This window comes from Amblyomma americanum, unplaced genomic scaffold, assembly GCF_052857255.1.
Source record: "Amblyomma americanum isolate KBUSLIRL-KWMA unplaced genomic scaffold, ASM5285725v1 scaffold_428, whole genome shotgun sequence".
Taxonomy (NCBI): domain Eukaryota; kingdom Metazoa; phylum Arthropoda; class Arachnida; order Ixodida; family Ixodidae; genus Amblyomma; species Amblyomma americanum.
In genome coordinates this window covers 810604-882692 of record NW_027526899.1, presented here as the reverse complement: position 1 = coordinate 882692, position 72089 = coordinate 810604, and the positions used below count along the sequence as shown (strand labels likewise).

General features: G+C 45.1%; 1 protein-coding gene across 2 annotated transcripts; it reads right to left on the bottom strand.

The window, feature by feature from the left end:
* Positions 1–24558: 24558 nt before the first annotated feature.
* On the bottom strand, positions 24559–53631 carry LOC144112592 (uncharacterized). Of its 2 annotated transcripts, XM_077645387.1 has the most exons (4): positions 53530–53631; positions 36676–36775; positions 30983–31168; positions 24559–25511 (listed from the first exon to the last, which is right to left on the bottom strand). In XM_077645387.1, exon 4 carries the CDS (start codon positions 25501–25503, stop codon positions 24871–24873), a length of 633 nt encoding a protein of 210 aa, XP_077501513.1. In that variant the 5' UTR covers positions 25504–25511; positions 30983–31168; positions 36676–36775; positions 53530–53631; the 3' UTR covers positions 24559–24870. The 2 variants fall into 2 exon arrangements, with proteins under 2 accessions (XP_077501513.1, XP_077501514.1); XM_077645388.1 differs by lacking the exon at positions 53530–53631 and having other exon boundaries at positions 36676–37069.
* Positions 53632–72089: the final 18458 nt, after the last annotated feature.

Here is a 72089-nt window from a genome sequence, read left to right as displayed (position 1 = left end):
ATAGCTGTCCCCGCAATTAATCTGGGGCCCCTCCGGGGGTAATGACGTTCCTGTTCGGCTGGGCATTCCTCGAGCTAGGTTGTCTGCCCCTTCGTTGCCCCTGATCCCTGCGTGACTCGGTATCCAGATATGTTGTGTATTGGTCGTCCCTCAGGGAGCAGAGCTCTACTGAGGATCTTGAGTGCTGTGCTGCTAATTCTGCCTCTAGTATAGTTCCGGCACGCCTCTTGTGAATCCGTTAAGATGTTAAGGGATCTCCCTGTCCTATATCCTTCATTCGCCTCCAGGGCGACAGCAATCTCCTCTGCCTCCGTTATGTTAGATACTTCGGCTGTGAGGCTTGTGATGTGTTCTCCGTGGTGATTTACAACTACTGCTACCGCGCTATTTTTGTGTGCTTGGGGGTATAGGGAGGCATCAGTGTAGACTGTGTTGTCCCGATGCCCCATGTTCCTCTCATAAAATTCAGCCCTAACCTGTCTCCTGTTAGCATGGAGGTTTGGATCCATGTTTCGGGGGATAGGTTGTATGCATAGCTTCTTTCTTAGCGGGTCCGGTATTGCGGCCCTGCTATTTTGTGGCTTTTCTATTTCCCGACCTAGCTTTGTCAGGAGCGCACTTCCAGTCGTTGTGTTGCTAAGTCTTCGTATTTGTGCCTTGAGCTGGCATTCTCTTAATTCTTCGAAGGTGTTACTGATTCCGAGTTGCATGAGCTTGTCGTTGGATGTATTTCTTGGGAGGTGAAGAGCTGTTTTGTATGCCTTCCGGGATATTGTCTCCGCTTGCTCCTTCTCTGCTTTGATAGTCACATGGTACGGTAATGAATATGTTACCCGGATGACCACTAGGCTGTTGACTAGCCTGAGTGTGTCCTCCTCCATCATGCCATACCTCTTGTGCGCTACTCTGCTGATCATCCGGCTTACTTGTCCTGCCGCTTTGCTTAGCAGTCTGAGTTTATGACTGCACTTCCGGCTTCCTTGCAGCCACATGCCGAGGATTCTGATCATCTTTTGTTCCGGGATGTTCCGGCCCTCTAGTTTTATTTCGAGTGGAGCATCCGTAGGGTGCCTACCCACTCTGAGGAGCTCAGATTTTTCCGTGGAGCATTTAAGTCCTCTTTGTTTTGTGTATTCTTCAATGCAGGTGGCAGCCTCTTGTAGCGCCTCCTGCTTCTCCCCCAGTGAGTCTTGGGTGGTCCAGATGGTGAAATCGTCTGCGTACATTGCATGACTAATCCCCTGGACTTGGCTGAGTTTCTTGGCGAGGTTGACCATCGCTATGTTAAAGAGTATTGGCGAGATTACTGAGCCTTAAGGAGTGCCCTTGCATGGCGTTTGAAAGGTGTCACTCCGCAGGTCTCCTAGGCCTACCGTCGCTGTTCTGTCCATGAGGAAGCTTCTAACGTAGTCATGGACCTTCTTCCCGCAGTTGGTGGTGTTAAGTCCTTCCATAATGGCGGCATGGGATACGTTGTCAAAGGCCTCTTTAATATCGATGGCCATGACAACGTTCTCCCCGTTCTTTGGCATTGTTTCGAGTACCTCTTCTTTTAGTTGTAGCAAGATGTCTTGGGTTGATAAATTTGCCCTGAATCCGAACATGGTGTTGGGGTACCATTCTCCGTCTTCTAGATGCGTTTGTATTCGTCGGGTTACTATTCTCTCGTACAGCTTGCCTAGGCATGATGTTAGCGAGATCGGTCTGAGGTTTTCAATTTGGAGTTTCTTGCCGGGCTTGGGGATCACGACGACTACGGCGTGTTTCCACTCCGCTGGGACCGTCCCTTCTTCCCATTGTTTGTTTAGGTATAGGGTGTGTTGGCTGATTGCTTCGTGGCTTAAATTTCGGATTAACGAGTTATGAATCTTGTCCGCTCCTGCTGCCGAATTTTTCGTTGTTGCCCTTATGGCCTCGACGACCTCTTCTCTTGTGATGGGTCTGTCCGTGGTTGGGTTTTCTTCGCCCTGGTAGTCGCCTTGGTAGCCGTCTACCTGGTCCTACCCGTAGCAATTCTCTCGTACTGCCTGGAGCAGCTGTTCTTCTGTACCTTCGTACTGGTGAATTAGCCTTTGGATGGATTTGCTGCTTCTTGCCTTGCTTTTGCTCGGATCTATGAGTGTTCTGAGGATCTGCCACGTTCTAGCCGTGCTGAGGGTGCCATTCAGCGAGGTACTTGATGCCACCCTTGTCTTGCCAGCTGCGTTGCATATTCCTCTGCTTGCCTGGTGATTTCGGCAATCTTCTTCTTTAGCTTTCTGTTTAGCTTTTGGCGCTTCCACCACTTGGTCAGGCCTCGTCTTGCCTCCCAGAGCCTGAGAAGTCGCTTGTCCACTTCTGGTGCTTGTTCTGTTCGATCCACTTCTTTAGTGCAGAGATCCCCGATTTGTCTAAGCTGTTGGCTCCAATCTTCTGCCGAAGTTATGTCGTCCTTAAGTTGTTTGCAGTAGGTCCGGAAGGCATCCCATGGAGTCAGTTAAGTTTGCCTTGCCGTTCTTCCTTTTGATGCTTTCTGCCTCTGTGCTGACCCTAATGATGTAGTGGTCGCTGCCGAGATTTTCTTGCAGGTTCTCCCATTCGACTTGCTTAGCGCTCCTGACAAAGGTTCGGTCGGGACATGTGTCCACGCTTACGCTATTACCCTGTCTCGTAGGCTGACTTTCATCTGCGAGTAACTCGCAGCCTATGTTCTCCGCTGCTGTGCAGATGCCGCGCCCCTTTTTATCTTCGATCCTGCTGCCCCATTGTGGGCTTTTCGCATTAAAGTCCCCTGCTATTATTAGGGTATTCTGCCCTGCAAGCTTCTTTGCTTCCGCAAAAAGCTTAATGAAGTCTCCTTTATTTTTAGGTGCGCTGTACAAATTTACTATAAAAGTGCTTTTAGCTTTTCTTTTTCTCTTGGGAATCACTTCAGTTATTATGTGTTCTAGCTGTGTGTCTTCAAACTCCTTATGAGCTATGCTTGTGATTTTGTTCCTAATGAGAGTTGCTGTTCTTCCGTTCTCCTGACATGAGTGTCCTTTTAGGGTTGGGGTGCAATTTGTCTCTTGTAGAAGTATTAGATCTGGTGGGTTTCCTCTAGTGTTAATGAATTGCTGTAAGAGCCCTTGCTTACGCCTGTAGCTCCGGCAATTCCACTGCCATATCTCTAGTTGTTGTTGTCCTGCCATGTTATCGTATTGGTACTGTTGTTTGTTCCCTGGGATTCTGATCGAAACCTGCGCTCATTATAGAGGCGGTCCCTAGCGTCATTTACTGTCTTCCGTGTGTTTTGACTCTTTACATACTTGCGGAAGCTCTGATCTTGCAGGGCTATCTTTTGATTTAGTTGCTGTATCTGCTGCTGCATCTGCTGCATTTGCTGCTGCATGAATGTCTTTAGATCGTCTATTGTTGAGTTTCCTTCTTCATTAGTTTGTAAACTGTCTACACTCTGTTGTGGGGGTGAGGGTGCCCTTACAGGCGAGCAGCCTGTCTTTCGCATCTCTTGCATTTCCGCAATTAATTCGCTTATTTGTTTCTTAAGCTGTCTGTTTTCCTCTCGGGTCTGCTCTTGTTCCTTCCTGATGTTATTAATTTCGGCAGTAAGCCTTTTTTCATTTTCTGTTCGTGTGTTTGTGTTGTTGTTGTGCGGAGCAAAAAGGGCCTTGGGAGGGCCCGCTCCCCAGCTCACCTTGACTCCGCCGCTCTTCTTCTGTTGCTGCTTCGGCTTCACCCAGGACTGCTGGCCGCCCAGGGGTGGGTAGGACTCGTCCCGCTCCCGGCTCCGGCCCTGGCCCTGGCTGCTGCTGCGCCCCCGGCTGCGACTCCTGGATTCGCTCCGGTAGTCACCTTGCCGCTCCTGGTCCTCGTTCCGGAACCAGCGCGGTCTCCGTGCCCCGCCTCTGCTTCGGCTGCGGCCGCGTCGCTGCTGGCTCTGGGGTCCCCATCGCAGTTCGTTGATTGGCTTCAGTCGTTGTGCACAGTCCTTCGTGCCCGCCGCGTGGGAGCCCCCGCATAGCAGGCACTTGGGTGTACATTGATGTCGTTCTTCCGGATCTTTCTGGCCGCATTGTCTGCATGCCTTGATTCCCGGGTTCGGACAGACGTCCGATCGATGTCCGTGTTGGCAACAAACGTAGCATATTTGCCGCGTCGGCCTATAGGGGTAGCACCACATCTCTCGATCCCCCGTATAGTACAAGACTTGCATGGGGAGGATGGGGCCATCAAAGGTGATGACGGCTGTGCTTGATCGGCCTAGCATCCTTGCCGCCAGGATCTTCACCCCTTGTGAGTGGGTTCGTAAATTCGCCTTGAGTTCTTCGGCCGGAGACCCCGGGTCCACTCCGTGGATGACCCCGCGCAGCGTTCCCTCCGGCGCCGCCACGTGTGCGTTGATTCCGTAGCTATGCTCTCCAAACTTCAGTTGCGTGATGCGCCTGATATGTTGAGCAGCGCTTTCGTTATCGGTACTGATTATTATGATATTCGAGCCGGTGCGCAGTCGGATGATGAGATCTTCTGCCTTGTATCCGTGTCCGGTAGCCGCGACCACCGCCCGCGCCACTTGGTGCGTCTGCAGGTTCTTCACTGCCAGTCCTTTCGGCCGAAGTACTACTTTTAAATCATCCCTGGGAAGCGGAGGTAGCCTTCTCCTCGGCGCTCCTTCCCCCTCTCCTTGTTTCGGTGCAGTTGGCGTGCCACCTGTGCTCTTCGCCGCGCCTAGGGAATTTTCGTTCCCTAGTGCTTTTCCCGCCACATCTCCTGCTTGGCTTCCACGTTGGCGTTTCTTTTGCCGCTTGGACATGGCTATCTCCCAGTCCGCGTCCAAAACCTTGTTCTGACTTGCCTGTAGCGTTGTTGTCGCTGGGGTGCTGCTTTTTAGGGCTTGAAAGGCTGTCGTTGGTCCGTGGGCGAAGGTCTCCCCGGTAGCGTCTTGATAGTCTTCGTCCATATTTTCTTGGGTTTCCGCCATAAAATTCGTCTGGTCTTTTAGCGGTGCGCGATATACGCTGGGATTTAGTGCATGGGTCATCGCTCCGTCGCTTCTACCGCTGGCCGAGGCCGGGAGGGCCGCAGAGCCCCACTACTGTGTTAGGTCTAATAGGCCTAGCTTCGGTCGGCCACGTGGGAGATCTTCAAAACCGTATAAATCCAAAAATATTGGACCCAGTGGTCTGAAAGAGGTGTCCTCGTGGCCCGTTTCGCTTTCGACGTCGTCTCCCACCAAAATTTTGGCAGTCCAGTCGAGTTAACCGGGTCAAAAGTCCCGAAATCTGCAGAGCGCATGTGAAGTGCGTCCGCTCTCCTCGGCTGCTCGCAGCGCCACCGAGTGTTCACGCTTGGTGGACATGTACTAGATTATATATTAGGCATCTAGTGTCCACGCTTTGCGGACGTGCTCTAGATATAAAAACATTCATATTATTGACGTCCTATCAGCGTGTAGCACGTCCAAATGATGATCTTTAAGATGTACATCTAATAGACGCTCCTTTCATCACATGACGTTTGGATCTTTCCGGCACGTCGAATGGATATTTGTGGTTTACTGGGTGGTGAGAACACACAGCTTTAATCGTTGCAAGCGCCAACGTGCCCAGCAACAAAGCACTGCATTATACATAACTTATATGAGAAACATACACTCACGTTAGTATACAAACTGTTACTATGAGCTCATGCTTATATATACTCCCTCATTAAGGGCATCCCACAAGTGTTAGTGGGGAACAGTTAATAAACATAGTTTTCTCATTAAATTTCACCACTATTTTTGCAATTTACAGCAGAAAAACACAAACAAATTTAGGTGAAAAATTTTCTTAACTGAGAAATAACATTGGAACATAAACAACAGCAAAAAGTTGTCAATCGAACAACAAAAAGCTCTCTGTAGGAAGCCAGTAGGTCCCACTTCAGAACCAGAAGCCCAGCAGGTACCAGAAGAGGCTCCTTACAGGGACCATTTCAACCAGCAGCGCAAACCAGAAGGCTTCCTTCTGAGACCAGTAGACAGCACAAAGCCCGAAGGCTTCCTTCTGAAACCAGTAGACCCCAGCACAAAACCAGAAAGCATTCCTTCTGGGACCAGTAGATCAAAGCAAAAAACCAGTTGGTGCCCTACAGGGACCGTTTCAGAAGCGGCAAACCGTAGAAAAAAAAAGCAGGTGCTCACAAAGCTTGCGTTCTGCATAGCTGCATACAGGACGGAGTCCTCGGGACAAAAGCGCTGGCATACGGGCTTTGCAGAAAAGATGGCTCGTGCCACACACCTTCTTTATGATCGCCTGCTGATAAAAATGTGTTCTATATAACAAGCAAAAAAAGGCTTGAAATTTGCAATAGAAAACAAAAAGTTGTATCCGTAATCCACAAGTTTAAAACATTGCAAACCTTGCAGGGAGCAACATATATGCAAAGGAAGCTTAGAATTTATTCCAGTACTGGCGTAATTCTTTAAAAAGGTATGGAACGTGGTAGAATATTTTCTCTCACTGCTTCAATATCGCCGCTTTCTCCTTTCTTTCACTCTGTCCCTCCGCCCCAACCCGAGTTTTTCTCCTTCAGTCTCCTTTTTTCCCTCTCTCTGATTTCTGATCGTTCTACTTTTTCCTTATGCCCTGAAGCTCTTGCTGTCATTTCTCAGGAACCCTTGGCTTCAGCAGTAATTCCCTCCCCCTTCCTCTCACAATTCATCTAATCTCGCCCCATTCGCTCTCTTTTCCTCTAATTGCTTCTTTTTTTGTTCTCCCGCATTTCACTCTGCCATGCTGCTTCATTGTTTCATCATATTCTTTTCGTTTTTCAGGTCAACGAAGCCAGTCGTGTCACTGTGCACCTGTTGCAGCTGGACACAAAGCCTCCACGTTCGCCACATCTCTCCACGCTCAATACCCCCGTATTGCTTTCTGTTGAGCCGGCCTTTTTATTTCAAGCCGCTGAAGCAGCCACCAAGCCTGGACAAGATTCACCCTCCCCATTCTATAACACCCTTCCCACCTTTTCCCCCTCACTGGGCCTTTTTCCTCGGAGGCAAGGCGATACTCCACGCCATTGACGAATGCTTTACCCACACGACGACAACTCCTCTAGTTGAAACGTTGGCAAGCACTCCGAGGCGTATGTTTTTTTTTACATTGTGGTGTTCAGTAATTGGAGATAATAGGGTAATTATATAAAGATAATTGTTTCGAAGCAGAAGGCCTTCTTCACTTTGTGAGTGCAAAGACGCCATCTGCACACCCTCTCTTCACCATGTAAACATAAACGTTGCCGCATTACGTTCCATCTTCGCGTTGCTGTCGATCTACTTAGCGACCTCACAGTTGCAGGTTAGCAGTGGACGTGGTTCCTCTAGGACTGCAGTCGACCACGTGGTCCTGCCTGCCGTGCCCGAGGGGTTAACCATCACGCAGGGACCTTCGGCTGCCCAGGGATCCAGGGAGAACCTGCGTGTGAGAGACGTACCTGATGAAGACGATTAGAGCAAAGCCGGCGAGAAGAGGAGAACGGTGTCCGGCGGCCTGCCGTGTTACCCATAAGAGCGGCATTTACTTGACATCTGTTCTGCGTCGTGTTCCCTGCTCCATATAAAATCTGTCCACTTAACACTATATAAAAATGTTTCTTTCATGCAGTTTGGTATCAGCAGTGAAGTGGTGTAACATGTAAATTTAGTGCTCTCGTCACATATGTACAAAGAGCTACAATAACTCCCTCGCGGTTTTATTAACCTGTGTCTCTTAACCGTACTAGCCTTCCCCATGAGCCGGAATGCGATCGACCGAACAAACAGCTATGTCTTCGTGACCTCAATCACAGTCTGTTTACCGGGTACCTATAGTTGATTACCACGTAGTTATCTATATTTGCCAATGTATGAGAAAATGCGAAACACAAATTTTGTTCCTTCCCCCTTTAAAGGTGCAGTTGTGGAGTTTTGGGGGCCCGCTCAAGCCGATTTAATATAGCCTTTTCCTTGCCTCCTATTGGAAATGAATATTATTTATGTACAACATTTTCGAGTTAAAAACAATGAAGAATATCTACTTCAGCTTATTTTTCTTTCATTTCTACTGCACACGTGTATACGCTCTCATATTAGCCTGATATGTGCGGAGATAGGTGCTATTATGTCTAAATTACTGCAATCTTTTTCTTCGTGCAGTTCAGTGCAATGCGCCCATGCTTTTGAATAAAGCTATCCTTGTTGCATACGCTGCACTGAAGTTCAACAAGGCGGCTTGATTGTACTTCTGAGTTCACTCATACTTTTACATTGACTAGAACGAAGTGTGCCCACTTTGTCGATGAGCTAGCCGTCCATGCTTCGCAATCATGCAGCTCGCGCATCCATCGGCTGACATGTATAACCGGTGGCTGTAGGATCCTTAACAATGCAACGTTCGCTGCATTGTGTGCAGAGAGCCGCCGCCAAGTCTGGGCTGATCCAGTTGTGCTTTATTTTCCCTCTTCTACAAGCTGAAAGAAAACACTACAGTCACCTCGCAGACGAAAACTCCTTTCAGTGATCGACAGCGTACGTTTGCGTGACGCACTCTGCAGCTGGAAGACGTCAAGCTGAACGAAACAATTCCCAGCACGGTTTGAAGAGCGTGTTTGTAGTACTCATCTGCCAAAAGAAAGCACCTATCGTGGGTGCTCTAAACGCGCATTCAAAAGTGGCGCTGCGTGGCACGGAAAGTCAAAGTCCACGGCAGCAGCAAGACGGCGCGGCACAAACTTCAGTTTCGGTTTCGGTTATTTTTTTTTTAGCTAGCACGGCTTGTTCATGCACTGCCAAAGGCTGACATCCGGGACATGCTGCCCAACTTCAGGTGGCTTCACTTTCGGGCGCCCGATGCGGCATCCCAGTGGTTCTGCCGCCTCTAAAAAGGCACCTAGGCAAGGATAACGTGCGCAGCGCTCCAAGCGGAAATTACCTTTTTTTTTACCTCAATTTTGATACACAGGCGGCATAGGCGTTTGACACCCTCTCTTCTAGTTCACTTTACCCGCGCACCACACTCGACACGACCACCGACGACCACACGACGACCACACGAGACCCTCTAAAGAACGCAACGGCTGCCACGCCGCTGCTAACACAAGAAGGCAAAAACAACATTCGATCATGCCGCTGCCGCCGCTGCTGAAGCGGCGCTGTAAGCGGTTTTGAGATTAATTAATTTTCTACAGGAAATATATCGAAAGAATAAAGTTGAAATACATGAGAAGGAATTAAGGGTACATCAACTGTCCAGGTACAAAAAAAACTAAGGCAAGGTTGTTCTCTATCACCGCTGCTGTTCATGCTTTATGTGATAAGTATGGAGAGAAGGCTACAAGGAAGCAATCTAGGTTATGATCTTTGCCGGGTTCGAACCCGACCGCGGCGGCTGCGTTTTTATGGAGGAAAAACGCTAAGGCGCCCGTGTGCTGTGCGATGTCAGTGACGTTAAAGATCCCCAGGTGGTCAAAATTATTCCGGAGCCCTCCACTACGGCACCTCTTCTTCCTTTCTTCTTTCACTCCCTCCTTTATCCCTTCCCTTACGGCGCGGTACAGGTGTCCAACGCTATATGAGACAGATACTGCGCCATTTCCTTCCCCCCAAAACCAGTTATTATTATTAGGTCATGATCTGTCATACACATTAGGCGGAAAGGTTGTTGAGCAACGACTACCGGGTTTAATGTATGCGGACGATATTGTACTGTTAACGAATAACCAAAAAGATTTGCAAACTTTGGTGAACTTGTGTGGAGACGAAGGAGACAGTCTAGGTTTCAGTTTTAGCGCAACTAGGTCAGGTGTGATGGTTTTCAACGGCACAACTGATCAGGAGCTTACAATACAGGGCCATGAAATACCCAGAGTGGCCGAATACAAATATCTCGGGGTATGGGAAAAAAGGGCATATGTACACGGAAAAACACGAACAGTCTCTCATAGCAAAAGGGCGAAGAGATGCCGGGATGATGAAACATGGGGCCTTGTGGGGGTACAACAGGTATGAAGTCCTCAGAGGTATTTGGAAAAGAATAATGGTGCCGGGGCTTACTTTCGGGAATGCGGTTCTATGCTTAAGAGCTGAAGTTCAGTTGCGATTAGAAGTAAATCAGAGAACTGTTGGAAGATTAGCACTAGGTGCCCACGGGAAAACCACAAACGAGGCAGTACAGGGGGATATGGACTTGGCAACGTTCGAAGCACGGGAAGCTCAGAGTAAAGTACTATACGAAGAACGCCTGGGGAAATTGGACGATAACAGTTGGGCAGATAATGTATTTAAATACCTGTACAGAAAGAGCGATGAAACACAGTGGCGGAAACGAACTAGAAAGCTGACCAGTAAGTTTGCCAGGGACGAGGAAGGAGAAAGAAAGAGCATTAAACGGCAGGTTAAAAACGTCGAAGGTAAAAATTTGACACGTTCAATGAAAAAGAAGCATAGTGTAGAACTATATCGATGCTGGAAAAGGCAGATCAGGAAGGAAACATTTTATGATAACTCAAGGGGCAGTGCCCTCCTCTTTGAAATATAGGTCAGGGAGTCTTAGAACGTTCAGCTAAAAAAAGAAATTTAACGAAGAAGATGACACATGTGCTGTGTGTGGTAAATCTGTAGAAACAGACCACTTTTATTAAAACGTGGGGCCCAATACGCCGCAGCTCACATACTGCTAGGGCTGTGAGATTGTGACTGTAGACAACAGTGCTATGCAATAGCTGCGTTACTTGAGTAAAGTTAAATTTCATATGTAGAGCTTAATCCCTTCAGTCAAGAACAACCGTCCACTAGAATTAAATTTTAGTTTTTAGATTTCTATAAGGAACATATCCAACAGCTCAGAAAAAATTCCCACCATCACAGATACCTTGATGTGTGAATATTTAAATTTTCAAATGCGAATAATAAGAAAAAAATACCTTGCAATATCGAATGGAGTGTACGTTTTCTAAAAAAACAATTTAAAAATATAAACGTGCAAACATTGTTCCAAGTTCTTTTTCAAAATAGTATCCCGCCTTTCGAACGAAAATATACAAAACTATACTGACTCTACCATACTAAAAAAAACATGTCCTTAGAAATGTATATTGCTTGATTGAACAGCATTAACTGCATGCAATAGGTGATGTAGACATGCAGAATGAGTAACCATATGAAACCATGAATTCATACAATGCAACATTTAAAGGTAAGAGGATGGATAGTAATACCTCATGAATTCGGACATCAAGGGACCGGAAGAAATTCCCAAATTATCCGAAGGTTGAGTTATGAATAGCCCCTTGCCTCCATTCTTCTCGAAGCTGGTTCATAGTTCATACCACAGTCATGGATTGTGTAACAAACACATACATCATGAGCAATAGACAAAAACAAGGTTTCCATTTTTGGACAGAAAATTCTAAATAATTACATGTAAATATAATATTGTTACACTTCATTCAGCAAAAAGTCACCTTCTGTTACCGCAAACATAAAAATAGAATAGACGTCATGGTGCGGGTTAAACCCATGTAGCAACAGATACTGTTCAGCCAGCCGGTGTGAGCTGTGTTATACACATGAAAAATAATGACAAGCTCCAATGCCCAGCCATGACAAACCACACTGCACTGTGTACATTGAATTAGCAACTGCAGTGAAATGCACATTAAATGTGGCTTTCATTTCAGAGCAGTCGACATATAACGGATTAAATTGCCACCCTGAATGTCTGGCTGAACAGTAATAAAAGCTGTTGCTGCAGATTTGGTAGAGATGCTTCATCATAATGTCCCAAATGTGACTAAAGCAAAAACAAGAAACAGCAGAGAAAATAAACAAAATAATGAGAAATGCACTCGCATGGTACTGTAACAAGAAAGACAAGTAAGGCTAGACATTTCTTAAAGTTCCTATAGCACCAGAATGGAGATTAAGGATGGCCCACCAATAGCCCATTCATCCAATGGCTACTTATTGCACGGAATGTATTTTTGTTCACAACACCTTGCTCCATGAAAATCTTGAAAAATTGGGGGAAAAAAATATTCTCCTTCCACTGTGCTCTATCAAATGATAACAAGGTGTCCTGTATAATCATACCCTTCTTTATGCTTATACCATGTTGCCCCATGGTATCTTCAACAATAACCCTCATCGATGCTGCAAGTATCTATGCTTTTGATGGATGGGCCAATCATTATGCACACCATTTCGTCCATGAACAACAGGCACTAGGAGCTATAAAAAGTTAATTCACAGGCTATGAACATCAGGACAAAGCATCCATGAAGGCAAGGATTTATATTGAAGGCTTCTTCCTGTGGTAGCATGTATTCCTTTGGCTTGTCAATATTAGCCTGCAAAATTAACAGAGAAAAGCAGTGTAAGTGAATAAAAACTGCACTGCCATTAACAGCGATGCTTAAATTTTTTCTTTATAAATGACTGCATGTTGGACAACACACAAAAAGTACCCAGAACCATCCATCAGTTACAGAGAAAAAAGGATATGAAAGAATGTGGACAAGAAAGAAATATCAGCAGACATTATGCTTATGATACAACTATTTAGCTTATACTATGGCTGGAAATCAATGCCTTGTGCAGCCCTAGGTTGCAGCTCACTTATGGAGGTCAGTGGCTGTAGCTCTGGACATGGGAGATGGGAAGCAGGGGGCTTGGCTTATGCCAAAACATGGTGACAATTTCGAAAAATTTCGATCAAATGAGAGTCTTTAATGCGCTCTGACACCGTATACCACATGGGTGTGCTTGCATCTAACTTCCATCGAAATGTAGTGACCGTTGCCAGGATTTCATTCGACAACATTGCACTCAGCAGCAAAACAAAAAAGCCATTGAACCAGTACAGCAATTTGCATCAATATCCATGTTTCACATGTTGCCAGGTTGCTGCTTCTATTTGTTCACTTGTGAGAAAAGCGTTTCTGGCCTTGCAATGAAATAGGTACCGGATGTTGCATACACATTTGAAGATTTGCATGCACTGGAATGTTTGGCTCAGGTGTGTTCATGAAAGTCCACAGTTGTGCATAACATTGAAGTAATTGCAATCAAACTCCTCCCGAGCACGGGAGCTGGCTACAAACAAGGACATTTTTTGAAGCTCCTGGCTGCGTCAAGCTACATGTTGATTGCAGTTATGGCTAAACATGGTTGACAGGACACTGAAATAACCTGTTTCGTTACATCTGCAGAAAATTGCATTGTGTTGCATTTCAGAGGGTCTTATGTCTCCCAATTTCCTAGTGGCTGTTTCACCATATGGAAGTTATGTTTCATTTGCTTGTTTTGGAATCTGTTTCACATTGTGGAATTCCTTGAAAACACTCTCTAAAGCAAGGCCTGGTAGAATTCCAAGCACACTCTGAGTGCCTCGAATGCTCTATAGAGATATCTGTATATTTATGCAATGGATTGGGTCTAGTAGTAAGCTCCTCTAGTGCTGCATACAGCTCTGGGCAGACAAAGGAGTTGACAGGTACCGTTTACTTGATCTGTGTTTTCTACTTGCCATTACAGTGTGTGAAAGGCCCAACAATGGGAAGTTTTGTGGGGCGATAATTTTCTACAGAAGTGAGTAACGCTTTCTGCTCTACCTGGTCCTGTGGAAACAATGCGCTGGTGTTAACGTGACCAGCAATGACGACCAAACAGGAAATTGTCATGTGCGTGTAACAGTACTATCCTCTCTCGTGCAAGTATCGCTAAGCTCTCCCCTCAGTTTCCACCAATTGGCCCATTCTATGAAATGAAAAGTCTTCCAGACACAAGTACAAGGCTGACGTGACATGCAAGTTTAATACACTTGGCATACCACGCCATCTCTAATCAGGTACGTACTTGTGCAAAGAGAATAGGTCACAGCGAAACTCGTCCAAACAATAGTAATAATACCATACCAATAACAGAGAAAAATGACTAGATCTTTTCTTTCAGTGTAATTAATCTCAGTGTGAACAGCAGATCCCACCTCAAAAGATAACACATAGTTAAGGTGATGACAAGAAGGATAGAAAGTGAACCATTTGAAAAGTTTCCGCAAAAAACTGAATATACCCTGTATGTCAGGCAAGCATTGCCAGATATTTTTTTTTCAGGGGATAAATTTCTGCACAGTAATAATCTGGCACTGAAAGAGAAGAAATTCCCCAAGTATTTAGGAATTTCCGAAACAAAATTGAAACTTTGTAAAGCAGAAATGGGAGACGCTTAAACATACAAAAATGGTAAAGTAAAAAGCGCCTCAGTAGTGATCTGGTATCTCTCTGTATCCTCTTTCTTATCCATCTGCTACAGAGTACAATAGCAATCACCCCAAAACACACCTTAACCCTTCGACACGTTATGTGCACAACAGCACATAAAGCAAACTCGCAGCTTTTTCCGAGAGTGGGCTGCATCTAGTAGCCTTTCTTTGTTTTGAGGTGAACTTCACATCCTTCATAATGCAAATGCGCTAGATTTTTTTTATGCCATACAGTGAATGCAGTGAATATTTTGTGAAACAGTGAGCGGTATAGCATATCGTCCGCCATTCTTCTGCAAAAATATTTTGCCACCATTTTAGCATAACTCTTTGCCTCAATGTCAAATGTAATGCTCACCTTCGAAATAGAAATTATTTTCATGGACCTTCGGGAGTTTACCTTCTAAGTCAAAGCATATTTATGTCGCTATTTTAGTCAATTAGGACACTACAAAAATTCGCACCTTCCTGCCATAATATGTTCTAGAATTTTGCGCTGGAAAACTGACAGGCTGTCTTCATAAAAACCTGAATATATTATTTAGGCTGAAAAACGTTCCATTTTGATGAAACAAGAAATGGTGCATTCCATACATAACCATTTTCGTTGCAAACAATACAGTGTAACTGTGAGCTAACACTGCCCAACAAATTGAAAACATCGATGCCAGTTAAACATTTATCGTGTGCATACAAATCGAGCTGCACTCTAGTAATACCACATTGCATTTGTCAAATTTTTCACACAGCACTAATGCAACCAGATCATGGGGAATAATTTTTAAGTGTGCAGTTTTGGTTGCTGCTCATATAAATGTTAATTACCCTAACTTACGTAAACGACTACTGATATACAAAATGAACACTTGGCATATTTCTCCGAACCAACCAACAAAACATCTGTCCTCTATTGTGACACTAGTGAGGGAATGCAACCACACACAGTAGTACTCTTGAAGGTACAACGCTGAGCAGTGCAACAAGTGATGCCAGAAATATTTTCTGGGGGTGGAGGTGCTAAAACTCACACAAATGGCAAACGAAAGAGTGCCAGTGCTGTGGAGTTTTAAAGTACAGAACACAAATAAAGGGCATTAGAACTACAACAAACAGTCAGTATGTCAATACCACTTTTCGGCAGCAGGTGTAACAAAATAGTCATGGGAAGCAACCAACAACGCACAGGAATAAATAAAATGGAATCTGAAAACACACTGAAAGATTTCTCACCACAGTGCAGTGAATGTTTCTAAAAGCACATCAGCTGAACAGCTTATAATGAATTGCAGCAATTACAACACTGACATCAGTGGTGACAGACCGAATAGACTTCTTATCATTAACACCCAATGTAAATATGACAAGGCTAGCTTCAGTAACATGTGCAGCTTACAAAGAAGCTTACTCAAACCACAATTTCAGAACAAGTGCTATTAAAACATAATTCTTAAAGCCTAAAAACAAAAGCAAGCCACGTAATCTTGAGGCTCAAGTTTTTTTCTTCCCCCTCATACGTTTTCCTAGCACTATTAAAATGCCAAATTGAAAACACAACACATCCGAAGTTTTCAATTTTGACGCTAAGCAAACAAAGCTGCAGTGATAAACGGCAGTACTCCAAAACCGTTTTTAAAAATTTAGGTATCATCAATTGGACTGATGTGGAGGGCATGTGATAGCCTTTGCTTTTCATTCACCAATGTATTACATTAATAATAATAATAATTTGTTTTCGAAAGAAAGGAAATGGCGCAGTATCTGTCTGCAGTATCTGTACCGTATATCTTTGAAAACCTTAACTGTGCCGTAAGGAAAGGGATAAAGGAGGGAGTGAAAGAAGAAAGGAAGAAAGATGTGCCGTAGTGGAGGGCTCCGGAATAATTTCGACCACCTGGGGATCTTTAACGTGCACTGAGATCGCACAGCACACGGGCACCTTAGCGTTTTGCCTCCATAAAAACGCAGCTGCCGCGGTCGGGTTCGAAGCCCGGAACTCCGGTTCAGTAGCCGAGCGCCCCAAACACTGAGCCACTGCGGCACGGCAATGTATTCAATTCCGATTCTATTTTTTCACTCACCAACACTCCAATCATGATTACATTCCAATTATGCAAAATCTGTCACAATATTATATTGCAGAAATGCCATCTCTAAAAACACAAGTACACTTGGGACAACAAAATTCAACAGAGAGTCAGGCCACATTTTTTTCCCCATCTTCATCATAAACCTGAGAACTAGTACCAGCAATAAATATATTAGACACACTGCCGCTGAATGCTTTTCTTCAATGGGAAGTGATGCCACCCCATATGTCAGATTATTTTTTTTTTCGTTCATGCAAGAAGAAGAAATGGAATAGCCCAGTACCAGTGCAGTACAAGAGCATGTGTCAGTGTCTCCTTTAGGCAAGGAGCGCGTCAACATTAAAGAATGGCTGCAAATCAAACTAGCTACCGACATAGCTTAAAAAGGAACACTTGTCATAGGTCACCTAGTTAGCATGCTGCCAGCTGGTTGTCAACAGGACAGCTACCAAAATGCGTTCCAAAGGGCACCAGAGAACTCAGCTGTTCCTTTAGTGTCCTGGATCTTTGTGGTGTTTTAAACTGCACTTAACTGAGAACGCCTTAGAGCACAAGTCACAATGGAATGGTTTTTCATGCCTATGGGACCGCACGTGCACCATAAGGGTTACCTTTTGTTCAAATGCCATGGGGCACAGCTGGCACTAGAAAGGCTTCTCACCAGTGTGAATGCAGACGTGTCTTACCAAAGTATCTTTTCTAGAAAAGGCACTGTCACGAAAACTGCAACGGTATGGATGATCACTTGTATGGGTGCGCAGGTGTCTGACCAGGCTGTCCCTTGTTGCGAACGCGCTATCCCAGTTACTGCAATGATACGGGCGTTCGCCTGTGTGGGTGCGAATATGCGCTACGAGGTCAGATCTCTCCTGGAAAATCTTGCCGTAGTGGGTGCACTGGTGAATTTGCTTGCCTGTGGGCTTGTCCTGGTGAGTACTCATGCTTGTACTAATGGATGGCACACTGTGGTTGACAGGGTGCTTTTCATCAGGTGGACTTTGTCCAGGAAACATGCAAACGTTGTGGTCTCCCATGACTGATCCTGCATTTCAAAACCACAGCACTTTCATCAAAACCTTGCGCCCAAGATGCCACAGCTTGCTTAAAACTAGTGAAGAAAAGCCATATTTAGTATGCAGAGTCTAGGCCCCTCAATCGAGAAGAACTGTCCAGTGGAAGTAAATCTTCAAACTTTTTGGGTTTATGTCAGGGACATGGCAACATAGCAAAAAAATAATTCCCACCAACTTCGATGCCCAATTATTAGGAGTCTGCAAATATTTAAATTGCAAATATGAACAAAAAATTTTAAGATATAAATAAGCAAACATTGCACAGACTTCTTTTTAAAAAAAAAAGTGTATAGCCTTTGCAACCAGAAGATAAAACACTATACTGACTCAGCACTACACAATATAAAATGGTGTGCACAGAACTGTATATTGTGTGATTAGAAAGCATTAACCAAGGTTTTTAATAATTTCATGATTTCCAGCTCTGATCCTTTTTATGTGTAAAGGAGGAGAGATCAAGCTAACAGAAACAGTACTTAAAAGGATACCATAGGTGATGTGATCACGCAACATGAGAAACAAAATGAAATCAATGAATTCATATGAAGCAACAATTAAAGGTAACATGATGGGTAGAAAAACATAATTCGAATTTCCAGGGATTGGAAGATACTACCAATTTATCCAAAGCTGGAGTTATAAAATGCCCTCTCCCACATCACTGATAAAAAAATTGCGGTAAATCCTTGAGAGGAGGCTCACAGTGCAAACAGTGATAAGCCCGTGACAAATGTGCAGTTTCGGCATACTGGAAGAACAACACAGACACAATTGTTTCCCTAAAGTCCTCACAAATCAGTTTTCCTTTTCCTATTAATAATATGTTAAGTTGCAGAGGTATTTCTCACATATTGTGAGGCATATTTTGGGAATATTTTCTGGATGCAATAATTGCTAGGGCCTGATACGTCCAATCTATTGGTTCAGTTGGATCCAGTGAGGTTCAAGTGGTCGGTTGGCTACAACACAACTGGAACCAATTCGAACATCCAAATGGAACCAGTTGGAATGTCCAATTTGTTCCAAACAAAATTCCCAAACTTTTTTTTTTTTGACTGTGGATAGTGTAGCAGGGGGTGGTAGAAAGTTAGATGGCCTGATGAGATTCAGAAGTTTGCGGGCATACAGTCGGCACAGCTGCCAAAGGACAGGGATAATTGGAGAGGCATGGGAGAGGCCTTTGGCCTGCAATGGTCGTAGTCAGGCTGCTGCTGCTGCTGATGATGAAAAGATGTGTTCTCATTCTGTGATAGTTTGAAGCAGGTGGTCACGCATCATGTTCACAGCTCGTGTGATGTGACCAACCCACCTGCAGAAATTTGCTAAACATCCAAGCCAATCGGTGCCCGCGTGATAACGGTCGACCCGATGAATGACAGAAACAAATGCCTTTGTACAGTTTACCAGACACTTTAAATTTAATGTTTGGATAATTTGCTCAGATATTTTGGTTCTGCCATGAAACGAAAGTCAGCACAATATTCGATTGCTGCTGACTAAATATTTCAAAATTTTTGAAAATTAGAAACTCTCAGATACTAAATTCTCGAACTGAGTACGAGCCGAATAACAAACATGTTCAATTCGAAATAGAAATTTCGAATATTTACACTCCCACCATTATTTTCAATATCGACATCCTCTCATAAGTCTGTATCTGACGCAACTTCAAGGCCTCAAACCGTTCCGACTCATTCCTGTCACTAGAGTACCATTTTAGAACTAAGGTATCAAAACAAGCAAATGAAAGCACACATGAAGTACTCTTGCCAGAGCTATTATTAATATTATTAAAGAAGATTATTAATGTATAGGGGAGTTTAACATCCCAAAGCAACTCAGGCTATCAGGGGGACTCTAGTGAAGGTCTTCAGAAATATCGACCACCTGGGGTTCTTTAACGTGCACTGACATCGCATAGTACACATATTAATAAACAAGAGGCATACATCAAACACTTTTTCGTTAATTTTATGACTGGCTTGAGACGGTTCTCAAAGCGTGCTGCAATGGGTACCATATATATAGGTAGCAGCCATTTTCAGCAAAAAAATTCACAGCAGTAGTAAAAACAGACACAAATTTAATGTGCGCACATGAATAAACTGTGACTGGAGGGATTAAAAGGTGCACAGTTGTGAAGTGAAATTTCCTTCTTTTAATTCTGCATACAGTTCGCATTTCACCTGGCAAAAAGCGCATGTTACCGGCAGACCGTAACAGTGCAAAACCCTCCTATCTCAAAGCTGGTTCATACCTCGTCGCATACCAAACTAACATACACTTAGTAATAGACGTAAACATAGTTTCCATGCTCAGACACAAACTTTTTAAAAATTACACTTAAGGATAAGGACAATTTATAAAATTACAGGTAAAGATGAGGACGCTACAGTTCATTCCGCAGACACGTGCTATTAACACAAACCGAAAAATGGAATTGACGTCAAGGTTTGAGTTAAACTCGTGTAGCAACACATACTGGTTACCCAGGTGGTGTTAGTAGTGCTATACACATAAGAATATCATCAGACTTCTATGTGCACTTCGAATTAGCAACCAATTATGGCTTTTGCTCAAGAGCAGGTAAAACAGAACTGGTTAAAGTTCAACACCGAAAATCTGCTTGAACAGTAATAAAAGCTGTTGCTGTAGCTTTGGTAGAGATACTTCATAATAAGGTCTCAGACATGACTCAAGCAAAAACAAAAAACAGCAGAGAAAATAAACAAAATAATCAGAAATGTGCATGGTACTGTAACAACAAAGTCAAGTAAGGCAAGACATTTCCAAAAACTAAAAGCCCTTTAGCACCAGAAGTGAGATCAAGGATGGTTCACCACACATGCATCCATTCAATGGCTACTCACTGCACAGAACGTATTACTTTTACTGCACCTTCTTAATTCAGCAAAAATCTTGAAATATTACGGAAAAAAATATTCTGCTTGCTCTATCAAATGACAACAAGGTGACCTGCATACTTATATCCTTATTTATGCTTAGCCCATCTTGCCCATGGTATCTTAAACATAGCCATCATTGATCTCCCAGTATCTGTTCTCTCAAAAAATGGGGCATCATGCACTCCGCTTTGTCTGTATAGACAACGTTCTGAGGCCTGTAAGCAAGCTCTTTTACAGACTATGAACATCAGGCAATTGAGTCTATGAGGGTTGGGAAGATTTGTAATTGCAGGCTTCTTCATCTGGTAGCATGTATTCTTTGGCTCATTGATATTAGCCTGCAAAGTTAAGAGAGAAAAGCAGGATAAGTAAAATAAAAACTGCAATGCCCTAAGCAGCGATTTTAATATGCTTCCTTTATAAATGACTGCATGTTTGACAACACATAAAAAGAACTTGGGACCATCCATCACTTAGAGTCAAAAGATATGAAAGAATCTGGACAAGAAAAATATGCAAACAGGCACTGTGCTCAGCAACTACTCAGCTTATACTATGGTCACAAATCTGTGCCTAGAGCAGCCCTAGGCCGCAGCCAACATTTGGAGGTGTGTGGTTGTAACTCAGACTTGGGAGATGGGGAGCAGTGGGGCTTAGTTTCTGCCAAACAAGGTACCTATTAGTTTCCAATAATTTGTTACGTTGGTTTTCTTTGATGTGCACCGACACCACACAGCACATAATTTCTTTGTATTCAACTTCTTTCACAATGTAGCCACAGTAGCCAGGATTTAATTGCACTTGGCAGCCAAACGCCACAGCCACTTTGCCATCGCGGCAGTTTGCATATGTGTTTTATCGCATACCACACCACCTCTAATAAGGAACATACTAGCAGGAAGACAGGACACTATGAACAAACATGTACGACATGAACAGAGCGAAACATGCCAAATGTGTTTCTTTGTTGCATCCAGTTCTCTTCGTGCAAGTACGTACCTTAATAGAAATGAGCCCGCTCACCCAAACAGAAGTATTAAAGGGGCTGTGAAGGATGCTCTAATAAAGTTGTGGCATGCATGGGATATTGAAGCACGTCACTCCACGAATAGTGTTTAGCAAGGCATATTTAAATGTGCTTTGTAGAGGCTGAGTTATCTGTAGTTAAATTCGAATTTCAGCGCCTTTCCCTCTCCTCTCATCACTTTTTGCACGCTGGAAGGTAGGCGCTCTTTTGCCGACCCCCTCTGGGAGCGAAGCTTCCCAACCCACAGGAGCCAAGCGGCTTATTGGCCGTGGCCACTGTAGCTGCCTGACGTCTGCAAGAATCTAGCCAATGGCCATCTCTCACCTTGTCTACGCAGATGCGGGGGACGCAGGAGGGTGCTAGGATGAAAAGTCGCCGGGAAGGGCTCGCCAACTCTGACGCGCGATTGTGGGTCGTCTGCTGCGAGTAGGACAGTATTATTTGGCTCGTTTTCATGGCAACACAGTGCAGTGATTAAGCGAGTTGATCTGCTCTCCTCGGAAGACGTTTCGGAGCCCCTTTAATACCACAGCAATACCCGAAAAAAATCACCAGATCTTCTATTTAGCTTAAAGAATAGTGTGAATAGCATATCTCGCCTCAAAAGATAACACAGTGTTAAGGTGATGACTAGACTGATGTCAAGTGAATAATTTGAAAAAGTGTAGGAAACTGGTCACAATGTACTCAGCATGTCAGGCAAGCATTGTCAGATTTTTTTTCCAGAGGATAAATGTTTCCACAGTAATTATCTGCCACTGAAAGAGAAGCAATGCATCAAGTATTGACGAATTTCCAAAACATAGTTCAAATTTTGTCAAGCAGAAATAGGAGATGCTTAAACGTAGAAAAATGGTGAAGCATAAAGTGCCACAATAATGATCTGGTATCTCTGTGTATCCTATTTTTTACCCTTGTCTGCTACAAAGTGGAATAGCAAATCGCTCTAAAATACACTTTTAACCTTTTGACACGTTATGGGCACGATTGCGTATAAAGCGAACTCAGTTTTTTCAGAGAGTGGACAGCATCTAACAGCAATTTCTTTGTTTCAGGTGATTTTCGAATCCTTCAAGTTACAAATAAGCTAGATTGTTTATGCCACATAATGAATTATTTCACAAAACAGTGAGCGGGGTAGCAAGTCATCTGCCATTTTTCTGCGTACATATTTTGTGGCCAGTTGTAAAACGATTTGTTTACTCTCAACGTCAAGCGTAATGTGCACTTGCAAAAAAAATTTATTTACGCGACGCGTTGCATATTCACTTTATGAGTCGCGGCTTATGTGCGTTGCTGTTTTCATTAATTACGACAGTGTGTACATAACTTCCCACATTTCCGCAACAAAACATCCAGTGGTTTGCACTGAAGAACTAACAAATTGTCTTTCTTAAGGCATGAAAATACTATTGAGGCTGAAAATTACTTAATTTTGATGATAACAAGAAATAGCACACCAAAGGGACACATAAGACAATTTGAATCCGACACAAATCGATATATCACCACACTACCAACATAACATATAGGTGTCACCACTAGCAGCCGTCTTTGCAAGCAAACACGCAGTGCATCAAGACAATTTTTTTCATGTGGATCGCTGAGGGTACACTGCCATTCTCTTATAAGCAGTCACTGCGGATCTGTTTTGATCCTGATGTCTTGAGTATGGATCAGGTGGAGAGAACATTTTTCATCACATTTTCTTGGCAATAAATGCATTTTTTTTGCTGCTGGAGACACATCAGTATAGCAAGAAAGAGCCACATAACCCGTTTTATTACAAACAATACAGTGCAACTGTCAGCTAACACTGCCCAATAAAGTAAAGACAATGATGCTAGTTTATGACCAGCATACATGTCAAACAAGATTATAGCTGCACTCTACAAATGCTGCACTGTATTTCTCCACAAGTGTTTCAGACTACAGTAATGAAACCACAGTTTGGGGAGTAATTTTTAAGTACGCAGTTCTGATTGCTGCTCGTCCAAATGTTACCAACCCTAACTCAAGTAAATGACTGCTGATGCAAAGAATGAAAGCATCTTTCTCCAAGCCAAACCAACAAAATATATCTGTCCAGTTTTGTGTCACTTGTGAGGGAATGCAACCACAGAGTAGTAATCTTGCAGGCATAGTGCTGACCAATGCAGCTAGTGACACCAGAAATCATGGGGAGGGCTAACACTTACACAGATGGGAAACCAAAGAGTACCAATGCTTTTGAGTTTTAATGTACAGAGCACAAATAAGGAAATAAGCACTGCAAACAGCAAGAATGCCGAGACGACATTTGGCAGCAGGTGTAACAAAACACTCCTACAAAGGAACCAAGAACACACAAGAAATAAAATGTAAACAGAAAACATGCTGAAAGACTTCTCGATGCTACGAAGTGATTGTTTCTACAAGCACATCAGCTGAACAGCCTATGATGATTCACAGCAATTACAGAAACACTGACATCAGTGGTGACAAACCGTATAGCCTTCTTGTCATAAACACCCAATGAAAATATGACAAGGCTAGGTTCAGTAACACAAACACCTTACGAAGAAGCTAACTCAAAGCACAATTCCAGCACAACTGCTATTCTGACAAAAAGGCTGAGAATAGGCTGCAATATTCCACAAAATATGCCATTTGCACGCAGCACAGAAAGAGCAATCTGACAAGTGACACCAGTGCAGTGAAACTTTTTCGTGCTTTTGGTTAAAAAGATTAGTTCTTAAAGCCTAAAAACTGAAGCAAGCCATGCAATCTTTTGTTCTCTTCTCTCATACATTCTGCTAGCACTACCAGAGTGCCACACTGAAAAAACAACACAGCAGATTTTCTTTTGACGTTATGTCAATAGAGCTGCTTCAATAGGAATCCGTAAAGTGATAAAACATCTAAGCAACACAAGTGTGCTGAGGGGAATAAATTTCAATAAACAATAAGGCCAGATTTTCTTCTGATCTTCATTGGAAAGCTGCGAACACGAGGTATAAATCCTGGACACATTATCACTGAAAACCTTTCTTTATTGGGAAGTGATGTCATCCCTATGTGTCACAATTTGCTCTAGTCCACATAAGTCTGGAAGCATAGTAGGCTAGTGGTTCCAAAAGAAGATACGGAATAGCCCAGTGCCAGTGTAGTGTCAGCATTAAAAATTAAACAATGCTTGCAAATTAAACTAACTACGGACATAGAGTATCATTTGGTTTATGGAGTTTAACATCCAAAAGCGACTCAGGCTACGAGCGACGCCGCAGTGAAGACTCCGGTAGCTTCGACTGCCTGGGGTCCTTTAAACGTGCACCGACATCGCACAATACACATGCGTTCAACATTTCGGCTCCATTGAAATGCGGCCATCACAGCCAGGATCAAACCCTGGTCTTTCGGGACAGCAGTCGAGCACCATGACAGCATAGCACGCTTCTCATAGGTCACCCAGATAGGATGCTGCTATCTGGTTACAACAGGATAGCTACCAAAACGCGTTCCAAAGGGCATCATGGAACACTGCTATTCCTTCAGTGTCTTGTCTCTGTGGTGTTTTAACTTCCACTTAACTGAGAACGCCTTTGAGCACAAGTCACACTGGAATGGTTTTTCACCCTTGTGCGACCGCACATGTGCCACAAGGGATCCCTTTTGTGCAAAGGCCATGGGGCACAGCTGACACTGGAATGGCTTCTCACCAGTCTGGATGCGGACGTGTGTTACGAGGTGGCCCATTTCTACAAATGTGCTGCCACAGTGGTCACAACGGTATGGACGATCACCCGTATGCGTGCGCTGGTGTCTGTCCAAATTGCTCTTTATAGAAAATGTGCTGCCACAGTGGTCACAACGGTATGGACGATCACCCGTATGGGTACGCAGGTGTCTGACCAGGCTGCCCCTAGAAACGAATGCGCTATCACAGTAACTGCAACGATACGGGCGGTCGCCTGCGTGGGTGCGAATGTGCTCCACCAGGTGTGATCTCTGCTTGAAAATGTTGCCGCAGTGGGTGCACTGGTGAATCTGCTTGCCTGTGGGCTTGTCCCGGTGAGTACTCATGCTTGTACTAATGAATGGCACACTGTAGTTGACCGGGCACTTTTCATCAGGTGGAATTTCTCCAGGAAACACGCCAACGTTCTGGTCTGCCATGACTGATCCTGCATTTCAAAACAAGAGCACTTGCATTAAAACCTAGGGCCCAAGATGCCAGAGCTTGTTTATGACAAGGAAACAAAAGCCAAATTTAGTATCAAGTCATATCTTATTTTCCAGCAAACATCTGGATGCAGAGTTTGGGCCCTTCAGTCGAGAAGAACTGTCCAGTGGAAGTAAATCTTCCAACTTCTTGGATATATGTAAGGAACATGGCAAAGAAATAATTCCCACCAACCCAAATGCGCAATTATTGTAGTCTGCAAATATTTAAATATTGAATATGAATAAAAGATGTTATGAAATATTAATAAGCAAACATTGCCCGGAGTTCTTTTTCAAAAAGTTCAGGCCTTTGCAACCAAAATATAAAACACTATACTGACTCAACACTGTACAAAATACGATGGTGTGCACAGAAATGTATAGTGTTTTATTAAACAGCATTAACCGAGTGTTTTAATAATTTCTGGATGATTTCCAGCTCTGAACTTTTTATATGTAAAAGAGGAGAGATGAAAGTTAGACACAGTAAAAAAAAATAAATTGAATTTTTAAAATGAAAATCGCCGCTTTTTGACAAACATGTCCCCTTAATAATACGCAACAGGTGATGTGATCATGCAATATGAGTAACAAAATGAAATCAGTGAATTCATATGATCCAACAATTGAAGGTAACATTATGGGTAGCAAAACCTGATTAATTCCAGTTTCGAGGGACTGGAAGAATTACCGATTTATTCAAAGGTTGTTATAAAATGCCCCCTTCCACATCACTGACAAAAAAAATGCAGTGAAGCCTTGCAACGAAGCTCAATGTGCAGTGATAAGCCTGTGACAACTGTGCAGTTTCGGTGTACTGGAAGAACAAGAGACAGTGTCTCTCTAATATAATCACAAATCAGTTTTCGTTTATCATATTCATAATATGTTAAGTTGTAGAAATATTTTGCACCTATTGTGAGGTATATTTCGTGAATATTTTCTGGATGCACTAACTGCTAGGGCCTAATGCATCCAATTTGTTGGTCCAGTTGGATTTAGCGAGGTTGACTGGTTGGTTGGATAAAAACACGACTGGAACCGATTGGAAGATCCAACTAAAACCAATTGGAATGTCCAATCAGTACCAACGGAAATTTCCATAGCTTTTTTTTTACTGTTGCTACAGTAGCAGGGGGCAGTAGAAAGTTAGGTGGGCTGATGAGATTCAGCAGCTTGCAGATATATCATGGGCACAGCCGGCAAAGGAGAGGGTTAATTCGAGAGACATGGGAGAGGCCTTTGGCCTGCAGTGGGCGTAGTCAGGCTACTGCTGGTGATGAAAAGATGTGTTCTCAATCTATGATTGTTTGAAGCAGGTGGTTACCCATCATGTTCTCAGTTCATGTGATGTGACCAACCCACTAGCAGAATTTTGCCTGATGTCCAAGCCAATCAGTGCCCGTATGATAACGGTCCACCCGATGAAGGACAGAAACAAATTCCATTGCACAGTTTACTTGACAGACACCTTAAACTTAATATTCAGATAATTTGGCAATATTTTGGTTTTGCCATGAATGGATTAACGAAAGTCAGCATAGTATTCGATTTCTGCTAAGTATTTCAAAATTTTCCAACATTCAAAAACTGTTAAATACTAATTTCTTGAACTGAATATAAACCGAATAACATATTATATTTATAATAGAAATTTCAAATATTTACACAACCATTCCTATTTGCAATATCTACAGCTTCTCATATGTCTGTACCATGACTTAACTTCAAGGCCTCAAACTCATTCCTGTCACAAGATGAGTAACTATCTAAACAAATCACAATTTAGGCCTTTAGAGGACTAAAGGTAGCAAAACAAGCAAATGAAAGCACACAAAAAAGGCTGTGGTTATGGTCTGGATAAACCTGAAGTGACGTGATAGCTACAGCTGGCCGAGTGGAACTGGCTCAGTCGCATTGCAAAGTCAGTCCTTCGCTGCTCCGTTTCACTGGACACCAGACACCAAATATAATGTGCATATAAAAACGAACTGTGACTGGAGGGATTAAAGATAGCATAGTTGTGAAGCGAAATTTCCTTCTTTGAATTCTCCCTACAGTTGGCATTTGAGCCAGCAAAAAGCTCATGGTTACTAGCAGACCGTAAGAGTGCAAAACCCTCTCATCTCAAAGCTGGTTCATACTTTGTCACATATGAAACTAACATACACATTGTAATAGAAATAAGCACGGTTCCATGTTAACACACAAAATTTAATAAAAATGCATCTAAAGATAAGAATGCAACACTTGATTACACAAGCAGACACATATTGCCACAAACCTAGAAATGAAATAAATGTCAAGGTTTGTGTTAAACGCATGTAGGAATAGATATTACTTAGCCAGCTAGTGTCAGCAATGTTATACACATGAAAAATATCAACAGACATCTATGTCCAACCACAAAAAAGCAGATTATATTGCGAACATTGAATTAGCAACCAATTATGGCTTTCAGGTAAAACAGAACAGGTTATAATTCAGCACTGAATATCTGGCTGAGCAGCAATAAAAGCTGTTACTGCAGCTTTGGCAGAGATGCTCTGATCATAAAGCCTCAACCATGGCTAAAGGAAAAAAACAAGAAACAGCAGAGAAAATAAACAAAATGAGAAATGCACTCGCATGTCACTGTAACACGAAGGTCAAGGCGAGACATTTCGAAAAATTAAAGGCCCTTAAGCACCAGAAGCGAGATCTCAAGGATGGTTGACCAAAGGCACATGCATTCAATGGCTACTCACTGCACAGAATGTATTTCTTTTACTGAACCTTATTCTTTCAGCAAATATCTTGAAAGATTATGTTCTGCTTGCATTGTGCTCCATCAAATGACAACAAGGTGACCTGTATACGTATACCCTTCTTTATGCTTAGACCATGTTGCCCATAATATCTTAAACAATAACCATCGTTGATGTCCCAGTATCTGTGCTCTCGATAGAAAAGGCATCATGCACCCCATTTGTCCATATACACCACGCACTGAGGTCTGTAAACAAGCTATTTTACAGACTATGAACATCAGGCCATTGAGCCTATGAGGATAGGTATTGAAGATTTCTTTCTGTGGTAGCATATACCCCTTGGCTCGATATCAGCCTGCAAAATTAAGCAGAGAAAAACAGTGGAAGTAAAATACAAACTGCAGTGCCACAAGAAGAGATGTTTGAACACTTGCTTTAGAAATGACTGTACAACAAAACACAAAAAAATTACTGTGAACTAACCATTAGTTCTCAACGCAAAAAGATAGGAAAGATAATGGACAAGAAAAAAAAAGTACTATAGGCATCTTGCTTATGATATGCCTACGTAGGTTTGAACATGACATTTGCTGTATGCTTTAGTGCCATGCCACATAAGGTATCTTCTACAATGTTTGTAATTTAAGCCTTGGTGACTGGGCATGTTGGATTTGAAGACTGATTTCGTTTGCCTGCAGAGTTTCACTCCTTTGGATCACTGAATATGCTCTTCTACAGAATGTGAGCAATAAGCTATATGCATTTGCATACAGCTTGACCGCAGTTGATTTCAAAACATTCTTCCGCAAGCATCTTGTCTTCTCAGCATTGATTATAATGCTGCAAAATAAAGAACAGCAAATTAGCTCATGCAGAAGCAAAGCTTCAAAGCCATAGCAGCATTCTTTGTATGCATGCTTTGTGTATTCCAATACTCAAGTTCATATTGAACTTGGAAGGGGAAGGGATCTGGCTGTACTCATAGAGCAAAAAAGACAAGGCCTGATGTACTGTTTTGTGTGCAAACCCCAGACAATGATTGCCCAGACAATGCATTTGAACGGCCAAGAACACTGAAACACTTGGAAATGTTAATGTTCGCAAGAGTTGTTCAGAAAGGCGCATTGCCGACAGCAGGCGCTTCTTGGCTTGTCTGCACTGTCTTGTAAAATAGGCAGAGCAAAGCAGCATAAGCCTCACACGATGCCGCAAGCAGAGCTGCTTCCAGTATAAACAATGATAATATCTTAGTCATGTCCAATAGAAGTGGTAGAAGCATATTTCTTGTGGCGTAATAGTGGATAACAAAACAAATTCATTTGGTAGAAAGGAACTCTTCACTTTCAAAACCGCTCAGTGGTAGACTGTAACCTGTGCCCACTCTTAACGTTTTTCAGTGTCAAGACCTGATTGGTGCTGCAAGTAGGGACTGCTGACAATAAAGCATTACCGAAACGACTCATGGTACACACTGCATCAGACGGTTGTTCCTCAAAGTCACGCCACTCTATCGAATTCTGCTCTGCAGTCCCTATGCTTCCTGATCTACTAGAGTTTTAGCACACGCACAGTAACCTAACTCATGCAGATATTTACAGGACAGATTTGAAGTGTAGAAGCATGCATTTAAAAAAAAAATTCTCCAACTTTCCCCATCTCCAGGGGAGAACATAACAGTGATATCCTAACCAAAGTCCCTTAGCAGCCACTTAAATCACTGAACAGCTGCCGTTCATACATCCAACACGAGTGCTTAATGACTGGAATGTTCGAATAGTGCCACTTCACGGTGCACAACTTGCTTGGTTTACCTAGAAAGAAGTCAAGTGCAATGCCAACTGCAACAATGCCAGCGAAGAGACTCATTTCTCATTGTGCACATAAATAAAGGGCACCGGCAGCTAGAAAGAAGGCCCTTAATTGAATCCCCTGCACGGTGGTTGTTCTGCCTTTCCAGTCATAAGTGGTTCACTGTTCCTTCTGCCACATGAATCAGTGGTGAGGCCAATACAGTACTTTAGTTGAATGCAGTAAAACTGCTAAGGCACCAGCATGAAAACAACAAACAATACAGGAGCCCTTGCAGTCTTACCGGAAACAGGAAACATCTCCATTGCCTTTAAAGTGAGAGTGCATACACTAGAGGAAAGATACACAGGTAGAAAGGACGCACTCACTGTTAGGCCAATGGGGCCATTTTGTTGCCCCCTCAACACGTTTGTTGCAAGAAGGGAAGGCCTTTGAGTGGAACCCCGTTTTAAAGCAAGAGGTTTATTTGCTAGAGCGTTGGTACTTATCTGATGCCAGCAACTAAGCTGTAAAATAACTCATAAGGAATTAGAGAAGTGGATGCACCTTGTGACCAAATTAAAAGGTACAAAACACCGGTAGCAGACCGACAGAGCCCCAGTGTGGGGTAAGGCCCAAAAAAACCCAATTTTTATCCAATTCACCTGCAACCTATACACTACCGTAGCGCATATGTTCATTCCTGAATTCGCTCTGCAGTGTCATCAGGATTGGTATTAAACCAATTCATGTAAGCAAAGTATCTGTTTGTGTGCACCACATTATGTCCCCCAACACAATAACTTAAGCCAAAATTTCGGCCTGCCTAGAGCAAAAACTGGTAATGGCGCAAGAAACGGGGACACAGAAGGCACACAAAAGACAAGACTGACGCCAACTCAGACTTGAGTATCTTGCAGACGCGCCTGACGTGCCCCCAAGATGGCTGCAGAACTCCGAATAATGACTGAACCTCCAAAGGAACTATTTTCCGTTTCAAACAGTAGGAGACCACTCGAGACTGGCACGTTCAGACGGCAATCAGGTTGAGACACGTAATGGCAGGTTTGGTGCGGAAGCTTCGGAAGAGGAAAGGGCCCATTGTAGGAGAAATATGGTCAAGTAAAACTCTAGTTTGGGCGAGTTGGTTCATGTTGAAAGAAACAACAAGTTCTACTAGCAACAAGTTCTACTAGCAAAGCAAGCAGATCTGCAGCACCACCAGAGAAAGCTTGAAAAAGGTACTTTCTTTAGGTGTCATCACATTAATACAAAAAACACAGCCTGGCTTGAACTAGAATGACACATTTTGAGTGACAATTACATTACCTTTCAGGGGTTTGACAAAACCAGTAAAAAAAGGTAACAGTTTATTTGCATTGAACAGAAAAATGTAGCCCATGGCAACTTAAATGTGTAATACAAAACACGAGGAAAAGAATTCCACCTACAGAGCATGGAAAGACAGACACTCTTAATAAGACCGACAGCTTAATTTTAGGCATCAATACTTTTTCACCACAACAAAAAGCTTACTGTCTAAGGTGTTCGACTCCACAATGGTTTTGTGACAAATGCGATAAAAAGTTTTTACCAGGAATTTTTCAAACAGTCAATGAGCCTGTTTCATGTGCCCCTATGCTGGAAACAATGATCAGTGAGCATGACGACAATCATGCACCAGAAAAAAATAATGAACTAAAGCTGACACAGTTACAGCCGTCAAATATTAATTAGGCAGTGATGGTAGAACATAGCGACCATTTCAGTCTCCACACCCAGAGTTGTTATGTACAGTGATGTGTACCTCCTTGGAAATTTCAGTGGAACATGGCTACCATGTCAACCAAGAAATGTAAAGCACTGTGGCACCATCTAGGAATGAAAGTTGAAAGCACATCATTAGTGATGCAAAAATTGAAAACTGAAAAATGGTTTCTGAGGAAAGGAAATGCACACTAATTGTCTCACTTATGTCATGGACACCCAGGACCACACCACAAGGGAAGGAAAGAATGTGAGAGTGAAAGAAGAAAGAGAAAGAGCTGCCATAGTCCTGTCCAGAATAATTTTGACCACTCGGCGATCTTTAATGTGCACTGACATTGCACAGTACATGGGTACTCCTGCCTTTTACCTCCATCGAAACGTGGCTGCCGCAGCCAGGTTCGAAACCATGAACTTCGGCTCAGTAGCCGAGCGCCCTCACCACTAAGCCACCGTGGTGAAGGGAGCATTGCTCGAAAGGTGCATTGGAGAGAGCATAAATTATAATCAGATATGATGGACACATCTTATCCAGAAATAAGTAATAGTTTACAGAGGTGTGGTCATGTTATGGGATATACCGATAACACCAAGGTTTCACCACGGGATCGTGCTTCAGTAGGTATGATGCGTTCTCATCGCGACAGGGCTAAAGGCCCCGTTCACCCAAAAATCAATTATCTGTGCTGCCGGCGTTGTGAGCGAAAAGTCACGGGCATGGGTCTGCCAGGCAGTCCCCAGAAAATAACCTAGGAGACAGCTGGGCCACCTAGGTCATGTGACCTTATGGCATCATCACAACCTGCCCACTGGGTATTGAGAAAACTGCATACCATGGCACATGGCAGCTAAATTAATTATTGGTCACTCGGAAGGCAGAGCTTAAGTGTCCCCTACAATTTATTCCTATGCCAATTTTACACTACAGATCCTTATTTCTCTAATTACAGTGCTTAAGTTTTACAATATGAATAGAGATCTTTTAATTCCCATCATACTCTCATGATATGTTTTGTTTTTGGTGAGTTGTCGGTTCGTTTAACACGTTGCTGCCAATGCTACGGATACAATTAAACGTGCCGAGAGAACACAAGAAAAATTACAACCAGCAGTGTTTACACAGAATATTTACAAACACTAATCCCAAAACAAAATAAAATAAAGCATATATCCTATTCAGTAGCAGCAGAGAAAATGCTTCTGCTCCCAATGTATCACTCAATATTTGATTACAACTGTGAAACTCTTAGAGGGGCCATGACATCGTCGTTCTTCATATTGCAGCTTTATGCTTCAGTAACTAATACAAGAGCTTATGATTCAGTTTCTGAAATTTGGTGTTAATAATAGTAACGCAGTTATTCTTCGGAATAGGTATAGGGTCCGCCTACACTAGGCCGATGGGGCGGCGATCGGCGGTCGGTTGGCTGGTCGGTATGCAAATGTCATCACTGACGCACTGGTCTGTCAAGCTAAACCGACGACGACGCCAGCACGACAGACGACCCCGTATCGCAGTAGTGTAAGAGTGAACTTAGTGTGAACTGGCAGAGTGTGGTGGGGGACTAGCTGGTACGACATTATATAAACTTAAGAATTTTATAACTTATTGTACCTGATGCTAGCCGCGGCGACATATGCGATGTGCGTGCACCATCAAAGATGTGCTTTCATTTGGCGCCTGCGCATAGAACATATCAGCGAGGCAATTGAGCGACACGGGCAGAAAACGCCGCACGACGGTGCCGCTCGTCGCCGTCGCCTGGGCTTGTGCGGCCGAGTGAAAGCTTCCCGCCCGGTGAATAGACGGCCAAAAAAAAAAACTGCGCTTGTGCACCTTATCCTTATCGAAAAAAGCGAACCGAGCAGCTGCATTTCATATCTTCACACTTTCTTAGAATGGCCTGCTTACGAGCGAGGTGAGCAGGCATTGTTTTTTTAAAGGTGCGTCTCGGGCTCGATACGAGTGATGTGCCTGATGGATGCGGTACAGTGGAGACACTGCAGCACCTGCTACTTCGCATGGCCATGTTCGCTGATGCTCGTCGCGATATGCTCGTAACTACAGGGTGCTGGGCATACTCCCGGACTCGCTCAAGACGCTGTTGTGGCCGCAGGGCAGTGCGCGCACCCGTGAGCAAGCCTTGGTGAGCCTCTGAGCATTTCTCGAACAGACGGGCTTGACATCCCGTCTATTTTGCGCCATGTAGTGACGCGCAGTGACCGAACCGAACCCTCCGCGTGCACTACCTAGGACGAGAAACAGCTGGGAGCCCCAACCCAGCTGTTGTGTGCAGTGTTGTGCGCGCATTTTTATTTTTTCTTTCTTAACTGTACATGCGCACAACCTGGACAACTTTATTGTTACCCTTTGTAAATAGTGTCTCAATGACCACTCCCTATGTCATTTCTTGCTGTCCCCTCACTTCTTTCATCTCACTTCTTTATACAGCTGCCTGCTATCCTTTATTTCCGCTGCCCCAGCTCAGGTGCCATCAGCACAGTGATGGCAGATGCCAGGGTCACCAAAAATCTTTTAACTTCCATTTTTATTATTATTTTTAAAAAAGACTTACTACTACTTTCTTATTATTCAGTGGGGAACTCCTGCCAGATGCTTGAATTTTGGCCGACAGTGGACTGCCCGCCCCTTTCGTGACGAGGCCTAGTGGGTACGGAGGATTCGTGTGTGCGATTTCGGCGATTGCGGACAGCGAATTCACAAGCTTTAGCATCTGAAAATAGCTGTCAAACGTAATTTTGGCCACAGAACCCTAAACGCAATGGCAGCCTACATCGCAGGGTGCAAGTACAATAAGGGGAAAGTGCCGATATGCGCTGAAGGCAGCCGGCAGCAGCCGTCGGCGTCGACTGTGGACAACAAATCTGGTTGTTTTCATTGATTCAAGTGATGTCCGAACGTATTTTTAGCTAAAGCGCTTTAAAATCAAATACTGATAACATAACAGGAAGCAGATACAATTTGCGGAAAGCGCCGGTCCTACGCGAAGCGTTTCCCAGGCAGGCGATATAGCATCAGCGGTGCTTATTGCAGTGTTATCATAGCGTGTAAATGAGTAAAACTACAATTTGTGAGAATACTATGTAATATTTAAGATAAGGAGAGCCCACCTTGCGTTTTATGCCAAGCAAACGAGCAGTAGTGTTTGCACACAGCTATGTAAACAACCCCAGCCCGGGGCTGCAGTTGTCGTGATCGTCGCATTCCTAGGCCACAATGTGCACGCACAGTAAACGCTAAATGATGTACTATTGTATTCAAGCGCTCATTTAGATGGTGGAGACTATTCATCGGAGCGGGCAGTGAAAGCATTCGAGTCGCTTAGGGTTTTGCAAGCGGCTTGGTTCCTGCAAAGGGGTTTTACGAGCCGAAAAGAATGTATGTTCGACTTACAAATGCACACATGCAGGGAGGAAGTTGTCTCATTCGGTACTTTTCTCTGCTCCTTTCGTGCCTCAAGGTTACTCTAGTGCCACCTTGTGATGATTCGAGTTTAATTATCGAGCCGAAGAATAGCGGACAAGAAATTGGGAGCCAGCTACAAAACGCAGCGGCTATCATGGCGCACATTGACGACGGCATGCACGACACATGCCGCTTTTCACATACAGGAGAGCTTGACTGCTCAAAAGAAACTACACTCATAACATAAAAATAACATGTTTATGAGCGTAAATAATAAAGCAAGGGTCCACCGATTTCTCTTTCCTCCAAAAACAGAAAAGGGGTGCCACGAGTAAGTCCGCTTTTTTAAGGATCACTCAGGTCGCGTACTAAGCTGAGGGCTACCAAAAAGAAAACACTGAAAATGCATTTTATTTCGATAACCTAAAAAAGAGAAAAATTCCGAGCGACCGCCGTGTACGGTGTGTATGCAAGCACCTCAACAGCCCAACAGCACGCAGCAGACGACGCGGGATGGGTATGTCCTTGTGACGTGAGCAATCACAAGTTGCCAGACCAGCAAGCAGTTCGCTGAAGAAACGGCAAAAAATCATTTTAAAAATATTTACCCCACAGAATCAACTGAAACTTGGGAGAATTTTAATTTAACAAGTTGAGAATTAAATGTAGTAAGCAGGGTATGTGTGAAAATAGGCTGTCATGGCCCCTTTAATGTAATTCCATCATGACATATAGTCTCATCAGAAGGTTCCAAGGATGTTGTTAAACTAAAAAGAAAACCAGAAACAAACAGCAGTGAAACAAGTTGGAGCTTGATCCCGGTACATGAGCAAAGACAGGCTATGAGCAATACTAAAGGGTCTAATGAATAAAAGGCGAGGTCAAGAACAGCCTTAGCACATGTAGCTGCCCATTTCTCCTCTTTCAGGCAGAGTTCAAATAACAAGGATAAAAAAAGTACAACTGGCACTGTGCTTCAGGATATGATAACAAAGTTCTAAACATGATGTTTTTCTACGGGATCCAAATAATATCACGCACGGCATTTCTCAATCCCTGCCATGGCATTTTAGCCACGGTAATGCAATGCGAAGGCATGATAACCACTGGTAATTAAAGGTAACAGTGGATTCCAAGACAAGGCAAGTGTAGCAAAGGTCGGCAGAAAGTTGGGTGGGTGGTTGAGATTAACAAGCTTGCTGGCATACGGTGGCAGAAGCTGGCAAACAACAGGGTCAGTTGGAGAGGCATGGGACAGGCCTTTGCCCTGAAGTGGGTGCAATCAGGCTAATGATGATGATGAAGTAATCCTGCCCAAAGTGCCACCACATTTCTTGTTACACACTCATCTTTGCGCACGCAAATCACTGAATATGCAGCGATAAAGGATACGAGCAAAACGTTGTGGGACAGCGTAGTTGGCAGCAGTTGTTTTGGAGGACCTCCCTTAGGCTTCCTGTATTCCTTGAACTCTCTCTGTTGGCTACGATGCCTGCAAAGTGAAGCAAAGCATAGTCGCATATGCAGGTGAAAAGCCCCAAAGACACAAGGGCATTGTTCATCTGCAAACGCAGGTAATCGTGCATTGGAAAGGCATCATGAGGTAGTGCTAATGATGCAGGTGTGTGCATACACCACACATTACTGCAACTAAAGATGTAAATTTACACGCCTTCAATATCAATGTACTCATAACAGAAAGGTCATTTCTCAACAGCTTGCGATTGTTCGCCTAGATTGGACTGTAAACTCAAGAACAAAGGCTAAAAAGTCTAATAAAACCCAAATTCCGTTCGCTCAAATGTTTACCTACTTTAAGAGCAAACGATGATAATATGGCAGAACTATGTTGATTTCAAGAGCGGATTAGTGAAGTTAAGATAGCCTTGGGTAATAACAGTTCTTCACAGTCAAGTATGTACTAGAGGGTCCCTGGAATGACTCTGATGGTCACATTCTAATGCAACAGATCTGTAGAGATGATCTTTGTGAGTATTCGAATCAAATTTATAAGCTCTGTGTGGACCTTATAATTTACAAATAGATTTTTTTAAATGTTTATCGCAGCAGCTCAGAACCGATTACTGCGACTGTTCACCACATATCCCCTACCTCAATGACGTTAAAGGGCAGTCTGGACAAGCCTACTGACGTCATCGGGCATGCTGAGAGAGCGTATGTGGGCGAGTGGGCAGGATGGGGTACAGAGGTAGAGTCCAAGCCTGTTTTTATTATCTTTTTTTTTCTGGAACATCGGCGTGTATGAATTGAGGGATACGAAGTGGAGCACCATTTTTAATTGCCGATACCTTCAGTTTTGGTTTGATCATAGAAGGTTGTGGCCAAGTACTACACCAGGGTGGCCAAATCCTGCTCTGGTGCGAGAATGCGTTGTCGGTTCTGGTCACCGAGATCAGGCCGCACTCCAGGCCTGGTTATGCAATTCCATCGACACGCGGATTTTTTTTTTTAGGATAGTGTTAATTGGAGACACATGGGAGAGGCCTTTGCCCTGCAGTGGGTGTAGTAAGGCTGGTGATGATGATGATGATGACCTTCAGTTTTAACGAAGGTGGCTTAAAAATATTTGCGGTGCGATGATGACTGATAGAATACCTATCACTCGTGCTTTTCTTAACCTCAGAATGTGTCATTTCATGGTCCCTTTAAGATGTAGAAATGCATTTGGTAGGAGACATGCATGATTTCTATGCCAAAGAGTTTTGTGGAATGCTGAAACTGCTTCCTTTTTACGCAACGGTTCGACAGGAACCAGTGGTTTGTGCTGCACATTTCTGAAGGACACCTGACCACAGAAGAGAATTGGGACAGTATACATTCAACACACACTAATTCGCTCATTTGTTTCCCGAAGAGGCCCTCTGTCTAATCGTGCCTTGCTAGAACTCTTGCTTCTCATGCAGATGGCTTATAGTTCATGAGGGTTTAACGCCCGAAGAGAATCAGGTTATGAGGTACGCCGTAGTGAAGGGCTTCTGAAATTTCGACCACCTGGGGTTCTCTAACGTGCACTGACGTCGCACAGCACACGGGCCTCTATAATTTCGCCTCCATCGAAATTCAATTGCCGTGGCCGGCATTGAACCCACGTCTTTTGGGTCAGCAGCCAAGCGCCATAGCCACTGAGCCACCGCGGCGGCTTGCTTCTCATGCAGAGGTTCAGCACATGCATGCACAGTGGGTTAATGCGCACAGATACAAAGAGCAGAATCAGCCTTCAACTAGCTCGAGACAAGTTACTCCAGACCAGAACTCAAATAATTCCAGGTGTTTCAACGAAGCTCGTCACTAATTTAATAAAATGGGTTTTTTTGAGATATAAAGATGGCTTCTGCAGCATAGAAATAGTGTTGATAGACATAAGAAAACAAGCGAAGCATGTTGACTATGTCTACAGTGAAGCTTCACCCCATTCAGGACCACCGCACGAAATTTCTCTATGACAAAAAAAATAGTCCGTAGTTAAAAGCTATCTTGTTACCTAAACAAGAAGCTAATCGCAAGAAAAAGAAATTGTATGCTCGAGTGTTTTGATATCAGGTTCTTTAATGATATCAAACTTTAAAAAGCTCATTTCATGTATTGTTGTGATCGGTTAGCCAAGTAATATGTGATGGCACGGACCATGGCCAAGTGTTATTTTTTTTAGTTGTAGCATCGTACCATTGTACCAACTTCGTCAAATGATTCTAATTTATGATGGCTCATAGCTAACCTTTGAACTTTCCCGATTAGACATGTGGTTACGATGATTTGTGCCGGGCCGTTAGATCTGGCAAAAATGCAATCACCCTCAGCATTGTTGCTCAACAAATTTTGACCACCTTGTGTCAAAGGATGCACGAATGCCATTAGAGTCACGAGTTGAAAACAACGCCCCTAGCATATGTAACTTTAGAGCAGAAGAGTGGTATATTGAGCGAGTTGGTAATCCATAACGAGCTTTTTTCAGTAGCACAGGACAGCAGGACAAAGAACGTGGAGACTAACACGGCACTGAACCTACAACTGGATTTTGAGAAGTTGTATTGTTCTGCCAGGTTTGCGTTCTTTTCCAAAGAAGTCTTGTGTTCTATGAGCCTGACAATGCGACGGCCTGTCTGGTTCATGTAAGCGAGGCTATAAACCAAAGGGAATATGATATATTACGCCCACCTGCAGGAAACGAAATTATTCGCATGGTTTATATTGCATGCGCTTTTTGTCTCAAATCTTCCCGCTTTCTCTTCCCCACCTTACCAAGTTTATTAGGAGCTGAGAAAAGTACATTTACATCATTTATGCCACTAGACCAGTAATTAAGAAATTCTATGACTCCAAAGAAAAAGACAGTGCTTTTAAGAACTGTCAGAAACGTAAAGGCACATCTGTTAGCATCAGCAATGACGATGCAAAAGATATTGTACAAGTTGTACAAGAAATTGTGGAAGTCCGTTGCTGTCGAGAGATTGAACGGACAAAAGGTATCGTTGGTTAACGATAAGCTGAAGATCGATGACCATTTGTATTCTCTGGATGACACTCGAAACAAGCGTTTGCTTTGCCGGACCCAACGTAAGGGTGCTTGGAAAAACCATAACGAATCAGCAACAGCAAGTGACTACCATAATGAATCACTTTCCAAAAGTGAAAATAATTTGTAGCTCGGCATAGTTCTGCTGAATGCTGGCAGCATTCTTAACAAGGTAACAAAATTAGAATTTTTATTGTTCTCAGAGCAAGAAAAGACCGAGCCACTTTCCATATAAACAGCAGCACATGTGCATGAGTGGAACATTACAAGGTAGCACATAAGACAAACTGCAGTCCAACGCTCCAAGCGCATACAAGAACTGGGTAGGCGCCCACAGAGCAAAAAACTAAAGCGCAAAGATGCTAAAATTTTAGGACCAGAATACAGCTTATCTAGCTGAGTCCCAGCATAAATACTGGTGCTAAGCATCCTTATGCTTTAGACATGCTGAACGGTACTTCACCACAAAAACTGTAAGAAACAATCAAATGAAAGGAGTTGTAAAGCTGTCACAATGAAAATAGAGAGCACACTGTGCAACGAAATTCAAGGAGCCATCAGACCAGATGAACATCCCAAATGATATCCAAGTCCACGCTTGTTTCAAAAAACAGCCTTTCTTAGGAAGCTTTAGACCCTTCGTGCATGCACTACCAGAAATTATGCTGTGTGCAAAAGCGGCAAGGCTTTGTACAAACTTGCCTTTGTACGGCATCTTCACCAGTTTTTTCACATTTTCAATAGGCCAACACATTATTGAGGAGAGTTTGCTCACAACTGAAATGCCAACCCATCTAGAGTCAAGCGGGCTTTTGTACAATGGTTCCGTTTCACAGAACTTCCTGCCAACTATGCACGGCTCTCCATCAGACACTCTATGGGCAAAATTTTCTATGAGAATGACATCTTCATTGATTTGGCAGCAGCCGTCATTAGGCCTCAAGCTCAGAGTGAAGGATTTAAACCGGCTTCCTTTGTACTGCGGGAGTCTACAGCTTAGAGGGAGAGTTCCCACATTATCATTTTCCAGCAAGAATTCCCTTGGCCGCCTTTCAAAGTAACTTTGCTGTGCTTTGGAGGTAACTTTGCTGTGCTTTGAAGCTGAAGCTCGCCCTGCGGGCGCTCAGGTCCCTGCTTCCAGAGGGATCAGAAGGACGCCGGGCCTGCTTAGAAGCTGCAGGCTTTCTTCGACAGGATGCCGAAAAGCATGGCTAGTCGCCGGGATCCACCACGGATCCCCACAATCCTTCAGTGGAACGTCTACTCTCTTGCAGCACGGTACTCTGAGCTCCGCATGTGAATCGCTGAAAGCACCGGAGGTTATCGCGCTGCAGGAGACATATGTGCGGGTCCACAATGGGGAGCCCCAACGACGGCTACCCGGCTATGTCGGCTACCATTCGGCAACGACTTGTGAGGAGATGTCCTGTGCTGAAGTGCCGTGTGGACTGCTCCCACGGGCCTGGGAAATCGCTGTGTGCGGTGTATGTGCGGCGGGATGTACAACTAACTCTCATCGGGCCGGCTGCGGCGACAACCGATGCCCAGGAGTGTGTTGTGGTGACAGTGCGCATCGGTGGTGTTGACATGTCGATGGCCTGCGTTTACGTGCGCCCAGCTGTCTCGTGGAACGCGCTATGTTTTCGTGCAGTGAGTTCGTGCTGTGCCTCGCACCAAATCATCTGCGGTGACTTCACAGTGCGTGGGGCAGTGCGCGCCACTCTGCGCAAGGAGACGGCCTGCATGACGCAGCAACGCAGCTGGGACTCACTCCATTGAACACCAGCGAGCCCACCTTTCGACGACGCGGAACACCCAACTCCTGCATCAACGTTGCCTTTGCATCCAGAAGCATCGAGGTGACATGGCACCAATCATCATGTCTTTGCGGCTCGGACCACTACTCAATTCTGATTGAACCCACTGCGGCGGAGGCGCACGCCACACACTCATACTCCATCGTCAACTGGAGTGCGTTCAGACAGGCTGTAGACCAGGCGGCCGCCTCAGACACCCCCTTTTTCAATAGTTTGGTCCAGAGCACCCTTGCAGCCACCAGAAGAGCAGGGGTGAGAGCGGGGTAGTCCACACCAGACAACAAACTGCTCGAGCTGCGCGAGAAAAGGGACTGCGCTGAGCGAAGGGCGCGACGGACTGACAGAACTGCCGACTGGACGGTCTACAACCGCATGGACACGGCAGCGCGCCGCCACGCCAACAAACTACCGTCGGCAGTGGGCTTCATTATGCCAAAAGATGGAGGAAGACGCCAGATTGCGGATGCTGTTTGACACCATGCGGTGCATCCCAGAACCGAAGGCGAACCATCAACTGATTGCTCACCTGGCTATATCCAGAAGGCAAAGCTACGAAGACCTCGCAGAGCGGTTTGCCGACCGGTTCATGCCGCACAGCCCCGCAGGTGCAGCTAGCAAGGCTGCACCCGAGAGCCTCAGAAGCGGTGCCACTCCCTCTCCCGTCACCTTGGAAGGTCCGTGTGACGTGCCTTTCACCGTGACGGAACTGAACAACGTGCTGTAGCGCTGTCGCCGCCGATCGGCGACTGGACTGAACGGGGTGACCTACCAAATGCTGCGAAACCTGGATGCGGAGCAACGACAGATCCTCCTGCAGCAGATTAACGTGGTGTGGGAACGCCGGGAGCTACCGGAGGACTGGCGCACCGCTGTCGTCTGTCCTATTCGAAAGCCACGGCGCTCACCTACGGAACTGAACGGATACCGACCAGTGGCACTAACATCAGCGGCGGGTAAGCTCATGGAGCATATGGCGTTGCAGCGTTTGAACGAGTGAGCTGCGGATGGTTTGGTTTGTTTGAGGAGCGGCAGACGGGTTTCCGTGGGATGCGGTGTACGGCTGATTCGACGTCGGACGTCACAGCGGTGGAGCACGCCAGGGTGGCAGGACAGGTCACGCTGCTGCTGCTACTGGACGTCTCGAGAGCTTTTGACAATGTCCACCGATCACCAATTCTCGCGGTGCTTGAGGGAGCCGGTGTGAACGGGAACCATTTGCAATATGCTCATGCTTCCTGAGCGGGCGCACCATGCGAGTACGAGTATGGGGTAAGTTCTCCGAGCCTCGTCTGGTGGAACTGGGCGTGCCGCAGGGCTCTGTCTTATCACCGTTTCTGTTTAATGTGGCCATGTCAGCGGTGCCGGCCTGCCTCCCCACGAGCGGCCGACACCATGTGTACATGTACACATACGCGGATAACATTGCTCTGTGGTGCCGGGGGCCGGCCACCGGGCGAGGCGCTCCATGTGCAGGAGTGCCTTCAGGGAGTGCTGGCAGCAAATGGCGCCTGCTTGCACGGCCTAGGTCTGTCGCTGGACGCGCACAGATCGGTAACCATGGTTTGCGTTTCGCGCTCGCGCGCGCACCTTACGCCACAGTCACTGGACGGGACTTCGATTCTTTGGCGTAAATCGGCGCGGTACCTTGGCCTGGCCATCGACCGGCGCCTTTCCTTCCGCCCCGCTGCGACCAAGTCCTCTTTGCAGATGAAGAGGATCACCGCCGCCGTGCACGAGCTTACCACTCGAGGACAGGGCATCACCCAGCAAGCCGCGCTGCGACTGTACAACGCCGCAGGATTGGGGGCTGCACTCTACGTGCTACCGCTCGTCTTGGTGCGCAAACCCTGCTGGAGAAAACTGGAGCTCCAGCACTGCAAGTCCCTGCGCGTGTGAATCGGCGTGCTGAAAAATTCCTAGTGCACAGCAACACTGGCAAAGGCAGAAGCGTGGCCGCTCCAGCTCCAAGCAGCGTGAAGAACGTGGCATTACATAGACCGGCTCCCATGCGCACCAGACGGCGGCTCGCTACTGCAGTGGATGCGCACGCACCCACGCTCACGAATAGCTGCGGCGCTGCAGGAATATGAGCGCCTAACAGAAGCCGCACCCCCCTACGGCCATTGCCCGCCCTGGCCTGCTGCATCGGAGATACAGCAAGAGATTGTCGGCATCACGGGAAAGCGGAGCAAACCCCTCCTGTGCAGCAGCTGACCAGAGCCGTCATACACGAGGAGCTTCATGACCATCTCCTCGTGTGCACCGACGACTCAGTGGGCCGTGACAGCCGCTCCTCGCAGTGGCGGCTACCATACACACCCTGCAGCTGCACAGCCAGCAACACGCAACCTTCCTGGGCTCCTACACTATGGCGGAATTCATGGGAATCTGGGTCGGGCTGGACATGCTGCTCTCCATCGTCCCTCCGCCACCCAGGAGTGCTCTGCTATGCGACTCCCGCACCACCCTCACCCGCCTGCAGTGCAATGGCCGTGGTACCCCACTAGTGGGTGTCGTTCGCACAAGCATCGAGTGCCCAGCACAGAGAAGGTACGTTGTGCGTGCACAGTGGGTGCCCGGCCACTGCGGCATCGCTGGCAATGAGGAGGCCAACCAACTCACGACCGTCGCGCACCAACTACTTCCAAGTGATCTCCCCCTTGTGCTGGAGGACGTGCGTGCGCTCATCCATGAACATCTCCGATGGCAGCACCCCGACCCACGCACCGCCGCAGGTGAGCGTATTACCAACATCAACGGCTGCCGAGCTCTTTCGCGGTCCCAACGCGTAATGATCCTCAGCGCGCGCATAGGCTGCGCGTGGCCTGGGGAACGAAGAGTGCGTCACGGGCTCGCGACGAGTGATATGTGTGATAGATGCAGTGCAGTGGAGACACTGGAGCACCTGCTCCTTTGCTGTGCCGCGTTTCACCGACGCTCGTCGTGATATGCTCGCAGCCTACAGGGCACTGGGCATACTCCTGGACTCGCTCAATACGCTATTGTGGCCGCAGGGCAGTGTGCGCACCCGTGAGCGAACCTTGGTGAGCCTCTGTGCATTTCTTGAAGAGACGGGCTTGACGTCCCGTCTGTTTGCGCCAGGTAGTGACACGCAGTGACCAAACGCTCCTGATACACTGCCTAGGACGATTAACAGCTGGGCACCCAACTTCAGGTGTTGCGGGCAAAGTGTTGTGCACGCGTTCTTATTTTTTCTTTCTTGACTGTACATACGCACAACCTGGACACCTTTATTGTTACCCTTTGTAAATAGTGTATATATGACCACTCCCTATGCCCTTTCTTGCTATCCCCTCACTTCTAACATTCAATTCCTTCATACTGCTTGCTATCCTTTATTTCCACTGCCCCAGCTCAGGTGCTGCCGCCACCGTGATGGCAGATACAGGGTAATAAACACTTACTACTACTTCCTTACTAATCAGTGGGGAAATCCTGCCAGATGCTTGAATTTCGGCCAACGGTGGACCGCCAGCCCCTTTTGTGACGAGGCCTAGCGAGTAAACAGGATTCGTGTGTGCGATTTCGGTGATTGCGGAAAGCGAATTCGCAAGTTTTAGCGCCTGAAAATAGCTGTCGAGCATAGTTTTGGCCACAGTGCCCTCAAAGCGACAACTGCCTACATCGCAGGGTGCGAGTACAATAAGGCGGAAGTGCCGATATGTAACCCAGTCTGTATAGCATGTGCTGAAAACCAGCCGGTAGCAGCCGCCGGCGACGACTGTGGACAACAAATCTGGTTGCTTAAATTAATTCAAGTAATGTCTGAACATAACTTTAGCAAAAGCGCATTAAAATCAAATATACTGATGACACAAAAGGATGCAAATACAATTTGCAGGAAGCGCCGGTCCTATGTGAAGCGTTTCCCAGGCAGGCGATATAGCATCAGCAGCACTTATTGCAGTGTTATCATAGCATGTAAATGAGTAAAACTACAATTTGTGAGCAATACTATGTAATATTTAAGATAAGGAGAGCCCACCTTGCGTTTTATGCCAAGCAAACGAGCCATACTATTTGCACACAGCTATGTAAACAACCCCAGCGCGGCACTGCAGTTGCCGTGATCGTCGCATTCCCAGGACACAATGCGCACGCACAGTAAATGCTAAATGATGTACTATTATTTCCAAGCACTCATTTAGACGGCGGAGATTATTCATCGGTGCGGGCAGTGAAAGCATTCAAGTTGCCTAGGGTTTTGCAAGCGACTTGGTTCCTGCAAAAGGGTTCTACGAGCCGAAGGGAATGTGTGTTCGACTTACAAATGCACACATGCAGAGGGAAGTCGTCTCATTCGGCACTTTCCTCTGCTCTTTTCGCGCCCCAAGGTTACTCTAGTGCCACCTTGTGATGATTTGAGCTTAATTATCGAGCCGATGCATAGCGGACAAGAAATTGGGAGCCAGCTACAAAACGCAGTGGCTTTCATGGCGCACATCGGCGACGGCATGCACGGCACATGCCGCTTTTCACATACAGGAGAGCTTGACTGCTCAAAAGAAACTACACTCATAACATAAAAATAACATGTTTATGAGCGTAAATAATAAAGCAAGGGTCCACCGATTTCTCTTTCCTCAACAAACAGAAAAGGGGTGCCACGAGTAAGTCCGCTTTTTTAAGGATCACTCAGGTCGCGTACTAAGCTGAGGGCTACCAAAAAGAAAACACTGAAAATGCATTTTATTTCGATAAGCTAAAAAAGAGAAAAATTCCGAGCGACCGCCGTGTACGGTGTGTATGCAAGCACCTCAACAGCACAACAGCACGCAGCAGACGACGCGGGATGGGTATGTCCCTGTGACGTGAGCAATCACAAGTTGCCAGACCAGCAAGCAGTTCGCTGAAGAAACGGCAAAAATTCATTTTAAAAATATTTATCCCACAGAATCAACTGAAACTTGGGGGAATTTTAAATTAACAAGTTGATAATTAAATGCAGTAAGCAGGGTATGTGTGAAAATAGGCTGTCATGGCCCCTTTAATGTAATTCCATCATGACATATAGTCTCATCAGAAGGTTCCAAGGATGCTAAAAAGAAAACCAGAAACAAACAGCAGTGGAACAAGTTGGAGCTTGATCCCGGTACATGAGCAAAGACAGGATATGAGCAATACTAAAGGGTCTAATGAATAAAAGGCGAGGTCAAGAACAGCCTTAGCATATGTAGCTGCCCATTTGTTCTCTTTCAGGCAGATTTCAAATAAGGATAGAAAACAAAAGTACACCTGGTACTGTGCTTCAGGATATGATTACAAAGTTCTAAACATGATGTTTTTCTACGGGCTCCAAATAATATCACGCACGGCATTTCTCAATCCCTGCCATGGCATTTTAGCCACGGTAATGCAATGCGAAGGCATGATAACCACTGGTCCTTAAAGGTAACAGTGGATTCCAAGACAAGGCAAGTGTAGCAAAGGTCGGCAGAAAGTTAGGTGGGTGGTTGAGATTAACATGTGTGCTGGCATACGGTGGCAGAAGCTGGCAAAGGACAGGGTGAATTGGAGAAGCATGGGAGAGGCCTTTGCCCTGAAGTGGGTGCAATCAGGCTAATGACGATGATGAAGTAATCCTGCCCAAAGCGCCACCACATTTTTTGTTATGCACTCATCTTTGCGCATGCAAATCACTGAATATGCAACAATAAAGGATACGAGCAAAACATTGTGGGACAGCATAGTTGGCAGCAGCTGTTTTGGAGGACCTCCCTTAGGCTTCCTGTATTCCTTTAACTCTCTCTGTTGGCCCTGATACCTGCAAAGTGAAGCAAAGCCTAGTCACATATGCAGGTGAAAAGCCCCAAAGACACAAGGGCATTGTTCATCTGTAAACGCAGGCAATCGTGCATTGGAAAGGCATCTGGAGGTAGTGCTAATGGTGCAGGTGTGTGCATACACCACACATTACTGCAACTGCAGATGTAAATTTACACGCCTTGAATATCAATGTACTCATAACAGAAACGTCATTTCTCAACAGCTTGCGATTGTTGGCCTAGATTGGACTGTAAACTCAAGAACAAAGGCTAAAAAGTCTAATAAAACCCTAATTCCGTTCGCTCAGATGTTTACCTACTGTAAGAGCAAACGATGATAATATGGCAGAACTATGTTGATTTCAAGGGCGGATTAGTGAAGTTAAGATGGCCTTGGGTAATAACAGTTCTTCACAGTCAAGTATGTACTAGAGGGTCCCTGGAATGACTCTGATGGTCATATTCTAATGCAACAGATCTGCAGAGATGGTCTTTGTGAGTATTTGAATCAAATCTGTGTGGACCTTATAATTTACAAATAATATTTTTAATTGTTTATCGCAGCAGCTCGGAACCGATTACGGCGACTGTTCACCACATATCCCCTACCTCAATGACGTTAAAGGGCAGTCTGGACAAGCCTACTGACGTCATCGGGCATGCTGAGAGAGCGTATGTGGGCGAGTGGGCAGGATGGGGTGCAGGGGTAGAGTCCAAGCCTGTTTTTATTATCTTTCTTTTTCTGGAACATCGGCGTGTATGAGTTGAGGGATACGAAGTGGAGCACCATTTTTAATCGCCGATACCTTCAGTTTTGGTTTGATCATAGAAGGTTGTGGCCAAGTACTACACCAGGGTGGCCAAATCCTGCTCTGGTGCGAGAGTGCGTTGTCGGTTCTGGTCACCGAGATCAGGCCGCACTCCAGGCCTGGTTATGCAATTCCATCGACACGCGGATTTTTTTTCTTTAGGATAGTGTTAATTGGAGAGACATGGGAGAGGCCTTTGCCCTGCAGTGGGTGTAGTAAGGCTGGTGATGATGATGATGATGACCTTCAGTTTTAACGAAGGTGGCTTAAATATATTTGCGGTGCGATGACGACTGATAGAATACCTATCACTCGTGCTTTTCTTAACCTCGGTATGTCATTTCATGGTCCCTTTAAGATGTAGAAATGCATTTGGTAGGAGACATGCATGATTTCTATGCCAAAGAGTTTTGTGGAATGCTGAAACTGCTTCCTGTTTACGCAACAGTTCGACAGGAACCAGTGGTTTGTGCTGCACATTTCTGAAGGACACCTGACCACAGAAGAGAATTGGGACAGTATACATTCAACACACACTAATTCGCTCATTTGTTTCCCAAAGAGGCCCTCTGTCTAATCGTGCCTTGCTAGAACTCTTGCTTATCATGCAGATGATTAATAGTTTACGAGGGTTTAACACCCGAAGAGACTCAGGCTATGAGGTACGCCATAGTGAAGGACTTCTGAAATTTCGACCACCTAGGGTTCTTTAACGTGCACTGACGTCGCTCAGCACACGGGCCTCTATAATTTCGCCTCCATCAAAATTCAATTCCCGTGGCCGGCATTGAACCCACGTCTTTTGGGTCAGCAGCCAAGCGCCATAGCCACTGAGCCACCGCGGCGGCTTGCTTCTCATGCAGAGGTTCAGCACATGCATGCACAGTTGGTTAATGCGCAAAGATCCAAAGAGCAGAATCAGCCTTCAACTAGCTCGAGACAAGTTACTCCAGACCAGAACTCAAATAATTCCAGGTGTTTCAACGAAGCACGTCACTAATTTAATGGGTTTTTTTAGATATAAAGATGGCTTCTGCAGCATAGAAATAGTGTTGATAGACATAAGAAAACAAGCGAAGCATGTTGACTATGTCTACAGTGAAGCTTCGCCCCATTCAGGACCACCGCACGAAATTTCTCTATGACAAAAAAAATAGTCCGTAGTTAAAAGCTATCTTGTTACCTAAACAAGAAGCTAATCGCAAGAAAAAGAAATTGTATGCTCGAGTGTTTTGATATCAGGTTCTTTAATGATTTCAAACTTTAAAAAGCTCATTTCATGTATTGTTATGATCGGTTAGCCAAGTAATATGTGATGGCATGGGCCATGGCAAAGTGTTAACTGCTATTTTTTTTAGTTGTAGCATCGTACCATTGTACCAAATTCGTCAAATGATTCTAATTTATGATGGCTCATAGCTAACCTTTGGACTTCCCCGATTAGACATGTGGTTACGATGATTTGTGCCGGGCCGTTAGATCTGGCAAAAATGCAATCACCCTCGGCATTGTTGCTCAACAAATTTTGGCCACCTTGCGCCAAAGGATGCACGAATGCCATTAGAGTCACGAGTTGAAAACAACGCCCCTAGCATATGTAACTTTAGAGCAGAAGTGTGGTATATTGAGTGAGTTGGTAATCCACAACGAGCTTTTTTCAGCAGCACAGGACAGCAGGACAAAGAACGTGGAGACTAACACGGCACTGAACCTACAACTGGATTTTGACAAGTTGTATTGTTCTGCTAGGTTTGCGTTCTTTTCCAAAGACGTCTTGTGTTCTATGAGCCTGACAATGCGACGGCCTGTCTAACTCATGTAAGCGAGGCTATAAACCAAAGGGAATATGATATATTACGCCCATCTGCAGGAAACGAAATTATTCGCATGGTTTATATTGCAGGCGCTTTTTGTCTCAAATCTTCCCGCTTTCTCTTCCCCACCTTACCAAGTTTATTAGGAGCTGAGAAAAGTACATTTACATCATTTATGCCACTAGACCAGTAATTAAGAAATTCTATGACTCCAAAGAAAAAGACAGTGCTTTTAAGAACTGTCAGAAACGTAAAGGCACATCTGTTAGCATCAGCAATGACGATGCAAAAGATATTGTACAAGTTGTACAAGAAATTGTGGAAGTCCGTTGCTGTCGAGAGATTGAACAGACAAAGGGTATCGTTGGTTCACGATAAGCTGAAGATCGATGACCATTTGTATTTTCTGGACGACACTCGAAACAAGCGTTTGCTCTGCCGGACCCAACGTAAGGGTGCTTGAAAAAACCATAACGAATCACCAACAGCAGGTGACTACCATAACAGATCGCATTCCAAAAGTGCAAATAATTCATAGCCCAGGATAGTTCTGCTGAATGCTCGTAGCATTCTTAACAAGGTCACAAAATTAGAATTTTTATTGTTCTCAGAGCAAGAAAAGACTGAGCCACTTTCCATATGTGCACATGTGCATGAGTGGAACATTAAAAGGTAGCACATAAGACAAACTGTAGTCCAACGCTCCAAGCGCATACAAGAACTGGGTAGGCGTCCAGAGAGCAAAAAACTAAAGCGCAAATACGCTAAAAATTTAGCACCAGAATACAGCTTATCTAGCTGAGCCAAATAAATACTGGTGCTAAGCATCCTAATGCTTTAGGCGTGCTGAACGGTGCTTCACCACAAAAACCGTAAGAAATGAGCAAATGAAAGGAGTTGTAAAGTTGTGATAATGAAAATACAGAGCACATTGCGAAACGAAATTCAAGAAGCCATCAGACCAGATGAACATCCCAAATGATGTCAAAGTCCACGCTTGTGTGCCGAAAAACAACCTTTCTTAGGAAGCTTTACAACCTTCATACAGGCACTACCCGAAAATTATGCTGTGTCCAAAGTGGCAAGACAACAGACTTGCCTTCGTACGGCAGCTTCACCAGTTTTTTCACATTTTTAATAGGCCAACACATTATTGAGGAGAGTTTGCTCACAACTGAAATGTCAACCCGTCTAGAGTCAAGCGGGCTATTGTACAATGGTTCCGTTTCACAGAACTTCCTGCCAACTATGCACGGTTCTCCGTCAGACACTCTATGGGCAATATTTTCTATGAGAATGACATCTTCATTGATTTGGCAGCAGCTGTCATTAGGTCTCAAGCTCAGAGTGAAGGATTTAAAGCTGCTTCCTTTGTACTGCGGGAGTCTACAGCTTGGAGGGAGAGTTCCCACATCGTCATTTTCCAGCAAGAATTCCCTTGCCCGCCTTTCAAAGTAACTTTGCTGTGCTCTGGTGGCACGTTTTTCCTCCAACCGATAATATATCTGATTCAATGCACGACCAGGTTTACGATGTTTTTTGATTTCCTGCATGTTCTTCTCAAAAGAAAATGCAGAAAAAGAGTCAAGCGTTCCATACAAACGTCTGCTGATAGATGCAACAAACAGTGAACATTGTACGAAACCTTCTCCTGTCCATTAACTCTAGCAAAATATTTCACAAAATGCTGAAGCAGTGTTTCTGCATAGTCTGCATACTGTTGGCAAAGTGATGGAGTGCTAAGAATAGTTGCAGCTGCATGCAAAGTCAGAAAATTCAAAAGCATGGGACTTGGCAGTGACTCCCTTTGCAATAGTGGGCCAGTGTATTGCAGAAAAAGCCTAAACTCTGTAGCCTTCCAGCAGCCTTTCTCATCCAGAGTCCACAAGGATTCCTAGCGAACTCATGTGGAACACAACCCTCAAGGGCGGCCCTTTTGGCTGATATTTCTTTACAATCTGCAGGACTAAGGTGGACTGTCAGTGGTCCCGCAAACCACAAGTTTATCAGCTTACGAACTACACCAAGGTACAGCAAATGCATGAGACCAAGTGGCACGTTGCTCACACAGTCAATAGGAAGTTCCGTCAACAATGACACACCGTGGTGGTGCTCAAAATCTTCCTGTTTCCGGAATTATTTATACGTTCTTAGCGTCGATTCTGAGGTAGGAAAAAACATCTTCTCATTGAAACTGCCTTCTGCAGTACATTTAGGGTACGCCACGTAGCCAGCATGTCCTTTTGTCAAGAATATAAATGCGTGCGCAGGTGCGTCGCAGATAAAGCTTCTCATTTCTACCTTAACCAGTTTGCCAGAGATCATTAGACCTACCCGAGCTAAATTTTTTAGCTTGAGAACAAAAGGGCGAAAGAATTCATTGGCAGAGTTTGGCTTTGCAGGGCCCAGAAAAGCACCAACGATCACCGGCTCTGGTAATTTATGGGTGGCACTAAGTTGAATCTGGCATTGAATTGGCCAGAGCTGCAGATGGGAGCTCTTTGAAAAAGGCAGGCCATCTATGCTGAAAGAAAGGCCAACGACCTGTGGCGGGTGCTTTGCGGGACAGAGAACATCCTCCAAGCCTTTCTTAAGTCCGAAATTGCAGTAGTGTTCAGGAGGCAATTCAGTAACGCCAGCTATAACTGTAGTTCTACGAGGAGCTTTAAGCAACGTTCGTGCGTCTGTTGGAAAATCAGAAAAGCAGCTGTGACCTTTCAAAAGACGCATTAAGTCCGTTACAGAGCGATGGGATATGTTGTGTTCAAGTGACGCCCAACCAACCAGCCGAGAACGAAACTCGTCAACGGTTCCAACGCTTTCAGTTGTCGGGACGTCGTGTCCCAATTCTTGGGAAGCAGCGACCAGTGCACACTGAGAAATGCCACTCGCCACACTGCTCATTATGTCGGCATCGCTAGAGTCACTTGAGCTTGCAGTGTGCTCCGAAGGCAAGTCGAGGCGAGCGTACGAAGAATCAGCAGCTTGCTCAAGTACGCTGGCGCAAGGGTCATCTGAAGAACCGCTGGCACCGCTTGCATTGTCGCAAGGAAGTGCAAAGTAGTCGGCATCACTCGCATCGCGGCGAGTTAATTTCGCCATCCGGTTCACCTGAATGACTCGGAATTGAGCCCGTAAAGCGAGTCTGCGAAGAGCTCGGCGCTTCAGATGCTCGGAAAAGCGCCTGAACTTCTAACCGGGCTTTGTAACGAACAGACCGCGCTTTGCTTGCTTTCGGCATCGCCACGAAGCGTTGCCACTCAGCAGACACACCAATTATTCTTCGTGGGCATCTATAATCAACCTACACCGCTACCTAAGAAAAGGATGGTCTTAAATAGTTCAGTACAAATCGTCCGATGCTGCAACAAAGAAGTAAGGTCTAAGCCTTTTCAATTAAACATTAGTCAACTGACAGCAAACGGCGGCACGGCATGCCGAACACATGGAAAGAAACCGCTATGCAAACGGGGCTATAGCACATACTTTTCATGAATGTCGAGCCATATGTGGAGTGCAGAAATGGTAGAACACGCAAAAATATTGTGTGGTAGGAAGCCAGAACCCAACAAACCGACAACTTCAGCGCTACCGCTGGCAAAGCTAAAGCAGTTAAAGCTGAGCTGCCGCGCCGAGTCGAAGACCGCGCTACCACGCAACATGCGGAGCATCGAGTACTACTGGTACTACTATGTACCGATAGGTGCCGCGAGGTGAGGCTGGCATGAGTTTTTCCCGTTATGGCTTTTTGTGCTCTTACTAAACCTTTCAGGCCAGAAATTATGTTTGCGTTGTCTTTCTCATGCACCATTTGTACAAAAAAAAAAAGAATGATTGAAGTTTTTTTTTTTTTGTGCTTGTGTGGACGCGTGACACGGTCGCGCGCCCACACGGACGCCGAGCGGCCTGCGCCGTCGTCTGCTACGGTATGCACTTCGCTTAGCACGCCTTTGGATAACTGCCTTCACTGTAAAGCTGTTTCTCTAGTTTGCCGAGTTCGAACGACTCAGTTTGCAAGCAAATGCACCGCACGTATGCTTTAGCATTTTGGAATATGCAGGAATTAAGCTTCCGATTAATAATAATAATAATTATTGGTTTTGGGGGGAATGGAAATGGCGCAGTATCTGTCTCATACAGTATCGTGCGTTTTTATCGCTGACACTTTCAAAAATTTCCCCGCCTCTACCGCTGGCTCGTTTGCGGTGAAACTGCACACAGAGCTTGCGTATTATGGTAACTTTTGTATCGTAGCAAGTTTGACAACGGTACTTACTTAGTTGAGCCGTGCATGATGCGAAAACATAATCGTCTACGTAGAGATCGGCAACCAAAACCCGCAGACGACGCTTTTTCGCTGAAGGGCGGCAGTGGCGCCATCTGTTTTGGGCAGTGGAAACCGTGACGACAAGGCCGCCGAGGCGAGCATTGCAAACAATATTCTTTAAAAGGTAAAGCCTCGTTAAATCATTTGTTCTGATATTTTTCCGCTTAATTAGTCGAAAATGTTGTAAGCGCTTCAGTAGAAGCAGACGAAACGACAGGAACGGCATATTCAAACGGCCCACGCTCCTTGCAACGCTCTCCTCGACGGCCTTGTCGTTCGCTTTGCGCTACCGCAAACAGATGGCGCCACTGCCGCCATTCAGCGAAAAAGCGTCGTCTGCGGGTTTTGGTTGCCGATCTCTACGTAGACGATTATGTTTTCGCATCATGCACGGCTCAACTAAGTAAGTACCGTAGTCAAACTTGCTACGATACAAAAGTTACCATAATACGCAAGCTCTGTGTGCAGTTTCACCGCAAACGAGCCAGCGGTTGAGGCGGGGAAATTTTTGAAAGTGTCAGCGATAAAAACGCACGATACTGTATGAGACAGATACTGCGCCATAATAAATTGATTCCATATGGCACGCATCTTAAGATTCAAGCTTTTCGTACGTTCAAATGCGGCACTAAAGCTGCCAAAGATATATGGGCAATATTAATTGATACAGTTTGCGCATCCAATATCCGTGTTTGTTGGACACACATTAGAACATAATTTGCGCATCGAGTGTTCACGCTTGGTGGACATGCACTAGCTATATATTAGGCATCTAGTGTCCGCGCTTTGCGGACGTGCTCTAGATATAAAAAACATTCATGTTATTGACGTCCTATCAACGTCTAACACGTCCATATGGTGATCCTTATGATGGACATCTAATAGACGCTCCTTTCAGGACATGACGTTTGGATCTTTCCGGCACGTCGAATGGATATTTGTGGTTTACTGGGTGGTGAGAACACACAGCTTTAATCGTAGCAAGCGCCAACAAGCCCAACAACAAAGCACTGCATTATACAGAACTTATATGAGAAACATGCACTCACGTTAGTATACAAGAAGTTACTAAGAGCTCATGAATGCTTATATATACTCCCTGATTAAGGGCATCCCACAGGTGTTAGTGGGGAACAGTTAATAACCATAGTTTTCTCACTAAATTTTAGCACTATTTCTGCAATTTATAGCAGAAAAACTTAAAGAAATTTAAGTGAAAAATTTTGTTATTTAAGGAATACCATTGGAACATAAACAACAGCAAAAAGTTGTCAATCGAACAACAAAAAGTTCTCTGCAGGAACCAGTAGACACTTCAGAACAAGAAGCCCAGCAGTGACCAGAAGAGGCTCGATTCCTACAGGGACCATTTCAATTGACCAGCAGCGCAAACCAGAAGGCTTCCTTCTGGGAGCAGTACACCCCAGCACAAGACCAGAAGGAATTTCTTCTGGGACCAGTGGATCCATTGCAAGCAAAAAACCACTTTGTGCATATCAACCAGTGGCAAACCACAGAAAAAAAAAGCAGGTGCTCATAAAGCTTGCGTTCTGCACAGCTGGATACAGGAAAGAGTCCTCGGGAGAAAAGCGCTGGAGTACGGGCTTTGCAGATAAGGTGGCTCGAACCCCACGCCTTCTTTATGCTCGGCGAGTGAGAAAAATGTGTTCTATATAGCATGCAAAAATGGCTTGAAATTTGCAAGAAATAGAAAACAAAGAGAGGTATCCGTAATCCGCAAGTTTAAAGCATTGAAACCATGCAGAGAACAACATATGTGAAAAGGAAACTTAGAATCTATTCCAGTGCTGGCATAATTCTATAAAAATGTCTTGCACGTGGTAATTAAGACGTTCTTTTGGCGCTTCATATCGCCGCTTTCTCCTTCCTTTCACTCTGTCCCTCCGCCCCAACCCGAGTTTTTCCTCTTCCCTCCCTTTTATTTCTGATCGTTGTACTTTTTCCTTATGCCCTGAAGCTCTTGCTGTCATTTCTCAGGAACCCTTGGCTTCCGCATTTCCTCCCCCTTCCTCTCGCAATTTTTCTAATCTCGCCCCTATTCTCTATTTCCTCTAATTCCCTTTTTCGTTGTTTTTCCGCATTTCACTCTGCCTTCAAAGTGCTGCTTCAAATTGTTTCATCATATTTTTTTCGTTCTTCAGGTCAACGAAGCCAGTCGTACCACGCCACCTGTTGCAGGTGGACACAAAGCCCCCACGTTCGCCATATCTCTCCACGCTCAATATACCCTCATATTCCTTTCTGATGAGCCAGCCTTTTTATTTTCTCTATTTGGCAGGTCCACCGGTCAAGCCGCTTTAGCAGCCGCCAAGCCTAGACAAGATTCACCCTCCCCATTCCAACACCCTTCCAACTTAAAACCTTTTCCCCCCCACCGGGCCTTTTTCCTCGGAGGCAAGGCGATACTCCCCGCCATCGGCTTTACCCAGACGACGACAACTCCTCTAGTTGAAACGTTGGCAAGCACTCTGAGGGTTTCCCCTCCTTTGATGTCACCGAAAACAAGGAGCGTATGTTTTTTTTTACATTGTGGTGTTCATGCAGTAATTGCAGATTCATAGGGTAATTATTTAAAGATAATTGTTTCGAAGCAGAAGGCCTAGCTTCTTCACTTTGTGAGTGCCAAGACACCATCTGCACACCCTCTCCCTACCATGTAAACATAAATGTTGCCGCATTACGTTCCACTTTCGTTATGTTGTCGATCTATATAGTCAGCGACCTCACAGTTGCAGGTTACATGCAGTGGCTCAATAGCAGTGGACGTGGTTCTTCTAGGACTGTAGTCGACCACGTGTCCCTGCCTGCCGTGCCCGAGCGTTTAACCATGCATCACGCAGGGACCTTCGGCTGCCCAGGGATCCAGGGAGAAGCTGCGTGTGAGGGACCTGACGAAGAAGGCGAGAAGAGGCGAACGGCGTCTGGCGGCCTGCCGTGTTGTCCCTAAGAGCGGCATTTACTTGACATATCTGTTTACTTGACAAGCAAATATCTGGAGAGCAGTAAGGGGGCAAATCAGCAATTATCGGTTAAGAAAAAGATTAAAGAAACATAGAGAGCTCTGTGGAAAACAGGGATGATGATGAAATCGGCACTGGGAACATACAGGATCTTTAAGCAGGAAATTGCCAAAAAAAATATCTATCATAATAGTAGGGGAAGGTCTTTGTTGTTTGAGGCCAGGACTGGAGTTTTGCGGACAAAGACAAACAGAGTTAGGTACCACGAGATAGACACGTTAACTTGTGCATTGCTTGTGGAGAAGAGGAGGAAACGGCTGAACACTTGATACTTTTCTGTAAAGGGCTTCACCCTACAGTGGAAAGCAGCGAGGCTGATTTATCCAAGGCATTGGGGTTTAAGGACAGTGAAGGGAAAGTAGATTTTAAGCGGGTAGTAGTAGCCAAGCGAAGGTTATATGATTGGTGGCTAAAAGCAAGACAAGAGTAATATTTCATAAGTCATGGCTATATGGCTTGAGCCACCACCCGATTTAAAGGGTTCAGCCGTATCCATCCATCCAATTTCGGTTTCAATGGCTGGGAGGCTGTGATGTGCGGCACTCGATCATGCTCTTTCATCCTTATTTTCTGGCTTTGAGCAACAACTTTTATTTTGTTAATGGCAAAAAACTTGTTTTTGAATGTCTCAGAGTGCAGCAAATGCTTAAGAAGTCTGAGCTGACTTCCACATAATACTGAAAGAGGACCATGAGCTTCGATTTCGAAATCTGAAAGCATGCTATGCACGCTGTTCTATCGTGCCGTTAGGACCATTTGTCTGCTGCATAATCAGTAACTTTTGGACGATTTACAACAAAAGGAACATGTTCGTAACATCCATATAGCAACCAGTGCTTGAAGTGGCTAGAAATGCAGCAAAATAAGTATTTTCACTGCATGATGCATGGTTGTATATTGTACTGCTGCCAGTGGCAAGAAATCGAGACAAGTACTTAGGACAAGCAAAAAGGGAAAATAATCCATGAGATAGAATAAGGGCTGGAGGAACTCCGGAATTACCTGCGCTCTCAACTGTAGTCAGGTGACCCGTGGGAAAGGAGGACTGAATGGCGCTCAATGGATGAATGCCGAGACGACGCGGTAACCTAGCTTCCTGGGGAGTCCCTGGCCCGCAGGGGGCACGTCCCTCATATCTATAATGTTCTTAGAACATTGTGAAGCACTCCTCTGTAACAATCTTGCTGCGGAGCATTGTGAGAGATCTCTTGATCGGATGAAGCAGATCTTGGAAGGCCCCGCCTGCGCTGTTTCTGGACATTTTTCCGACGAGCTTTCGCTGAACGGTACCCTCTTGAATAACGTTGACAAATTTCAAATAAACCCATGACCCTCCTCTCTATTCTTTCCGCAAGAAACACAGCTCACTAGGTTCCTGTGTGATGTACACGCGCACAGTGACGTTGGGAGTAACACAGCAGGCCTGACTGACCGGATTTCACCAAATGACAAGCGCGTGCGTTAATGAAATGACAACTGGCACAAGAGGAGTATCAGACATATGGCGGGCGACTTGTTAATACTAAAAAAAAAACTGCACTTGAAGACAGAGACACGTTAGCACTCACAAGGAAAAATGGCATGTGTAGGTGCGATGAGGGCGGCGGAATTCGTTTTACTCCAGTTTCAATAATTTCTGGAAAGAGGTTTCTTGTTGTGCATCTTTGCAACTACGTTCTTGTCTGTTAATTATGTCAAGTGCATGGTTTATTAGCAATGGTTTGATGAACTTCTTGCACATAATATGCCGCTGTCCTTGTTATCAGGACAGGCAAACCCGCGATTTTATTCACACTGTAGAGCAAGCATGTGTCCAATGGCCTTTGAAGATGCGTTCGCCGGCTTTGAGCATGATATCGACGTACATACTTCTTGGGGCCATGTAACACTCTTAGGAGCGCTGATGTCAGGTAAAAGAGTCCACACCTGTCTTGATGGAAAGTAAACTGTCTACGTGTAGCATTTCCTAGGCTGGAAATGCAAGCTACAAACTGCAGAATAATTTGATATTGTGTTTTGCTGCCAGTCCTTTCTTCGAGTTACCTTGAGCAGTATTTCCCAAAGGTCTTAGTCGGCAGGAATTTCATGGAATGAAACGCCGGGTTTCTTGTTTCGCTGACTGAACATGCGAAACGGAACGCAACAGCAATGCATTTTCGCTCGCTACTCTCTCCAGCAACTGCAGTCATCAACGCGTCACTTGTAAAACGGTAACACTAAACACACGTACCACACAAATAATATGAGAAACAGCGCACCAAAAGGCATACATTTTGCTGCAACGGCAGTCACAAGAAAATTTTGTGCTGCATGCGTGTCGTCTGCTAGATGGATGGATGGATACGGCCGACCCTTTACATTAGGCTGTGGCTCAAGGCACCTAGCCATGACTTATTAAATTTTACTCTTCTCTTGATTTTAGCCACCAATCAGATAACCTTCGCTTGGTTACTTCTACCCGCTTAAAATCTACTTTCCCTTCAATTTCCTTAAACTCCAATGCCTTGGATAAATCAGCTGCGCTGCTTTCCACTGTAGGGTCACATGAAGCCCTTTACCGAAAACTATCAAGTGTTCAGCCATTTCCTCCTCCTCTCCGTTAGCAACGCACAACGTGTCTATCTCATATGGTACCTGACTCTATACGTCTTAGTCCGCAAAACTCCAGTCCTGGCCTCAAACAACAAAGAGCTTCCCCTACAATTATCTTAGATATTTTCTTTGGTAATTTCCTGCTTAAAAATCCTGTATGTTCCCAGTGCTGATTTCGTCAGCATACCTGTTTTCCACAGAGCTCTCTCTGTTTCTTTGACCTTTTTCTTAACCGATAATTGCTGATTTGCCCCCCTACTGCTGTCCAGGTATTTACTTGCCAATTTACTAGTTCTTGCCAAATTACTTTACTAGTTCGCTTTCTCCATTTCGTATCAACATATCCTTATATACAGGTATCTGAAAACTTTCCTAGCCCACTGCTTTTCTCACATTTTTTTTTATCAATCGCTCCTCAAGTGCTATCTTAATTACTGCTAGCTTCTCTTCTCTCGAACGACGCCCATCCCATATCACTCTGTACCCCTTGGTTTGGTGTATTGCCATGTGCTCCCAAAGATATCCTCCCTAAGCCACGTTGTTTAATTTCTAACCTTGCTTGAACGTCTGATGAAGACGATTAGAGCGAATTAGCCGGCGAGAAGAGGCGATCACGGCATCTGGTGGCCTGCCGTGTTCGCCCCAAGAGCGGCATTTACTTGACATCTTTTCTGCGCCGTGTTCCCTGCTCCATATAAAACCTGTCCACTTAACTCTATATACAAATGTTTCTTTCATGCAGTTTGGTTTCAGCAGTGAAGCAGTGTAACATGTAAATTTAGTGCTCACGTAACATATGTACAAAAAGCTACAATGACTCCCTCGCGGTTTTATTAACCTGTGCCTCTTAACCGTATAGTAGCCTTCCCCATGAGCCGGAATGTGAGCGACCGAACAAACAACTGTCTTTGTGATCGCAATCATAGTCTGTTTACCGGGTACCTATAGTTGATTACCACGTGGTTATCTATATATTTACCACTGTATGAGAAAATGCGAAATGCAAAAATTTTAATCCTTTCCCATTTAAAGGTGCAGTTGTGGAGTTTTGGGGGACCGCTCAAGCTGATTTAAAATAGCATTTTCCTTGCCTACTATTCGAAATGAAGATTATGTACAACATTTTCGATTTAAAAACAATGAAGAATACCTACTTTAGCTGATTTTTCTTTCATTTCTACTGCACACATGCTCTCATTATAGCCTGATGTGCGGAGATGGTGCTATATTATGTCTAAATTACTGCAATCTTTTTCTTCGTGCAGTTAAGTGCAATGCGCCCATGCTTTTGAATAAAACTATCCTTGTTGCATACGCTGCACTGCAGTTCAGAAAGGCGGCTTGATTGTACTTCTGAATTCACTCATACTTCCACAGTGACAAGAACGAAGTGTGCCCACTTTATCGATGACCTAGCCGTCCATGCTTCGCAATCATGCATCTCGCGCATCCTTCGGCGGACATGTTTAACCGATGGCTGCAGGATCCTTAACGCATTAACGTTCGCTGCATTGTGTGTTGTGAGCCGCCGCCAAGTCTGAGCTGATCCAGTTGTGATTTTTTTCCCTCTTTCACAAGTTGAAAGAAAACACTACAGTCACCTCGCAGACGAAAACTCCGTTCAGTGATCGACAGCGTACCTGCGTTATAGTGAACTAGAATACCTAATAGTATTCTAGCTCACTGTAGTCTGCGTGACGCACTCTGCAGCTGGCAGACGTCAAGCTGAACGAAACAATTCCCAGCACTGTTTGAAGGGCGTGTTTGTATTACTCATCTGCTAAAAGCACAGATCGGAGCTTGGAGAGTAACGTCGTATGTGCTCTAAACGCGCATTCAAAATTGGCACTGCGTGGCACGGAGATTCAGGCCAAATATGTTTCGACAAGGTGAAGTCCACGGTAGCAGCAAGGCAGCACTGCACAAACTTGTTTCGGTTGTCTTTTTTTTTAGCTAGCACGACTTGTTTGCACTAAAATAAACTGTGATTTAAAATAAATCAAAATAAAATATACCGCTCATTCAGCGGGAATTGAACTCTAGTCTTCCGCGTGTGAAGCGAGTTCACTAACCACAGCGGTACTTATGCTTTTTTTCTTTATTGCCTGGCTTTGGCTCATAACATTTAACAAAAAAAACATTCAACAAAAAAAACACACAAAACACTATGTACATAAGACACTGTCGTGGTCAGCCAGCATGAGTCTGGCTTCGTCATTCTAAAATTCACGAAGCATACAGAGCGGTTCTAGCCTCGAGAGCCACTCGGGAGGCTCCGCAGCTGCTTTCTGGATGGCCAGAAAGCAGTCCATTCTTTCCCGAAAATAAATTCGGGCAGGTCGTGCGTCTTTGTCACAATAATAGCCTGCCATTCTGGAGCGCCATATACAGTAGAGGCCCAAGAGCATTATGAGATCAAATGGTACCCCATCCTCATTGTCTGTGCTTAAATAACGAATTCCCTGCGCGTCAAGTGGTAGCTCTTTCTTTATTGTCCTTTGTAACACATCCCAAAAATAAACCCCTTCCCAGCAATGCAAAAAAACATGGTCTATTGTTTCGGGCTGTTTACAAATTAAGCTGTTCGATCCCCACGGTAAAAAGAAATCCTTTCCTTCCAAAAACTTTTTAACTGGGAGTGTCCCGGTGTGTAATTTAAAAAAGATGGTCTTTACTCCTGGTGGCACCTGCATATTCTTTACCCTTTTTAAAACATCAGCTCCAGGACCTCCACTGTACAAGGCCCTGTACATAGGCTCTGGGAAAACAATATCACAAAGATCATGGTACAACTTCTTTCTTCTAGTTATATACAAATAATCGCTAGAAAAACGCGTTGAAAGAAACCTAACGCTTGCTACAATCTCTTTGTAGTAACCAAAAATTCCACCCGAGAGCTCTTCTGTGGTAACAACAAACTCGGGCAGCAATCGCCGCAGCCTCACCTGGCACACGGTGCGCAAGAACGGGTCTGAGACGTCGCGAAAAAACAAAAAACGGTTCAAAAGCTGCCTTAAAAAGAGGTGCCCTAGCCCCAACCCACCGTCTTTTACCCGCCGGAACAGGTTCGTTCGGCTGCAACGTTCCCATTCGGAACCCCATATAAAGACGGCAAAAATCCGGTGTAACTTCTGAATGTGCACCCGAGAGCAATGCAAAACCTGCATCACATACCAGAGCTTGCTAATAAAAAACAGGTTGCAGACTGTAGCTCTGGCGAAAATGGAGAGATTGGTGCCTTTCCATTTTCCAGCTCTGTCACGTGCTTCTTTCGTTTGCTGTTTCCAATACTCCTCGCTTTCGCGATAAGCATCGAGCGGAACGCCCAAATACTTGCCCGGTGTCGTCGCCCACGGTACGTTGGCAAAATGGTCCGGGTGGGATGGCCACCATCCATGCCAGAGTCCGAGGCATTTGGACCAATTAACCCCGCTACCGGTGACTTCGCTGAACTCGCGTACACACCCGACAGCTTCGCTTATGCTCCCCTGATCAACCGTGAATACAGCAACGTCGTCAGCATACGCCAGCAGCTTAACTTCAGCAGCTTGCAACCTAAAGCCATTAATACTATTGTCTTCTATTATTTTCCTACACAGTGTTTCGATGTAAATACAAAATAAGAGAGGGCTGAGGGGGCAGCCCTGACGCACCGAACGCTGCACGCTAATGGGGGCCCCCAGGCACTTGTTAACAATCAATCTTGTCGTGCAGTTTCGATACGCCAGGGCTACACCCTCGCGGATAACTGAACCGACATTCACATGGTCTAAAACGGAAAACAAGATTTCATGAGAAACACAATCAAAAGCTTTTTCGAGATCAATCTGAAGCATGGCCACCCGCCCATTAATTGCATCGCAGGTTTCAATTAAGTACACTGCGTGCTTTGTGAATGTTGGAAAAAATCGATCGCCCTTTTATTCCACATGTCTGGTGGGGTCCAACAATATCCATTATCACTGTCTGTAGTCTTCGCGCCATATTACCTTCATAAAAATTTTGTAGTCCACATTAGTGAGTGCTATCGGTCGATATGCGGTAACAGATTTTAATTTCTCTATATCATCAGTTTTCGGTATGAGTACCGTATGGGAAGTCCCAAAAGACGGAGGCAAAAAGTTTATTCCATAGGCTTCGTTAAACATTGTACATAGCACCGGGGCAATTTCATGCTTAAATTCTTTATAAAATGCCTCACTGAATCCATCTGGTCCTGGTGATTTTCCGAGGTTTAATTCATCTATCGCATGCCCTACTTCGTTTTCAGTTATTTCTAGTTCCATTTTCTTTTTCCTTTCTTCGTCCAACCGTGGCATTGCACCAAGAAACTGATGCTTAAATGCAACTGCGTCTGCCGGATGCCACGAAAAAAGCCTCTGGTAGAATTGTGTAAAGGCTGCTTCGATGTGGTCATTGTCTGCCGATAAGATACCCCCCCATTCTATTTTATCGATGTGATTACTTTCAGCGTGGGCTTTTTCTAAACCGAGAGCACGTTTTGATGGCGCTTCGCCAGCAGCTGTGTCTTCCGCCCTCGCCCTCACCAGTGCTCCGCGATAACGCCGTTCTTCGATGAGTTCTATCTTTTGCTTGGTTTTCCTGACATCTTCAATCCATTTCCCAGGCGCCTTGCATTCCTGCTTCAGCAACGTTTGCAGTTGTGCCTTTAACTCAGCTTCGTCTTGTTTTTCCTTATACCGGATGCAAGTGGCCCTTTCTATTGCTTTGATTTTTAAAGATTCTTTGCTTAACTCCCACTGTTGCCATATCTTCAGGGACTTGCACGGGTTTATTTTTCCTATTTCATCCTTTACTGCTCGGTAGTAGACATCGTCGCGAAGAAGCGTGTTGTTTAGCTTCCACATTTCCCATGAAAATGCCTTGCTTCGCTTGACACTTCCGAGGCAGCACTCAACTAAACAGTGGTCTGAGAATGACACTCCCACAACTTCGTACTGGCTGCATACAGGGGCAAGGTCAACTGATGTATAAATGCGGTCCAGCCGTGCATGGCTTGAGCCCTGAAAATGGGTGAACTTCTCTGCCCGCGCACCCTCAAGACATTCAGCCACATCTTCGAGGTTTCCGTTATCAATAATTCTGATCAACACTTCAGTGCTCCTGTCTCGAAACCCCCGGATGCTTGACTTATCGCGAGCATTTAGGACACAATTGAAGTCACCTAAGACGATGAGCTGCCTCTCCGTGCAAACGCGCTCTAGGAGGCTTTGGAAAAAAGCAACTCTTTCCTCTACCCCATTCGGTGCATACACGACAACAATGCGCCACTCAATGCTATTCAGGGAAAAGTCAAGGACAATACACCGGCCAGACACACACGAAAAATACGCTTGCACCTCTAGCCCCGGGATCTTCTTTACAAAGAGCACGCAACCAGTAGATGTCCCCACTGCATGACTGACGACAGCAAAAAATCTAGTCGTGAAACGTTGCACCATGCTGTCGGTTCCTTCGTTGCCGTCCACTTTCGTCTCTTGCACGGCCAATACATCTATCTCGCGCTCCGTAATAAGTCGATACACCTGACCTTGTTTTTTCCTAGTCGCCAGGCCTCGTACATTCAGCGTAGCGACTTTAAAGGCAGAGGCGGGAGCCATTTTAACTTAAGAGGAAGGACCCAACAGCATGGCGCTTACCTCCCACGTCTAGCGCGCGGCTAGACGCCACTGTGGCCGCCGGTATCATCCGGCGGAAGAACATCGGCCTGCTCGTGGAGTACTTTGCCGCCGGCCCGCTTGTCATCCGAAAGGTTCGGGCGCGGCCGTAACTTCGGACGCCGGGATTGAGCCGTCTTTGCAGGGGGTTCCTCGACGCCGGGCGCTACCACCTTGTCCCCTTCGGGGCTGGTCTGGTCGTGGGGACGCTTCGCCGTTGTAGTGACGGGGGGCGTGACGCTAGTTACACGGGCGCCGCTCTTCTCGTGGATGTCCTCGCTCGGCTCTTTTGCCTCGACGTCCTCAGGCTCTGTTGGGCAGGCCCCGTTCCCTGACGTCTCGTTAGCAAAGCGGGGGCAGTCTACCGTCGGCGGTTGGCTCGCTGGTTCGTCGGCCGCCTTGGTGCTATTCCTGGAACTCACACACGTGGCAAGCGTTGAAGCCGGCTTGCCCGCCTCGTCCGTGCCAGTCGCTGCTTCCTCCGCCTCGGCGACGTCCATGAGTTCCGCGGTGTCGTTCGCCTTTCCGAGACCGGTAGCCGACGCGTAGGTACGGACGCAGTCCGCGTGTCCATAGCGCCTGCACTGGGAACACCTGGGAACCTTGCATTCTACTTCCGGCCACCGAGCGTGACGGACGCGGGATCATGAGCTCCGGCGGAGCGGCGATTGCGGCTCTTGCTGGCCGCGGAAACAGGCTTGTTGCCGACGCAGATAAGGGCTACGAGATTGTTCTGCCTACTCTGCCAACAGGACGTGTTGTGTTTAACACGGTGTTTCTGCATGGTGACGTGCGAGCGAGGCCCTCCCTACCGGGTGGAAGATTTTCGGGACGCCCTCGCCAACGCTGGTGCGCTCCCCGACGTCGTGGCGTTGGGGGCGTATCAGATAAATCATGTGTGGGCGGTGACGCTCAGCAGTGCTGAAGCCACGAAAAAGCTTGCTGCATTGAAGGAGCTACAAGTGAAAGGACGCCGGTGCATCATTTTCGACCCGGAGGATCAGCAGGTTAAGCTGCGCCTGCATTGGATGCTCCACGGTGTGGCTGACGAAGACATCAGGACTGCTTTCGCGGCGTTCGGAAACGTGACGGAGGTGACGCGGGAGCGTTGGCGCGTCCAAGGGATGAAGGAGAAAGGCTCAACCACCAGGACCGTGCTACTCAAGTTGAGGCCTGGAATGAAGGTGGATGATTTGCCACACCAGTTGCGAGTAGCCGGTGAGCTGGCCCTCGTGGTTGTGCCCGGGCGTCCGATGCAGTGCTTGCGTTGTCACGGCACGGGCCACGTTCGCCAGCGGTATACTTATGCACCGCGTGGGTTCTGCCGCCTTTAAAGAGGTAATTAGGCAAGGATAACGTTCGCAGCGCTCCAAGCGGAAATTACCGGTTTTTACCTCAATTTTGATACACAGGCGGCATATGCGTTTGACACTCTTCTAGTTCACTCTACCAGCGCTGACTCTACCCGCGCACCACACTGCACGACACGACCACCGACAGAGCCTCCAAAGAACGCAACGGCGGACACGCCGCTGCTAACACTAAAAGGCAAAAAAAAACATTCGATCACGCCGCTGCCGCCGCTGCTGAAGCGCCGCTGCCAGCAGTTGTGAGATGTGGACGATTTCTTTGGCTGTCAACTCTCGATGCCGAGCGCCGGCGAGGTAGTCCTGGACGTTTGCTGCGCCGCACAACACACTGGTAGTGATACGAAGCCTGCCGCCTGCTATTAAAGTGAGGTAGGGCTTGGCGTCGCGCAGTTCGTTATATACGTTTAATGCCGAACTGCGTTCGCTATAGCGAGGAAGTTAAATATACACGTTTGACCAAAATTTTTGCGAGAGTTTGATATATCCAATTATTCGTTATATATGTGTTCATTATATCGAAGTTTGACTGCTTCATGTATCATTCAAGCATCTCTAATATCTGCACTTTGTTTCCATTGTCACAAAAAAGCAAAGTCATCATGTCATGTCAAACAACAACTCTTCTAGCTACAAGTAACAGCAAAGCAAAACCAGCAAGGTTGACATAAATGCAAGTTTAATACAGTTCACATATCATATCAATAACAAGGAAATGACCAGATCTTTCCTTTGGCTGTAAAGATGCCTCAATACAAATGGAGAACCTTGCCTCAAAAGACAGCACAGTGTTAAGGTGATGACAAGGCTGTAAAGGGAATCATTTGGAAAATAACGGCAGAAAACTGATTACTCTGTACCCAGCAAGCATGTTAAGCAATCATTACCATATTTTTTTTTTCTGGGAATCAATATTTCCACAGTAATTATCTGCCACCGAAAGGGAAGCATTATCTAGGGTAAGTAGGGGTTTCCATAGCATAGTTCTAGTTCTGTGAAGCAGACAGTAGGAGAAAAAGACTAAGGGAGATCTCTGGTCCTGTTGTGTTTGTTTCTCTTTTGTACCCGTATTTCACACCATTTTCTTTGTGTAAGGGAGATGCTTAAACGTAAAGATAGTAAAGCATAAAACGGTAAAGCATAGTGGTCTGGTTTCTCTACATCTCCTTTTCTATCCTTGTCTGCTATAAAGTGGACTAGCAACTCACCCCGAAATACCCTTTGGTGCTGTATGTACACAATTGTGTACATAGAAAGTAAACTCACAGCTTTTTCTGATAGTGGGCTACATCTAGTGGTGATTTCTTTGTATCAGATGAATTTTTTATCCTTTATCTCGCAAATAAGGTTGTTTTTTATGGTATACAGTCAACGTAGCCAATGACATTTTCCAAAACAGTAAGTGGTGTAGCTCATTGTACACCATATTTGTGCGCACATATTTAGCTACCAGTCGCAGCATTATTTTCATCACATGTTCAAGTATTAAGTGCATATTCATAATAGAAATTATTTCTACAATCCTTTGGGTGTTTAGCTGCGGGTGTGATAAGTCCCAGCACTTGAAAAGGAATATTGGATTTGAGGAAAGGAAATGACTCAGTAATTGTCTCGCTTATCTTGGTGGACACCACATAAGAGAAAGGATAAAGGAGGGAGTGGAAGAAGAAAAGAAGAGAGAGGTGCTGTTGTGGAGGGCTCCGACCACCTGGGCATCTTTAATCCACCAATATCACACAGCACACGGTGCCTTTTGTGTTTCGCCTCTACCGAAACATGGCCACTGCGGTCGGGTTCCAACCCTGGGATTTACTGTACCACCTGCGAGTACACTAACACGTGCTGCTGGTGTTTCTCATAATGAGACAAGCAATGCTTTTGCTTTAAAAAGATATATACATGTCACCACAACCAGCGGCTTTTGCAAGCAGTCTGCAGTGCATCAAGACAGTTCTTTTCATGTGATCCATGAGGCTACGCCGCCATTCACTTATAAACAGTCATCGTAGAGTTTGTCTTGATCTTGATGTCACGAGTTTGAATTCGGTGGGGGCCAAACTTTTATAATCAAATTTTCCTGGCAATAATTGCATTTTTTTGCCACTGAACAGACATCATCATAGCCAGAAAGAGCCACATAACTATTTTTATTGTGAACAATACAGTGTAAGTGTGAACTAACACTGCCCTAATAAAGTAAAAACATTGATGCCAGTTGAACCTCTACGACCTGCAAACATGTCGGACAAGATTAGAGCTGCTATAAAGGAATGCTGCACTGCTTTTCTCCACAAATTTTTCAGACAGCCCTATAGACGGATGCAACCAGAACTTGGGGAATAATTTTTAAGAGCCCAGTTCTGGTTGCCGCATGTTTATTTGTTAACAACCCTAACTTAAGTAAACAACCGTTGATGTGCAGAATGAAAAGTAAACAAATTTCTCCGAACAAACCAACTAAACCTCTGTACAATGTTGTGTCAATAGGCAGGGAATGCAACCACACAGAGTAGTATAGTTGCAGACATTGCGCTGAGCAATACAACTAGTGACACCAAAAATTATTTTCGGGCGGGAGGCTAGAACTGCCTGTCAACATAAAAGCTCAGTTTAGGGAGAGGAGCAGCTTAGCTACTCACAGAAATGGGAAACCAAAGAGTATGAATGCTTTTGAGTTTTAATGCACAGAATAGTAATAAAAGGAATTAGTACTGCAAAGAGCCAAAATGTTGAGACCACTTTTTGACACCAGCTATAACAAAATATTCATACAAGGGAACCAAGAACACACAAGAAGAAATAAAATAGAATCTGAAAATACACTGAAAGACTTCTTGCCTCAGTGGACTAAATGTTTCTAAAAGCACATCAGCTGAACAGCTTATAATGAATCAGAGAAATTAGAACAACACTGACATCAGTGGTGACAAACCCAATAGCCTTCTTGTCATTAACACCCATTGAAAATGTCACAAGGCTAGCTTCAGTAACACATACACCTTACAAACAAGTTAACTCAAAGCACAAATCCAGCACAACTGCTATTCTGACCAAAAAGGCTGAAAAAAGGCTGCAATATTCTGCCAAATCTGCCATTTGCATGCAGCACCGAAACAGTGTTCTGAGAAGTGGTACTGGTGCAGTTAAACTCTTTTAACGTTTTTGGTTAAAAAAGTAGTTTTAAAGAATAAAAACAAAAGCATGCCACACAATCTTTTGTTCTCTCCTCTCATACATTCTGCTAGTACTACAAGAACACAACACTGAAAAAACATCACAGCAGCATATTATCTTTTGGTGTTATGCAAATAGAGCTGCTGCATTAGGAATCCGTAAATTGATAAAACATTTAAATAACACAAGTGTGCTTAGGGAAATAAATTTCAATGAATAATCAGGCCACATTTTCTTCTGATCTTCATCGGAAAGCTGAGAACACGAGGCGAAAATATTGGACACATTATCACTGAAAACATTCCTTCAATAGGAAGTGATGTCATCCCTTCATGTCAATCTTTTCCTGTCCACGTAAGTCTGGAAGCATAGCAGGCTCGTGGTTCAGAAAGAAGATACAGAATTGCCCAGTGCCAGTGCAGTGTCAACACTAAAGATTACTTGCAAATCAAACTAACTACGGACATAGGGTTTCATTCGGTTTATGGAGTTTAACACACCGATGCGACTCAGGCTACGAGTGGCGCCGTAGTGCAGACCTCTGGTAATTTTGTCCACCTGTGGTGGTCGACATCGCACAGTACACATGCCTTCAACATTTCGCCTCCATTGAAATGCTGCTGTCGCAGCCAGGATCGAAGTCGTGCCTATCGGGACCGCAGTCGAGCGCCATTTTAGGATAGAACACTTGTAACAGGCCACCTAGCTAGCATGCCGTTATCTGGTTGCCAGCAAGATTGCTACCAAAACTCTCTCCAAAGGGCATCACGGAACACTATTATTCCTTTAGTGTCATGTCTCTTTGTGCTTTTAAATTCCCCTTAACTGAGAACGCCTTTGAGCACAAGTCACACTGGAATGGTTTTTCACCCTTGTGGGAGTGCACGTGTGCCACAAGGGTTGCCTTTCGTGCAAATGCCATGGGGCACAGCTGGCACTGGAACGGCTTCTCACAAGTGTGGATGCGGACATGATCTACCAGGTGGCTCTTTTGTACAAATGCATTGCCACAGTGGCCACAATGGTACGGACGATCACCCGTATGGGTGCGCAGGTGATTGTCCAAATTGCTCTTAACTGCAAATTTGCTGTCACAATGGTCACAATGATATGAACGATCACCGGTATGGGTGCGCAGGTGTCTGACCAGGCTGTTCTTATAAGCGGATGTGCTATCACAGTGACTGCAATGATACAGGCGGTCGCCTGCGTGGGTGCGAATGTGCTCCACCAGGTGTGATCTCTTCTTGAAAATCTTGCCGCAGGGTGGGCATTGGTGAATATGCTTGCCTGTGGACTTGTCCCGGTGAGTACTCATGCTTGTACTAATGGATGGCTCACTGTGTTTGACAGGGCGCTTTTCATCAGGTGGACTATGTCCAGGAAACACGCCAGCCTTGCAGTCTGTGGTGGCCATTCCTGCATTAAAAACCTGACCACTTTTATTAAAACGTGGGGCCCAATACGCCACAGCTCACATACTGCTAGGGCTATCAGATTGTGACTGTAGACAAGAGTGCTATGCAATAGCTGCGTTACTTGAGTAGAGTTAAATTTCATATGTAGAGCTTAATCCCTTCAGTCAAGAACAACAGTCCACTAGAATTTTTAGTTTTTATATTTCTATAAGGAACATGTCCAACAGCTCAGAAAAAATTCCCACCGTTCCAGTTACCCAATTATTAGGGGTGTGTGAATGCTTAAATTATCAAATGTGAATATTAAGAAAAATATACCTTCCAATATCGAATCGAATGTACGTTTTGTATAAAAACAATTTAAAAATATAAACTTGCAAACATAACTCCATGTTCTTTTTTAAAATAGTATCTGGTCTTTGCAACCAAAATATACAAAACTATACTGA

Coding starts and splice junctions, on each gene's coding strand:
- LOC144112592 (XM_077645387.1), bottom strand. CDS start 25,503: ATGGCAGACCAGAACGTTGGCGTGTTTCCTGGAGAAATTCCACCTGAT.